This window comes from Andrographis paniculata, unplaced genomic scaffold (genome assembly GCF_009805555.1).
Source record: "Andrographis paniculata isolate CXL003 unplaced genomic scaffold, ASM980555v1 Contig12END, whole genome shotgun sequence".
Classification (NCBI taxonomy): Eukaryota; Viridiplantae; Streptophyta; class Magnoliopsida; order Lamiales; family Acanthaceae; genus Andrographis; species Andrographis paniculata.
This window is the reverse complement of record NW_026137402.1, coordinates 671960-744048: the sequence shown is the minus strand read 5'-3', so window position 1 is coordinate 744048 and position 72089 is coordinate 671960. Positions and strand designations below refer to the sequence as shown.

At 37.3% G+C, this 72089-nt stretch overlaps 4 protein-coding genes and 1 non-coding gene across 7 annotated transcripts; 2 read left to right on the top strand and 3 right to left on the bottom strand.

The window, feature by feature from the left end:
- Positions 1–32700: 32700 nt before the first annotated feature.
- On the bottom strand, positions 32701–33312 carry LOC127256859 (uncharacterized). The gene has a single exon (XM_051283080.1). It carries the CDS (start codon positions 33310–33312, stop codon positions 32701–32703), a length of 612 nt encoding a protein of 203 aa, XP_051139037.1.
- Positions 33313–36560: 3248 nt separating this feature from the next.
- On the bottom strand, positions 36561–37103 carry LOC127256830 (uncharacterized). Its single transcript, XM_051283049.1, has 2 exons — positions 36902–37103; positions 36561–36805 (listed from the first exon to the last, which is right to left on the bottom strand). The coding sequence occupies exons 1-2, from the start codon at positions 37101–37103 to the stop codon at positions 36561–36563; spliced, it is 447 nt and encodes a 148-aa protein (XP_051139006.1).
- A 15239-nt stretch (positions 37104–52342) lies between these two features.
- On the bottom strand, positions 52343–52449 carry LOC127257255 (small nucleolar RNA R71). Its single transcript, XR_007839955.1, has one exon. It is a non-coding gene; the product is annotated as a small nucleolar RNA R71 (small nucleolar RNA).
- Positions 52450–52495: 46 nt separating this feature from the next.
- On the top strand, positions 52496–54292 carry LOC127256816 (uncharacterized). The gene has a single exon (XM_051283024.1). It carries the CDS (start codon positions 52496–52498, stop codon positions 54290–54292), a length of 1797 nt encoding a protein of 598 aa, XP_051138981.1.
- A 5663-nt stretch (positions 54293–59955) lies between these two features.
- On the top strand, positions 59956–64381 carry LOC127255937 (protein IQ-DOMAIN 2-like). 3 transcript variants are annotated; one of them, XM_051281751.1, is made up of 6 exons: positions 59956–60225; positions 60813–60931; positions 61008–61313; positions 62046–62267; positions 62875–62994; positions 63443–64381. In XM_051281751.1, the coding sequence occupies exons 2-6, from the start codon at positions 60857–60859 to the stop codon at positions 64043–64045; spliced, it is 1326 nt and encodes a 441-aa protein (XP_051137708.1). In that variant the 5' UTR covers positions 59956–60225; positions 60813–60856; the 3' UTR covers positions 64046–64381. The 3 variants fall into 3 exon arrangements, with proteins under 3 accessions (XP_051137708.1, XP_051137702.1, XP_051137694.1); XM_051281745.1 differs by having other exon boundaries at positions 60808–60931; XM_051281737.1 differs by having other exon boundaries at positions 60801–60931.
- The last annotated feature ends 7708 nt before the right edge of the window (positions 64382–72089 follow it).

Sequence of the window (72089 nt, the reverse complement as noted above, 5' to 3'; positions counted from 1 at the left end):
GAGCGGTGGATACAGAGGTCGGACAAGATGAAGTCAGGCAAAGAAGGATAAGATGGCTGATATGGAGGTCGAACAAGATGAAGTCGGGCAAAGAAGGATAAGATGGTCGACACGGAGATTGGACAAGATAAGGTCGGGCGAAGAAAGATGAGATGGTCGGTACGGAGGTCAAACAAGTGGAAGGCGGGCAAGAGGAAACGTGGCAGCAAGTGTGCAGGTCGGACGAAAAACGGTTCTGAGATGGTTGAGAGAAGTTACAAACGACGAGTGGATATAAAGGCACGACCTGGTCATGGCGGTTGACGTAGGTTTTTAAATAGGTCTTTTCACGACCTAAAGAAACTATCTTCAATCGACATCAAATTCAGTGAATTGCTTTTGGGGATCACCATTTAATTTTTCAGTCTGTAGTATTTATTTTTCCTAGTTTTCCTACAGTGTCTAGAGATTCTTAATCTCAGGCATTTATTTTATCAAATTCGAAGAATATTTTCTATTTTCGGATTTTACTTTTTATTGTTGAAAATCGGCATCAACAATTTGGCGACCACAGTGGGAGAAAGGCAAGATTGCTGATCCTACATCAAGAGAGAATTTTATACGACCGCCTACCAATTCATAGAGCGGATACGACTGATGAAGGGACGTTGCCCGCCAGTGATTGAGGAGAGCGAGATGACCAATTTGGTGGTCAGGAATATGCATACACGACTGCGGGAGGCTTTAACAGCCCACGCTGTTCTAGATTTGGCCAATTTAGCATCAAAGGTAGGAAGGTTAGAATCTCTTTTTAGAGAAAAAGATCGTAACAACTTTCGGCGGAATAAGGTCCAACAGATGGCCAGCGTCGATACAGAAATGTATGCAACAGATGATGAACAAATGCATGCCTTCTTCTCTTCATCAGCAGATCATATTTTGGGAAGGAGATCAGGTATTCAAAATGGACGCCAGCACTAATCCGTTTGGCTCCATAGAAATTGTGGAAGATTCGGTACTTTATTCAGAATACGTGCCTCCTATCTCGCAAACAGCAGTCATAGATGATTATCCCTGAAAGAGCTGTAAGCTTACTGCGCAGGGGTATGTGTTTCATTAGAAACATTTTCTTTTCTTTATTATGGCTCTGACATCAGCCAAAAAACTTTAAATTATTTAAGGTTTAATTATGGAAGAAATAGTGAATGTGACGAGCTGATTAGACAGTTTTATTTAAACCAATTAATGGTTAGACTACATAATAGGGAAGGTTCCAAAAATAATGTTGACGAGGGAGAAGGTTTTCACTGGCCTGATCTCTTAGAAAAGACAGAAACTTCTTTGTCAACTCAAGATCCTCTTATTGAATACAATGTAGGAACCGAACAGATACCCAAGATGGTTAGGGTAAGTGGTTTGTCTTCTAAAAACCAACAGGAGCAAATGGTAGCGCTAATTCGGGATCACATGGAGTGTCTGGCATGGGATTACTCCGAGATGCCCGGGTTGGCACGCGATTTAATTGAGCATAGGTTGCCTATTAAGAAGGGGTTCAGGCCATATAAGCAACCACCAAGAAGAGTTAGTCCAGAATTGCTGCCCTAGATCAAAGAAGAAATTGAGAAATTGTTGAAAATAGGGTTCATCCGACCCTGTCGGTATGAAGAATGGTTAGCCAATATTGTTCCGGTAACCAAAAAGAATGGAACGATTCGGATCTGCATTGATTTCAGAGATCTCAATTTAGCCACTCCTAAAGATGAGTATGTAATGCCCGTAGCTGACATGTTGATCGATTCGGCAGCAGGACACCGGATTTTAAGCCTGATGGACGGTTATGCGGGGTATAATCAGATTTCACTAGTAGAGGAAGATATACCCAAAACCGCGTTCAGGTGCCCAGGAGCTTTGGGGATATACGAATGGACAGTTATGCCATTCGATTTAAAGAATGCTGGAGCAACCTATCAACGGGCAATGAATACCATCTTTCATGATCTGATCGGGTAATCCATGGAAGTATATATTGATGATGTGATCATTAAGTCTACTAACTTTGATACACACTTGGGCAGATTTGAAAAATGCTTTTCTATGGATGAAGCAGTAAAACCTAAAGATAAATCCAACCAAATGTGCCTTTAGAGTTTTGGCAGGAAACTTCTTGGGTTTTCTGGTGCACGAAAAGGGAATAGAGATTGATGCAAACAAAACTAAAGCTGTTTTGACAATGTGACCACCTCGGTCGGTCAAAGAAGTGCAAAGTTTGTTGGGTAAGGTAAATTACCTGAGGCATTTCGTATCAAATGCTGCAGGAAAGTTAAAACCCATCACAAAGCTGTTAAAGAATAAAGCAACCGATTTCTGTTGGGGTCCAGAACAGCAAGAGGCATTAGAAGAAATCAAGCAGGCATTAACCAAACCACCTGTGCTGGTTCCCCAAAGAGGAGATCGACCCCTTCGACTGTATGTTACAAACATTTTTGATGTGGTAAGTAGTCTGCTTGCGCAAGAATGGGAAGATGGTAAAGAGAGGGCTATTTATTATTTAAGCAAAACTCTGGTAGGACCAGAGTTGAATTATACTATGCCCGAGAAAATGTGCTATTCTTTAGTCTTTGCGTGTACTCGGTTGGATCATTATATTCTGCCAAGGGAAACCGAGGTGGTTTCCAAAGTGGATCTGATCAGATTAATTCTGCACAGACCAACTATGCAGGGAAGGTTAATGAAATGGGCCATCAAATTGGCTCCTTTCGCATTGCAACATCGACCTATCAAGGCGGTGAAAGGGTAGGTTGTGGCCGACTTGTTGGCTGAATTTACGAATAACGAACCAATGGAAAAAAAAATGGTGCCGTATATTGATACTAGTCCTTGGAAAATGTTTTTTGATGGTTCTCGTTCAAAAGGGAAGTCAGGAGCAGGAGTTATATTAGAAGGACCTGGAGCCCGCAAGATAAGTTTGCAACTTCAAATAGAGGAGATGACTCATAACTCTGCCCAATACGAAGCATTAATTTTGGGTCTGGAAGCACTTGTGGCCAAAGGAGCGCAGACGGTTATGATTTGTGGAGATTCTCAACTGGTCATCAATCAAGTGTTAAGACGGTACGCTTGTAATTATCCTCATCTGCGTCAATATTGAGACTTGGTATATCGCCTATTATATAGAATTGTAGATGTAGTTATTGAGCATGTACCGAGAATAGAGAATCGGTTAGTGGATAATCTGGCTCAGAATGCCTGCCAGCAAATGATCGGTAGTGTCGATACCGATACTAATTGAAGAACAGAAATTATGATTTATCTGAAATCACCAAATTCTATGACTCCTGTGGGCGTTCGACTGAAAGCATTACATTCATAAGAGAACCTTTGAAGGAGTATTATTGAGGTGTTTGGGGCCAGAAGAATCCATAAAGTAATGGAAGAAGTTCATGGTGGAATTTGTGGGGCACAGCGAGCAGGATTAAATATGCGATGGGCTATTCATCGTATGGGATTCTATTGGCCAAAGATATATGATGATTGTATCAGATTTGCTAAAGGGTGTCATGAGTATCAAAGGCATGGTCCATTAAACCATCTGCCAACAGTAGAACTTCAGGCGATGGTTAAGCCGTAGCCATTCAAGGCTTGGGCGTTGGATGTAATAGGGAAAATCCATCCGGCGTCATCAAAGCAACATTCATTCATTTTGGTAGCAACTGATTACTTCACCAAATGGGTAGAGGCAGTCCCTTTGAAGAATGCGACACAGAAAGAAGTGATTGAGTTCGTACTCAATCACATTATTTATCGGTTTGGGATTCTTCATACCCTTACGACTGATCAGGGTTAAATGTTTACCGGGGAGAAATTTGTTAAATTTTTGGCCGAGTTCAACATCAAATTGCATCACTCTTCACCTTATTACCCACAGGCTAATGGGTTGGCCGAAGCGGCAAATAAAATTGTCATCGGCATTATCCGAAAAATGGTAGAGGGAAATCCCAGGAAATGGCACACGTTGCTACCGCAGGCATTGTGGGCCCACCAAAATAGTATAAATACTTCTACTGGATTTTCCCCTTACCAATTAACGTTCGGGCAAGATGTTGTGCTTCCTGCCGAATTTGTTGTATCTTCACCTAGAGTGATTAATACAACAGTAAATAATGATGAGGCATATATACAAGGGATGTGGCAGCAATTGGAGGAGGTAGACACTGATTGGTTGAATGCTCTAGATCGAGTAGTCAGACAAAATGAGATTAGAGCAAAATATTATGGAAAAAGAGTGTCCCCAAAGAGTTTTGCAGAAGGGGATCTGGTGTGGAAAATAATTTTGCCCACGTATAAGAAGGTGGACCAGTTAGGGAAATGGTCCCCCAATTGGGAAGGTCCTTTCATTATTCACAAAGTAATTGGTAATGGAGCTTTTGTTATTGTGAACAAAGAAGAAAAACTGGTACATGAAAATATTAATGCTAAGTATCTGAAAAGGTATTTTTCTGCCTTTTCAGAACATTGTCATTAATTCTTATTACAAAATCTAGGAACCCCTTTCAAGGGTTCGAACCTATAGGAAATGGTTCTTTAATCATCATCCGAAAGGGTGACACAAGGGTGATTGTCTTTTGGTTCAGAGGTTTCATCCCAATTCGCAAAGACCAAATCAGGTTCTTCATCCATGAGGTCGTCTAGATCAAGGCGATAGCGATCCCATTGATCTTGCATTTCTTGAAGGTCTTGTTCGGTACGGACTTTCATGTCTTGTAAAGATTGGCTTTCTCGTTCAACAAGAACACGCAGTTTGGAGAGTATTGATCTTTGTTGATGGAAAATGTTATTCCAGCTAAGCTCTGGGAGAATAGCCGAGACATGATGGTCTATCATATCTAGATGATGGTAGAGATCGGAAATGCGGGTAAGTATATCAGTAAAAGGTTCATAACTGGTGGATACACGTTCCATTAAATAGACCATACGATGTATGGTTCTTCTTCCTCTGCCAAAAAATTTAAATTTAAGGTCCAGTTTGTTGAGCACCTGGATCATGTCTTCGGCATGATGACCTATGGGGTGTTTTCCCATAAGGAATGGTTGCAAAGAACCTTCCCAGTTGGAAGAAGGGATGCGAATGCGAGGAGAAACTATTTTTGAGTGTGATGTGGTGGATGCTGATGATGTTTGCCGTAGGAGGTATGGAGTATATATAGGCGTTGTGGTGTGTAATTCTTGACTTAGTAAATGTGCAAAGAACATGGATCTGTGTTCTGATATGATGTTTAATTCCTGACTTAGTAAAAGTGCAAAGAACATAGAATCTGTGTTAGAAAAGTAGGATTCATATATAGACTAAGTTTAAAAGTTATATACATATTACATCAGAATTACAAAGAAAGCAGGGCCCTAAGGGCGGTTCGGAGGACGGGCCACTTCAGCTCCGACCTTGTGGCCCGCCGACGCTGGTAGGCCTCCTGGTGTCCCCTAACAAGCCTCATTCGTATGCTCGTTTGAATTTGCTCGCAGAGACTCATCTGGGTTTGGCAATGTGCCTCCACCAGGCGGCCCCTTTCCTGAATGCTGTCATCCAGGGACTCCAACTGTTCTTAGAGGCGTCTGAGTTCTTCCGTCTTTTGGGAGATCTCAGCCGCCAACATTTGTCGCGCTTGTTGGAGTTCTTCCAGCGTAGCCTTGGCAAGACTAAGGTCTTGATCGACCTTCTTCAGGGATGCCTCAAGACTGGCTGGATCAGAGGTCGGTTGAGATGATGTGGCTTCAGACGATGGGGGTCAGATTAGAGGCAGCTCGGCTTGGAGTTCGGTGATCCTTGCCATCATCCAATCGAGGACGGGGGGAGCTCCCGACTCCAGCGTGGGCTGCACCAACAAGTCTATTGCGACTTGAATCAAAACCTCAAGATCGGCTGAACTCAGGTCAATGAAAGACAGGTCGACACAGCATGCTATGATAGATCTGGCTGAAGCTGGGAGGTTCACTCGGGCCAAAGTGTTCATCTCTTGGGCAGCCTGAAACATAAGAAAAATGTTAAGTATGGAGGGATGTGGTGAACTCATTACAATATAAAGATGGAGTTTACATGATCTAGAGCGGCCGTGGCTTCATAAGGGGCCATGAACCGGAATGCCGCGGGGGTACCGTGATGAGTCGTTGGGCCAGCAACCGACTCGTCTCCCGGTTGTAGACGGTGAGCGACGGTCAGTTCCATACCCTGAAAGGAGAATGTTAAGTGAGGAAGAAGTGAAAATCAGAAAATGGATGAGAGAGAATACTAACCGAACCCCTTGGGGCAAAATTGACTGAAGCCTCGCCCGACCTAGAGAAAGAGATCTCCTCTATGTCTTGGGACGGTGGGATCGGTTGGACTGGTGGGAGAGCGGCCAGAGGAACCTCACCCACGGGTTGGGCGGCTGGCTGCAAAGGTAATACAGCAGCGGGGTCGGGCAATACCACGACCTGGTCGGGCAGAGCAACAACTTGGTTGGGCACCGCCGCGACCACATCAGGTTCCTAGTTTTATAAAAAAGACGATGCACGAGTTAGAGATTTGTAAAGGAATTATATGAGAATATTTTGGCAGTTACCTGTGACCGTTGAGGAGCAAGTGCAGGTAAAATTGGAGGAGAAGTTTGCCTCCCCGTCGGTTCCTCTGGCTGATGGATCATTGGCGACTCCCCTTCTGCATAAAGAGAGATCGGTTGAGGGGCAGCTGACGGAGGACTGGGGTTGTCCTATAAAAAGGATAATCAAAGTTAGTGAAAAAATTGAATAGGTTCTTTCCTTAAGGAAACAACTTACCCCGACTAGCGGACCTTGAACGATTGGTTGTTCGGTCGGGGTCGGTGGTGCGGCTGTCGGTTGATTGGCAGTCGGGGTAGAAGTTGATGAGGACAACTGCCTCACTGTCGGGTCCTCTCCCCGACGGATCACGGGCAGCCCCGTGGATGTAGCAGCGGTCAGTTGGTATGAAGTTGGGACCGCGGCTGATTGAGAGGAAGTCAAAGTAATGGATGGTTGAGCCGCGGTCGGTTGCGGATCGGTTGGCGGGACGGCGGCTGACTAAGGAGAGTCTGGAATGATGGTCGGGGTGATGGTCGGCTGAGGCTCGGTCGGCCGAGAAACAGTCGGGGCCGTGGTCGGTGGCAATGAAGGATCCTCTGGAATAGGAACTATTAAAGTTAAAAGGGGCATGCATGGAAAAGGAAACATGAAAGGAAAAGGACTTACCAAATTTCTCCCTCAAGTATTTTGGCAGCCCGTTTGTATCCACTGGCAGAGATGCCAGGTACTCCTCGATGGCCTACCTATCGATGACAGGGGCAGCCTTCTGCTTCTTCTTTTTTGTTCCGGACCCGCCTGCTACGGGCGCCTGCCTTTTCCTTCTCGGGGAAACGGCTAATCGAGGAGAACCCAGCTCCAAGGCTGGGGCGGGACAAGCTTTCCGACCAATTGGTCGGTTGGGGGAGCAATCAGAGGCCAGGTGGCCAACCATTAGGCCGGGAAGGCCTCAGCCTCCGAAGGTTTTGGGCGGAAAGGTAGGTAAGATTTAGAGGTAATATAGGCTGTGAGTTGAGAAAGATAGGTCGGGATGTGCTCGGGGATCACTAGCCCTTCTGGGCTTTGAGGTATAAGGTGTGGTTGGGCTAGTGGTCCCGGCAGGTCCTGACAGCAGCCGAACTGTCGGGCCAAAAATTGAGGCTGATAATTGAAGGTGTAAAATGACCTATAATTTTTCTTGTCCGACCTCTTACTGGAAAATAGAGATCGGGGTTTCAAGGTAGAATCCCAAGAGTAGGGATAGGTCGGATGGGGAAGAGGATCGGGATAAGATCGGGGATATGGCGTGTCGGGGTAAAGCCAAAAAAGTTCGGTAGCGTACTGTATAAGGGTTTCATATACGTAAAAGCGAGAGTTGCTACGGTCTTCGGACAAAATTTGGTTGATGACAGGGTCGGACGGATGAAGGTTAGAGGAAATGGGTGTTAACTTAGCTAAGGCGAGACCTATCGACCGTTGGGGGTTCGGGGTATTGGCAATCGGCCAAAAAAAAGCGGTCGGGAAGTACATATGAAGCCATAGCTCCAGAAACCAAAATGGTCCCGAAGCGGCTGTGTCCGCCCTCGGGATAAAACCTCAAAAAGGTTATCCCAAAATAAAGTTCCTAAAGAGAAAAATTGGCCGCTGGCCAGATGAATGGCTAGATCGACCTGAGAAGAAAGAACAAGTTTGGAAAAGGAAAGAATGATATATCTGCAAAAAGAGAAAGAAAAATCCAACTAAAAATCTAACTCTGAATTTACATAGAAATGTAAAGGAAACATACCTACATAGCCAAAAAAGGAGGAACGTTGTGTGTTCCAACTCGGACATAGGGGTGCCTTCCTCGGCCAAAAATTTGGTGACGAAGCTGGTCCAGCTTCTCTCCTTCTCGGCAAGTTTGGCGAGGGCCAACCATTGTGGTCGGGTGAGGGCTCCCGACCCTCGAAAGAGACCAGGACAGGATCATCTCCCACTATGGGTAAGTGAGCGATGAGAGCCACGTCCATGAGAGTCGGGCCAATGGGGCCAGAAAAGAGAAAGAAAATTCCCATATGTGCATGCCAGAAAGCTGCCATCGCCAACAGGGGCCTTGTCATGGAGGTGAAGAGGTTGGGTTGACAGCAGGATGGCCTTGTCTATGCCCTGCCTCCTCCATTATTCCTGATAATGGGGGAGCAGTCTCGCATGCCATTTGCGATAGGCATCTTTGGGATCGGTAAAGCGAGTCCTAATGCTGTCCAGGAGACGTTCCGGCTTGAACGCAGCATCGTTGATAGCTAATGGAGAAACCTGAGATATTGCGGATCTCATATGGTCGGCATTTTCATTTGTAGTGCAATAAGGGCGAATGGTAGGGGTAATGACCCTCGAAGCCACAAAAGGCACCGATGGGTCGGTCCTGTCGAAAGGGAGAGCAGGGACATATTGGTTGGCCATTTGCGATGAGTATGCAGAGAACGAAGGAGCAGAGGGTTTTTGGAAGATGATCGCTGGGAGAGAAAGGAGGATTTCAGGATTTTGAATGCGTGAGTATGGAAGAGTGAGAGAAGGGTTTTACATAAACCCCGCGATGTGACATAAACAGTGTAATGATAGCACTGTGTTACAAACCCCTAAACTTCACGTCTCGCACAGTCCGAGAAGTGACGCTTAGGAGTCGAGCGGGAGGAGGCAAGTTGTTGAGTGAAAAAACCAATGTATATGGTTTCTTGAGAATGGGCTTACAAATTGGATTAATGTATAGTCCAAAGGGCCTGATTATGGTAGTAGGGTTTCAAATGGATCTGGATCAGGAGAAATTGTGAATTAATTGAGCGGTAGATATAGAGGTCGGACAAGATGAAGTCGGGCAAAGAAGGATAAGATGGCTGATATGGAGGTCGGACAAGATGAAGTCGGGCAAAGAAGGATAAGATGGTCGACACGGAGATCGGACAAGATAAGGTCGGGCGAAGAAAGACAAGATGGTCGGTACAGAGGTCAGACAAGTGGAAGGCGGGCAAGAGGAAACGTGGCAGCAGGTGTGCAGGTCGGACGAAAAGCGGTTCTGAGATGGTTAAGAGAAGTTACAAATGACGAGCGGATATAAAGGCATGACTTGGTCGTGGCGGTTGACGTAGGTTTTTAAATAGGTCTTTTCACGACCTAAAGAAAACATCTTCAATCGACATCAAATTCAGTGAATTGCTTTTGGGGATCACCATTTACTTTTTCAGTCTGTAATATTTATTTTTCCTAGTTTTCCTACGGTGTCTAGAGATTCTTAATCTCAGGAATTTATTTTATCAAATTCGAAGAATATTTTCTATTTTCAGATTCTACTTTTTATTGTTGAAAATCAGCATTAACACCGTCAATAAAGTTATTGTTTTGTATGACAATGACAACATAACACCTAGAGGCGTAAAGATTGGTAAGTTTACTATCTCTTGAATATGAACTTGGCATAGCTTATTTACTTATTACTCATGTGTGGCTATTATAGTTTTTTTTTATTTTAAATAATTGCACTCCAGGTACATCTCCAATGATTTCAAGAGGTCGTTTGAAAGCTTATTTTGAAATGAGAGTTGAATTTCTTATTCAAGCGGCTCGCTAGTTCTATATAGAAAGAAAATGGGCAACAACCAGAAGAGTTTATGAAAGGACTTGAGAACAACAAAGAAATCATTGAACTTCGGAACCGGGTAGATTTCTTCACAATTTGTTATGCCGGGATTTGATGGATGATTTATTGTTATATGTTTTTTTAGTTACAATTTTAGTTGTTTTTGTATGATATTTTGGTAACTAAAAGTAGATTCATACATTTATTTGCTACTTGAGGTACTTATACTAAATATATTTTGTTTGTATTTGGTCTATTAGACTCCGGTTTTGTTTGAAATTTAGATATGATTTTAGTTAGTTTTCGTATATTTTATGTGAGATATTAATTTAATCATTAAATTGGGTTGATTGTGTAGAATTAAATTAATATTTTTTATATAGATTTTCAAAAAAATTGGCAAAAACGAGCAAAAGAAATAAATAGATTAAATAGGCACTACAAAATTTGCGACGGAATTACCGATGGTTATATTCTCTCGCAATTTGTTAACTTTGCAACATATTGTAAAATATATATTCCATTGAAACTCTGCGACGGATTGTAAAATATACATATTCCATTGAAAATTGCAATTGCAAAAAATTGCAAGGGAATCAACAACATATCATTTTTCTTGCAATGCACTACGTAAAAATAGTACTTTTTGTGATAGTAAAAATCCGTGGCAAAAAATTGCAATGGAAATAAAAGGTCACTAATTATGTGGCAATTTTTTACAACGGAAAATCTTGATTGTCACATTGTATTACTACAATAGTATTTACTACTGCCTCCAATTAGATGCAAATTTCGTTGTAATTGTAAGTTGTGACGGAAATTTTGTTTGTTGTTACATAATTTTTCCGTAGTAATTTTCAATTTTTTTGTAGTGGGAGCTAACAACAACAGTAAGAACACATCGAACAGTAGTCATTTTGATCACTGGAGAGAAGGTTTCATGAAAATCTAACCCTTCCTTTTAACTGAAACCCTTAGCAACAAGCCTAGCTTTGTACCTCTCAACTGTGCCATCGGAATTGTACTTAATTTTAAACACCCATTTGCAACCAATCGACTTTCTATCCTTAGGCAGATCGCAAACAACCCAGGTTTTATTATCCACAAGAGCCTTCATTTCGAGATCCATAGCCTCTTTCCATTTGGGATCAAGCATGGCTTCTCGAACACTTTGAGGCTCAACTAACTTATCTAAGTTGGCTAATAAGCAAAGGCTTTCATTAGACAGACCTCTTGGAAGATGACACACAGCACTAAGAGGATACTTAACTGCAGCACTACCTATAGAGACTTGGTACTCAAAGGTAGGAGGGTAGGCAACGTCTTCTGCTCGACAGACTTCTATTGGGACATGCCTCAGTATTTAAATCAGTTGATTCTGTCACGATAACAGGATCAGAACACTAATTTGTGTTGCCAACATCGGTAACACCTGGTTGCTGATTCAGAGATGGAGTCTGAATCTCATCCAAGGGTGTTATCGGATGAATACCTTCACAAATCTCAAAAGGATCATCATAGACACCAAATGAAGGCACAAAATTACAAGCAGAAGAAACATCATCACCTGTTCTTATAGTGGACTGGAACGGAAACATAGACTCGTAAAAAACAACATCACATGAGACAGACACGGTAAAGGTTTCTAAATCTAAAACCTTGTAACCCTTCTTATTCTCAGCATATCCAAGGAAACAACAACGTCTAGCTCGAGGATAAAACTTATCGAAGAGGTTCAAGTTAGTAGCATAACAAAGGCAACCAAACACTTTCATCGTGTTTAGTTCTGGCTTTCGCCCATGGACTACCTGAAAGGGGCTCTTCTTATCAAGAAGAGGAGTTGGGAGCCTATTTATTATGTGGACTGCAAAGAGAACACAATCTCTACATAGATTAGCAAGACAAGAACTTTGGAACATAAGGGCTCTAGCTACATTCAAGATATGTCTATGTTTACGTTCAACAACTCCATTTTGTTGAGAAGTATAAGTACAAGATGTTTGATGCACTATGCCAGAGTTTGTAAAAAAATCAGTGAGGGAATAGTTTACAAATTCAGTTCCATTATGTGATCTAAACACCTTGATACTTTTATCAAATTGATTTTCAATTAAGACAATGAACTCTTTCAAACATGTAGACACTTCAGATTTGTTCCTCAACAAGAAAATCCAAGTAGCACGAGAGAAATCATCTACAAGTGTAAGGAAGTACTTGAAACCATCTCTGGTTTCGACATGATATGGACCCCAAACATCCCCATGAACCAGTTCAAACAGAGCTTTTGATTTATGATCACTAAGAGGAAAATGAGTTCTAGTTTGCTTTGCCAAATGAAAAATGTCACAAACTGAATTTTGTAAGCTAGACAGAAGGTTTGACACCTCGTAAGATGGATGTCCTAGACGAAAATGCCACAAGTCGAGGCTGTCTTCTGCTCTAGCATTAGAGCAGAGGCGCTGCCCGCCCTTGGACTGAAGACTATCATATCTGTATAGTCCTCCTATAAGTTTAGCTGACCCCAACACATTTCCATCTGAAACACTTTGAATTACACAAGCATTTTTCAAAAAGGTTACATAAACAGTACCTAGAGCAGTAAGCCTACTGACAGAGAGTAAGTTTAAATTGAACTCGGGGACAATCAACACATCTTCTAGACAATAGTATTACTTAAATGCAATTTTCCTAATTCAATCGCAGTGGCAAATTTTCCAGTAGGTAGGGTAACATGTAAAGGACCACCTTAAATAGATTTAACATCTTAGAGGAGAGTACTATCAGCTACCATATGATCTGTAGCTCCAGAATCGACTACCCAATCATTACACATAACCAAGTTACACAAATGACTGGAAGACATACCTGCCATGTTGAACCGGGGAGAGTCAGTGCCCTTCTTCTCATGCAGAAGCCTAATCAATTCATCACAGATACCAGGCATTAGAGAAACCTTAGTGGAAGATATTGAAGATTCATTATTTTCATGTTGAGTAAAGGTGTTGTTAGCAGAAACAGAAGGAGTTTTGTTTACTTTAAAAATCTATCTTTTATCTAGATATCCTATCAATTGATAACACCTCTCAACCAAGTGACCTGTTCTACCATAGTGTGAACATTTAAGATTTGGATTTTTAGCATTAGACCTTATTGGCCTTTTAACAGCAAATGCACCACTGGTTTTTGAAGTAACACTCTCATCACATATATTTTTGTGAGACTCCTCTTGACTCACTAGATTATAAGCCTCTTTGACTGATGGAGGTGGATTCATAGTAAGAATTGTACTTCTAACAACAGAGAACTTGTCATTTAGACCCATAAGGAATTGGACTAACTGTTGAGTTTGTTCATATCTATCCAAAGAGGCTTTAGCATTACATACACAACGATCTAAACGTTTAATGGATGTTGCATGGTCTCATAATTGTTTCAGATTAGTGTAGTATGTATTTACACTATCACTCCCTTGTCTACAACTCGCTATTTGTTTCAGAATTGCATATATACTAGCTCCACTATTCTCCATACGTACTCTTAATGTCTTTCCACATATCAGATGTTTCATAGAAGACTAATGTTCTGTAAATTGACTTATCAACAGAGTTCAATAACCAAGACATTATCACAACATTACACATGTTCCATTTTCAATAAGCTCAGGATCAGAGGGCATAGGAACATTACCTTCAACAAATTTTAGTTTATTCTTACCTATTTGAGCAATGGTCATAGCTCTGTTCCAAATAACAAAGTTCTCACAACCAGTTAAAACACATGAAATCAGAGAGGTATTGGCATAATCTGAAGGGTGAAGAAACAATGGATCATATAGACTTGCAGTAACTTGAGAAAAATTATTAGCTATACCATAGGCTTGAGTGATATGTTCCCCCATCGAGGATAGAGTAAAGAGAATGACTCAATCCACCTTATACTTACCACAAGAAACAGCTGGATCAACTATTGACACCTGCAAACACAAGAGAATGTCAAAATAGCTCTGATACCATATTAACAAACCAAAGGCAAGCAAGGAACATAACTTTTATAGTAAGGAGTGAGGAAAGCCTACACTCCAAGTGGTATTTATTATCCAATGTGTTGATGTACAGAGGAGACGAGTTTCAAACAATACACGCCTTGATCACAAAGGATCTAACAGAGCATGTCTCTACACATGAATCAACTATGGATAGGCACCGTGTTCACATCGAAACACTCAAACATATTTATGAACACACTAGATCACCTCATAAGCAGAAAAGAGGGAGAATGTAACCAAACCAGTGCAGCTGTAAGTCAGCCGGTCACAAAGGTGCCTTCCAGATCCTCGAACACCAGCAATTATGAGAACACTCACCAATATGCAGTAAATCGAACCAAGTAACTGTGGAAAGGAGCGAAGATGAAGAAGAACTAAAAAAGGATGTTAGTGATAGAAAACAGTAAAAATGGAATGAAGTGATTCTAATAATCACAGTGATGTAGTGCTTTGTGTGTGAATGAATGTGTATGGATAATGGTGATGGCGGTGGTGATGTGCACAGTGAGTGCTAGTGAATGAATGTAGTGAGTAGCGACGGCGGTGATGGATTTGTGATGGATGAAGAATGTGTTGTATTGAAGCTAGGTATATGCATATATATATATATATATATGTGTGTGTGTGGACTCAACCACAAGAGAGAGATTGGGTCAGGCCCATCACGTGAACTCAACACGGGCCAAGAGTAAGAAGCCCAATCTTAACATACACGGCCATGTTGTTACATGACAATGTATATTTTAGTGTATAATTATATATGACCATGTTATTATACGACCATGTACAATTATACACGGCCATATTGTTACATGACCATGTATATTTCAGTATACAATTATACATGACCATATTGTTACAAGACCATGTATAATTCTACACGGCCGTGTACCTTTCTGTTTTGGTCTAAAATTTTATTTTTTTGTTATTTTATTTAATTTTTTGTTTTTGAATTTAGAATAGTTGATATAGTTAAAATAAAGAAAATCAATAATAATCATAATATAATTAAAATGTATAAATTTTAGTTCAAATATAAATATTTATCGAGTATGTTCTTTTGAAGATTTTGTCTAAAATTCTACTATTTACCAAAATAATTTATCTAAACATCCAAAATTACTGTATTGAAATAATAAAGAGTAAAAATCATTTTTGGTCTCATTTAATATCATAATTATCAATTTTGGTCCCACTGAAATGAAAATTTATCAATTTTAGTCCCAAGACTGGGACTGAACACAGCCGTGTTGGCTTGAACACGGCCCTGTTGGATGACTCAGAAGGTGACTGGGCGTCCCAGGCAGCCAACACGGCCGTGTTGGTCTCAACACGGCCGTGTTGATTACCCTGCACTTATGAACACGACTGTGTTTCTGCCAGTGTTCCTGCCCGTGTTCTGAACACAGCCATGCTCCTGCCCATGTTCTCAACACAGCCATGTTCTAGGCCATGTTCCTGCCCATGTTCTCAACACAGTCATGTTCTAGGTCATGTTCACGACCGTGTTTTCAATATAATCATATTGTAAGTCATATATATTATTATTTTTACTTTTTGGTTAAAATTATTTGATATATATATTTAAAATTTAACAAAAATATTTTTTACAATTATTTGATAATATAAAAAGTAATCAATTTTAATATTTAAAAAATATATAAAAATAATAATATAGTAATATATATTTTTAATAATACTCTCTCGTCCCACTTACCATGTCCACATTGCCGTTTCTATCCGTCCCACATCCCATGTCACTTTTCTTTTTTGAAAAATAATTACAAACTATTTTTTAAAATATTATTTTGAATAATAAATTTAATTTATAATTTATAAAAATAATTAATTTAAAATAATATTTTAAAATTTTTACATAAATTTTTAAAAAATATATATAATGATGTTTATTAAAAATATATATATATTAATATATTATTATTTTTATATATTTTTAAAATATTAAAAATTGATTATTTTCTATATTATGAAATAATTATAAAAAATATTTTTGTTAAACTTTAAATATATATATATCAAATAATTTTAACCAAAAAGTGAAAATAATAATATATATGACCTACAATATGATTATACTGAAAACATGGTCGTGAATATGGTATAGAACATGGTTGTGTTGAGAACATGGGTAGGAATATAGCCTAGAACATGGCTGTGTTGAGAACATGGGCAGGAACATGACTATGTTCAGAACACGGGCAGGAACACGGCGGTGTTCATAAGTGCGGGTAATCAACACGGCCGTGTTGGCTGCCTGGAACGTCCAGTCACATTCCGAGTCATCCAACACGGCCATGTTCAAGCCAACACGGCCCTGTTCAGTCCCAGTCAACCATCTTGGGACTAAAATTGATAAATTTTCATTTGAGTGAGACCAAAATTGATAAATTTTTTTTAATGGGACCAAAATTGATAATTATGATATTGAATGGGAACAAAATGATTTTTACTCAATAATAAATTAATTTTTAATACTACTATAATATACAAAATTAAAAAATAGTTGTGTAATTGAATGTTTGTAAGAGAAATTTTTTTTATGAATAATAGAATTTTAGATAAAATATTTCAAAAGAATACATCTTATAAATTTTTATATTTGGATTAAAATTGATAAATTTTAATTATATTATGATTAGTATTGATCTTGTTCATTTTAACTATATTAATTACTTTAATTCAAAATAATTTTTTTTAAAAAAAATATAACAAAAAATAAAATTTTAGACTAAAACAGAAATGTACACGACCATGTAAAATTATACATGGACGTGTATCGACATGGTCATATAAAATTATACACTGAAATATACATGGCCGTGTAGTTTCCAGGTCAGCTGCCACGTCACCTCCGTTATGTCCACGTCATCAATTTCCGTTAATTTTTTAACGGTGAGACCAAAATTGATAGAAATTGTTTATAATGAGACCAAAATTGGTTGAAATTATTTATAATATGACTAAAATTATGAGTTTTTTTTTATATTATGACCAAAATTAATAAATTTTGATTATATTGGGACCAAAATTAATTTTTTTCCCTTTAGAATAATAACTTTAAATTGAAATAGTTTTTATATTATTTAAATATATATACTCATATAATATTTCAATTGTAAAATTATTGTTTTGTTTAATAAAAAGATAAAAAATTGAAAAGTTAATTTAGTATTTTTTTTCTTTAAAAAACAATGAATAATAAAATTTAGATTGAAAATATCTTTCTACTTTTACTTAGAAAAATTTTAACATATTTTTTCTAAAATTTAATATACTATTTATATTTATTATTTGTGACAAAAATCATTTTTGGTCCCAATATAACTAAAATTCATCAATTTTGGTCTCAATATAAAAATCTTATCAATTTTGGTCCTAATATAATCAAAATTCATCATTTTTGGTCTCAGTATAAATTTTTTTATCAATTTTAGTCTCAATATAACCAAAATTCATCATTTTTTGTCCAAATATAATCAAATTTTATCTTTTTTGGTCTCTCGCCAACAAATAAATATAAAATGTGATTGCAATAAATAAAAATTAAGATAGTAGTAAACATAAGACTATTCAATTTATTAATACATAACAAACCATCTAACAGTATTGAAATATATGTATGAATATATATATTCTGTGGCAAAATAATTCAAAACAAATAATCTGCCACATTTATAAATTGCAATTTGACTTTCAACAATGCTAACAAGTAAAGAGAAAATAATCATAAATATATTTCAATACTGTTAGATGGTTTGTTATGTATTAATAAATTGAATAGCCCTAATGTTTAATACTATTTTATTTTTTATTTATTGTAATCATATTTTATATTGGTTTGTTGGTGGTGGGAAAAAAAAATAGGGTTTGATTATATTAGGATAAAAAATGATGAGTTTTGTTTATATTGAGACTAAAATTGATAAAAAATTTATGTTGGGATCAAAAATAATGATTTTTGGTTATATTGGGATAAAAATGATAAGTTTTGATTATATTGAGAATAAAATTGATAAAAATTTTATATTTGGACTAAAATTGATAAATTTTGATTATATTAGGACCAAAAATGATTTTTTCCCTTATTATTTTTATATTATATACATCATTTTCTATATTTAAAAAAAAAAAAAAAAAAAAAAAAAATCTTTCAAAACCAAACCACAAAACAAACACGTTATTCTATTATGTTTCAATATTCATTTAAGCGTGGAAGAATAAATGGCGCCGTTTTAATTTAATACATTACTATCGTACAACCAATTCAATTAATAGTAATTAAATAACTTATCAGCTAATCATATATCATGCTCATTTCTTCCAATTCCAGAGTTACATTTATCTTTGACTATCCAATGACAAGCGTTATATATAATTTCCTTTTTAATAAATTTTTATGTGAGAATAAATTACAAATATCCTTTTAATTTTTTTAATATTATTTTACATATAAATTAAAACACAAAATCAAAAAATCAATTATTAAATCAAACTACCTTCTAATAAAAAATATAAGACACATTTAACTAAATAAATCCAAATTACATAACTTAAAATCAATTAACTAAAACTAAAATAACATTAAAAACTAAAATTAATATCCTAAATTAAAGTAGCACCTCAATCTCATTCCGCCCATCGCTCTCTCTTCTCACCTCCAATTCGCAAACCCTAATCTATCTATTGTAGCGGAAGGAAATTGGAGAAAAAGTTGGGAATGGCATCAGCTGATCGAGATGGAGTCTCCAGTCTCCAGTCTCCAGTCTCCATTCAAGGGGAAGGGAAGGGAAGGGAAGGGAAGGGAAGGTTGCTCTGGCAATTCGGCCCAAGTAGAAATTATATTGTTTTAGGAAACAGCAGCAAAAGCAACGCCAAAATTACAGTCATTGATGTTTGTTGTTGTTCAGAATGTTTATAAAAATATTTTTTTATTTTCACATTGCTTTCAATAATAGAACTAATTTTTAATTTTTTCTAATATTATTTTGTAATTGGTTCATATATAAAAGTGAATCAAACTAACAATTATGATATTTTATCTCAATTTAAACAATACAAAAATTATAATTATCATAATTATATATATGAATGTTGTATGACAATTTATATTATAAAATAATTACTTATTTTGATTAAAATCAAATTTTTAATTTTTAACCATTCTCGTAAAAATAAGTCATACTAATAATTATATTTCGTATTAAATACTTACGACAATAAGAATTCATAATTATTGTTACATATCATATTAATAATTTTAATAGGTCAATGATACAAATATTATTAATTAATTATTTTGATTATAATTAAATTCATAAAATTATATATATTTTAATGATTTTTATAAAAATGAGTTATATTAATGTAATTTACCAGAAGAAAAAATTTCAAAACCGGCCTAACTCCTATCTTGCACCCAAAGGCCCAAAGCGAGCAACCGGCTTACCTGTCCCACCGATCAGGCCGGCCCAATCTTGTAACAGTCCACGGGAGTAAATTGAGATATGGACTTGGTTAGGAGGTGACATGGAACTACTTTGTGGAATGGAAGTTGAGATTTTTGTGAAGAGAATTTAGGAAGATATAAAATTTGTTCCAACGAGGCATTCCACCAAGATTCCAGACACATTTGGGGGAAATTTATTCGACTTCGATGTATTTTTTCCTCTGCAAAATAGTTTTCTTTTAGCACTTTAGATTATTTTTTACATCTTTGTCTTATTTCCTCTACCAACTTAATAGATTCCGACTTTCTATATTTCAATTCTTAGCGCTTTTTTTTATATTACAAGTCCAAATTATTGTCTTCTTGCCATGTTAATTATACTATCATAGCGAGATAGTGTGGATATTAACTTAAGGAGGTCGGGGAACTCTACGAATGAATCGATTATGATAGGCTCTTCCGATTAGACCATCGGTAGTGATTTTTTACTATAACAGATTTGGCACGCCTAGTGGAACTCTAATATCTCGTGATCTTATATGCAACTATGGAAGAAAAAATTGCCGCCGCCGATGACTTTAGAGATGTCTAAGAACAAGAAAACCGTCGGCGATTAGTCAACTTATCCCATGCCCAACGTTGTTCCACACGACGAGGGATCCACAACTGTTGAAAGGCCATATCAGATCATCAGCATTCCTACCAGTGTCCTTCAAGAGCAAGATCGGAGAAGGGCAAAGCATCGATGGCCGGTTCCATCCAGGCAACCAAAAATTGGACCTCCGACGAGTCTTACAAAATGTTTTGTAGAAGATCCAATATCTCAGATGCTCATATACGGTGATATCACTCTTTTTGTTAAGAGCATTGGATTTGGAGAATATCCGTTTAACATCCAAAACGTAGGGGAGTTCAAAATGTCATCGGGGCAGGCCTCCTTCGGGTCGCCTTTGACTGATGGACTCGGAATGACTTTCAGAACAGTACCCCCATCCCTATAATGGCAAGAGAATCCTCTCGTCGCTGGAAAAACATTTAATGCTCCCGCTCCCACTCCAAGCCTTCATGGGAATTCGACAACTGGGCAAGGAACTTCATGTGCATGGGGGCAGGGACAACAATTGCTCCAACACATCCATTTATCCCACCACATCTTGAAATAGCAAGGGGACCAAAAGCATTAGTTCTGGCACCATCCCAACATGTTAGGGGTAAGGAACTGTCGGGAAGGCCAACTCTCTGCTGCACCCGAGTTACAACATGGCTACGGATCTCCTACATAGACAGTGATGCCGAAACCTAGAAATATGTCATTGCATCAGACACTAGCCTTCGGAGAAGCCGTGGAAGGCATATGAGCTTGTTTCCCACATCGGAGGCCTGCTCCTCAGGCCTTACCGCAACCAGCATTACATAATCCGCCGCCCATTCAGGAAGCTCCCGAACGGCTTAGGGGGCAGGCTTAACTAGCACCGCTGCCGTATCCTATCATAAATCTTTAGGCAATCGAATGTGCAGTTTGACTACCCACAAAGCCCCACTATCGAAGGTCTTTTCCGGATTACATTGCCCTAGATCACCCATTACCCTGAAATGCTCAGATGCATGAGTTTTTGCTATTTTTAGAGGAAGACTCGCTTTACAATCAGTTAGCCGATACACGGCTCAATGTGGAGTGGAGTTCGAGAATAATGGTTGGTATAAACTTAAGTTATTCTCATTGTCTTTGACTGGCCTGGCCTTCACCTGGTATGCTTCACTGCCCCCAAACTCCTTCCATAAGTGGGCAGACCTAGATAGGGCCTTCCATGAACGTTTCCACAACCCCCTCCTAGAGGTGATTGTATCAGACCTAAAAAATCTGCATCAGCATAGCGAGAAATCGGTTAAGCAGTTTCTAAAATAATTCAGAAGGTCAAAAAGTAGGTGCCAAGTTCGCATACAGGAAAACCAGGTGGTGAACATAGCGATAGACAACATGATGCTTCAACTTCGCAATAAGTTTTCTCTTCAGAAATAACAAAATTTCTGAAAGTTGACGTCCAAATCCGTGAAGGCTGAAAAACTCTTGATGGATGCTCAAACAGCCCAAAATCAAAATTTTTGAAACAAAAACATCATGTTTATGCCCAATAGAAAGTTTTCGAAGCCGATGATGAACTAAAGGAGATCTTCATGGCTGAGATCTCCAAGGGGGGACTTACACGTGCCCGGCTCTTAAGCCACCCCGGCGAAAGGAGAAAAATGAAAAGATGTCATAATCTTTTGATATCATGAGAACAAAGTAGATTTTCAAGTACCTCCTGAAGGATACCAACTCTATCTCAACAAAGGACAATAAATTCTGACGGATGAGGAGCCGAATGGAAAGTCGAAATGCAAGTGGCACGGGCTTTGTAGACACCAAGTCAAAAATTGCATTGCGTTCTGGAATACAATGTAGAAAGCCATCAAGAAAGGCCGCCTTCGGCTGACCAAGAAACCTAAAATGAAGGTCGACACTGAACCATTCTCAGCACCTATAAATGCCATTGGAGTTCGTCCGGAAAGGGCTAAAAGGTCAGTATCAGGGTCTGGAAAAGATAACAGGAAGGTGGAACTTTGAAGACCAGTGTTTGAGAGGCTTGGAAGATCGATTAAACCTCCGAGGAGTTCGGTGTAAGATAGACTTTCTTCTAGCAATACGATTGTAGAAGTAAACTTTGAGAATGATAGAGAGGTCTGAAGTGACCTTAATTGATCAAGTGGTAATCACGCTACATCTGACACACCATCCCGAGAAGGCGCCAAAGGATGAAAGTTGGGCTGTGAACCAGAATAAGTAGAGGTCGAGGCCTCCCACTATGTCTTTAAAAAATGAGAATGCAACGAAAATGTCGAGCTGTCCGACTCTATGAGGAAGGTCAGGCAGGAAACAACAACCGGAAATCAAGAAAGCAGCTTCTGAAAGGCCGAATTTGAATAAAAAAGATTTATGCCATTAGCTTCGGGCCTGACAGAAATGAAGGCCAAAGCATGCTCTACCAAAGGATAAATATCCTTCCGACCAACAGTCTTCTGCAACATCGAAACGGTCTAAGTTTCAAAGGATGAGCCGATGATTGACGTGCTCGATTACAATGAGGTATCAGAAGTAAGTTTAGATAGATTAGCGCTTAATTGAGACCTTGAAGAAGCCTTACATTACGAAGGTGACTTCAAGGTCATCGTGATAGGATTTTTGCCTCGGGAATTTAAGGCTCTTCACGTTCAACCAACCTACCTTCAAGTGGATGTGATGGTCGAAGGGGCTAGTCCATTATGCTGGAGGGAGCAGGACGTCAACATTCTAAACAACTGCTTGGAACTGGAAATATTTAAAAAGTTGGTGGATAAAAGCACGCACTATTTAAAGCCTTTGTTCCTCACAATATATTTTGATGGACGGGCAATGAACAAGGTCTTGGTCAAAGGGGGAGCTTCCGTCAATGTGATAAACTTATCAATTTTAAGAAAGATCGCAAGTTGGAATGACCTCATCTCGATGATAATGTTGACAACCAAATTTATAGAAAATGCCCATACAACAACAGAGGTGTTGATAGCCAATGTGACGGTTGGAACCAAGACCGACCAGATGACCTTCTTTGTCATTGAAGAGACGCCTAAGTACTCGACTATCCTTGAAAGAGACTGGATCCATACTACCTAGTGTGTCCCTTCGACTCTACATCAGAAGGTCATATTCTGGAAATGAGATCATGTTGAGACGGTCGAGGCAGAGGTTGACCCAGCCATGGAAGTTCACTCCGCAGAGGCCGCCTACTACTCACTTGATGTCTACCTTTTGTCCATGATGTTGAAAGATGTCAGAGTTTGGAAGGTATGCAATCTAACCATGAAAAAGTTTGAAATCAAAATCGAGACCAACACATGGCCCAACAGCCTGTCAGTTCATCATGAATGATGACCTGATCTTGCAGAATTTGGAAATAAGGGTAGACATGTTTGGCTGCCATTCACATATGCCGGAGTTCATACTGCTTATCTTCCCAATAGGTAGGCAGAGGCACCTCCTCAGCCACCTCAATCCAACAAGCTACACCACCATTTGAGGCATAAAATCCGCTGAATGAGGTTAATTTAGCGCTTTTCTAGACGTAGAACAAAGGGAGAAAATGATCACTTTGATTCGGGAGTTCATAGATTATTTCTCATGAGACTATCATGAGATTCCGAGGCTATCAAGGAGCCTGGTGGAGCACCACCTACCTACTAAGGCATTATATCGGCCCTTTAAACATCTCCCAAAGCACTTTAATCTGGAATTATTGCCAAAGGTGAAAGAGGAGGCCAAAAAGCTTCTCAAGGCCAACTTTATCCGGACATGTAGGTATCCATAGTAGATTTCCATCTTCATACCAATGGCGAAGAAGAACGGGAAGATTTGAATCTGTATTGACTTTCAGAATCTCAACTTGGCAACCTCGCATGACGAGTATGTGATGCTGATCATTGACATGCTCGTAGATTTCACAACTGGGTATGAGGTTCTTTTATTCATGGATGAGTATTCTGGGTATAACTAAATCTACTTGGCTGAGGAGGTTGTTCATAAGATGGTCTTCCGCTGCCCTGGGGCAATCGGCGTCTTTGAGTGGATACTCATGCCCTTTGGCTCAAGAATACCAAAGTGACCTACTAGAGGGCGATGAACGTGATATTTCATGAATTGATTGGTGCATGCATGAAGGTATACATAAATGATATGGCCATGAAGTCTTGAGTATTCGATTGCCATTTGATCAACCTGCGAAACCTTCGAAGATCCTGAAATCCATCGCTTTTTGTTGGAGACATTGCACAACCAGCCGGATGGCGAAGTCTATTTCGCAGGGGAGAGATGGGTGTTCGAGATCGGAAACTGAGAAATTGATAAGTATTCAAGATCAGAAAAATTGTGGGTGAGAAGACGACGGCTTCGATTTCGCAATTTCTGGTTTATTCTATGATTTCGCGTGAAAGAAAACGATTGATTTCAGACCGTTACAATAAATTGAGTGGTGAGGGACGATAGAGCAAATAAACTCATAAAGTAGGGAGCGCAATGCAAAAATTTTATAAGAGAGACTGGATTCAAAGGATTTTATGCAAATGGTCATTTAAACCCAATTATCCGTATATATAGCATAGCTTATGAAATTAGTCCACATAATTTATGCTACAACCGATTTGAACACACAATATATATATATATATATTAGAATAGTCTACATAAGTGTATTTCTTTATATTTGATTTGAAAAATTAAATTGAATCTAGTATTATACTCCCTCCATTCTAGATAATTTGGGTCTATTAATGTTAATACGAGAATTTAAGTAAAATATAAATAGTAATTAATTAAGAAGTATATTAGTAAAAATAATTATTGTATAGTAAAAGTAATTATAATTTAAGATTAAAATAACTAAATAATTTAATTAAGATAACAATTTAACATGAGATTACCGTGTATAATAATATTTCAAAAAAAAGAAATTATAAAAAGTAATAAATTATGTAAAATTAAGAGAATAATAATATTTGATGAGATTTTTCTGTAAAAAATTTATATATAGAGTGTGTTTGTTTGAGAGATTTTCAAATTTTTACTATTCATCGATTTTTTTTTAATATATATCTAACACATATATATGAGAAGTTCTACGAATTCCTACATAAATTGACAATTATATCCCTGAAATAGTGTGTGTGATGATGTTGTCTAAATTGTCTAACTTTGTAATTTAAATCAATTATTTGTACATATAGGTAATTTCCGTAGTCTTGTATAATTGAAGTTATTGATCGATTAAGAAAGGTCAAAAAAGTCTATTCACTTTTCTGTACAACAATCTTAAATATATATATATATATTTACTGTACATAAAAATTGAAATTGTATATTATTACATTTGTTTTAATTGAAAATGAAAATTTTGCCTATGAAAAAATTTAAAAAAATGTATCAATATATATATATATATGTTGAGTGCAAAAAATGGTGGCTAGGACTTCGCTTTATGGCCCATTGGATCAAGGTGGGCCAGTATAGTTGAGTTGAGGGATTTGGTTTCGGCCAAATAAAAGGGTCCAATGACCCGGAAAAATTGTTTATATCGGGTTGGGCCAAACGGATTAAATCCACCCCGGGCGAAGGATATACTACCTGAAAACTAAGTGGGCGCATCCTTTGCTGGTAACACGACTTCGGTTATTAGAAGTTTTTAGAGGGTAACCGATTTCGGTTATTAGATGTTTTAGAGGGTAACCGTCAGGCGGTTAGCTGGCCAAATTCATAACCGAATCCAGCTATCCAAAAAGGTGGCGAATGAAAGGATAAGAAGGGAAGCACACCAAAGGATAAAGGACACAAAAAAAAAAAAAAAAAACTTGATCTTGATCCAGACTTTAATTTTTTGCTCTTTGTTTACATTTCGATTTGTTGTTTAGGTAATGTCGGTGCTTAGGGATTCATGTGTAATCTCAAGCCATCCTATCAAATTCAAAGCATTTCTTGGTTTGAATTTTACTTTATTTTGTTATGATTTGATTGCAAAAAAATTGGCGACAACAATGGGAGGAATTCGCAAGATTGCCAATTACACACCTCAAGACAACTTTATTCGACTCCGTTCTGGTCAAATTGTCGAAAGAAGTCATAACCACATTGCTTGTTCTCAGTCTCAACCCCCCCGTGCATCTGCGGGAAGCACGACATCCATGCCACCAGCAATCCCGCTAGTAGGGAATACAACTCAAGTTCTCACCGAATGGGTGGCCTATGTTAAGCAATTGAACAACCAGCAGCAGACCGCTACTATGCAAGCAGTGCTCCGTCATTAGCAAAATATGATGCAAAATATGATAGATCAAGCTTTCTCAAGGGTTACACTTCAAACGGCCCCACACCCTTACTACTATCTCTATCCCGACTTCAGACGAGTTTTGTAGGACCATCTTATATTGAGAGCACAATCCCAGGTGTCAGAGTTCCGAGCAAGGCGGACAGGGGGAAGTCGCCTCTTACTTACCCCAATAATGTTCCACTAGGAACAAGAACAGAGCCTCCGCCAGGTTATTCGAGGGAAGAACGCCTGGGAGGACAAGGCCATGATCCCATCATTATACACGACAACCCACTGTATAGGGCTGACCCGGAAGACGTTGCTCATGTTCTTAGAATACATTTCGGGAGATGAATCCTCAGATGATGAACCGCCCAGCGAATTAGAGGCCATTTCCAGAAAGAATTATCAATGAACACCCCATCCTGAAGAATTACTGGCCTCCAGATTTTCAAGTCTTTTTGGATGAAGATGGTTTAGTTTACTATAGAGCATGTGGGGCATTTTACTGCCCAACTCGGCGAAATCGGTAACAATCCATACCACAAATTGCGGTTATTCGGGCTCTCGCTGACAAAGACGGAATTTTCTTGGTTTGCTAGTTTGCCACCCGGACAAATTCAAAACTAAGAAGGATTGGAAGCCGCTTTTCACGCCAAATCTTTTAGTCCCATACCCACGGTTTCATTAACCGATATATTGGAAACAAAGCAGATGAACAAAGAAAGTGTATCTCAGTTCATAGAGCGCATCCGGTTGATGAAAAGCAGATGCCCGACCGTTATTGACGAATGAGAGATGAAAATTTTGGTAGTCCGTAATATGCACACCAGGCTGAGGGAGGCTCTGGCGGCCCATGACATATGAGATTTGGCGCAGCTTGCATCAAAGGCAGGACGATTGAAGTATTTATTCAAAGAGAAAGACTAAAATCTAAAGAGAGGAAAATTCCAGCAAATGGCTAATATAGGGGCGGATGTTTATACCCCCGAAGTAGCAGATCGTGAGGGAATAGAAGAGATGGTTGCTGAAGTCATTAAAGAGAAACCTTACGTCTGCTCCAAACTAAAACCTACACCAGGGACAGAAACCAACAAGGATCAACCTACTTTTGATACGTCTAAGGCCGATGAAATTTTTGATATATTATTAGGTGATGGGCAAATCCGCATTCCTGTAGGGCAGAGGTTGGCCACTAAGGAAGACATTAAAGGGCGAGCATACTGTAAGTGGCATAATTCGTTTACGCACAATACGAGTCAATGCACCAATTTTCAAAAAGAAATACAAAAAGCCATCCGTGAAGGAAGATTCAAGTATGTCACTCTCGGCGTTGAACAACAACCGTTTCCGAAAGTCACTATAGATCGACATGGGCAAAGAACATGAGCCTAGGGAAATGTCAGAAGTTTCGTCTAGAATGGCAGAAAATTGGGACAATTCGGACGGTACTTCCATAGTCGAGGTAAAAGACATAGTGTTCGTGCGCCCCGGATCCATGCGTAAGCTCCAACCACCAAAAAAGGATGGCTGGAATCAAAATCGGAAGCCATTACCCATCGACATCGATCCAAGATTCCCTGGGATGAATTGTACACTGATTAAGAATGCCAAACGGAGGTATGCAGCCATGCAAGGGAAATGGCCGAAAAATGGTTGGAATAAGCAGAATGATGAGAAATTTAACCAAGAGGCAAATAATAGATGTCGGAGACAAAATTTGAAGGGAATCTCAAACAGAATGTCAGGATTCTAAGTCAGACATACAATGGGGACCCTCGTCCGGAGAGAAGGGAATGTTTTAGGTGCCATTTGTGTCACCAGATCAATAGACATCCCAAAAAGGAAATGGATTTCGGAGCTAAACCAATGGTGTTCGGAAATTTCTCACCAAACGAAGTGCGGGACCTGCTGCGATTAAAGCAAATTCCTCCCAACAAAGAAGACCTGACGGAATCTAAGAAAAATTGTGATCAGGTTGCCTATGCTTTCACAGTGAAAATGTTGGGCGTCCACCAAATAGATGAAGAACCAGTATGGGCTTAGTTTTTGGACGACCCGATTCCCAAAGAAGAGTGGGCTTCGCTGAGCCATATGAACCGATCGAATCAACTCGGGCTATTTTCCCACCTATGCTGGAAGAAACGATCTCACATCTAAAACCACTTTATGTGGATGCACATATCTATGGGAAACCGGTAAGTAGAGCTTTCATTGATAATGGTGCAGTTTTTAACGCTATGCCTTTGAAAATCTTGCACAGACTAGGGAAGAACGAATCCGATCTTACACCAGTCGATATTGAGATGACCAGATTCACTGGCCAGCCGACCAAGCCGAAAGGCATGATGGTTGCTCCTATAGAGGTGGGCCCGAAGACTATTTCTATTGTGTTCTTTGTGGTGGAAGCGGACACCACCTATTCGGTTCTGCTGGGAAGAGATTGCATCCATGCGTCTAGGTGTGTGCCCTCTTCGCTTCATCAACAGCTGATTTTTTAGGACGGTAATCAGGTTCGCACCATAGAAGCTAGCAAAAGCCCATTCCGACCTTTGGATGCTTTTGAAGAGGCCGCTTTTTACACATAAAATTTTCCACCTATTTCTCAAGAAACGTTAGCAAGTGACTACCCATGGAAGAGCTTTAAGCTTACCAATCACGGGTATATGTTTTCTTAGAGAGAACAGCTCTTAATGGCTAGCGAAAGCCAAAACACAATTTTTTCTTTTTAAAGGTTTAATGAGTTGTTCAGATACTACAGAATGGGACGGGACTTGCTGATTTCTCTTTGAACAATTAATGTTCAAACTAATGAATTCAACGGCTTGGTTTGATATCCAAAACCAAAATGGCCACTTTGAATGGCCGGATCTTCTAAAGAAAAAGAAGTCAACTTTAACGGCTCAGGATCCAATAGAGAAGTTTAATCCGAGATCGGAAGAGGCCCCACGAATCATTCGTATTAGCAGGTTGTTGTCACAGACTCAATAGGGATTTCTTGCGGCTTTGGTCCGAAAGTACATCGATTGCGTAGCTTGGGACTATACGGAAATGCCAGGACTGGATCAAGGCTTGATTGAGCATCAGCTTCCCGTTCGGGCAGGATTCAAGCCTTGTAACCAAGCTCCGCGACGAATCTCACCAGAATTGATGCCTCCAATTAAGGAAGAAATTGAGAAGCTCTTGAAAGCCAGATTCATTCGATCTTGCAGATATGCCGAATGTTTGGCAAACATAGTCCCAGTAACAAAAAAGAATGTCAAGGTCAGGATCTGCATTGATTTTAGTGATCTAAATTTAGCCACCCCTAAAGCCGAATATGTTATGCCAGTGGCCGATATGCTGATTGATTTGGCCGCGGGTCACCATATTCTTAGCCTAATGGATGGATACGCGGGCTATAATCAAATCTTCCTGGCTGAAGAAGATATCCATAAAATAGCTTTTAGATGTCCCGGAGCTCTTGGAATTTACGAATGGACCATAATGCCATTCAGTTTAAAGAATGCAGGGGCTACCTATCAGAGGGCTATGAATCACGATTTGATAGGTAACTCCATGGAAGTCTACATTGATGACGTTATCGTTAAATCAACCGAATTTGAGTCAAACTTGACCGATCTCGAACAGGCGTTCATTCAAATGCAGAAATAAAACCTCAAGATGAACCCAATGAAGTGTGCTTTTGGGGTCTCGGATGGAAGTTTTTTGGGTTTTCTGGTCCACAAAAGGGGATTGAGGTCGATGCCAATAAAGCTAAAGCCGTATTGGCTATTCCCCCCGCTAAAACCATCAAGGAAGTTCAGAGCATGCTCGGTAAAGTAAATTATTTAAGGAGATTCATAGCCCACACGGCGGGCAAACTAAAGCATATCACCAAGCTCTTGAAAGCCAGAATGAACTTCGATTGGGGGAAAGAGCAACAAGAAGATTTAGACGCAATTAAATAAGCTCTTGCGAATCCACCAGTTTTGGTGCCACCCAGGCTTGGTCGGCCGCTCAAGCTTTACCTTGCATCTACTTACGATATGGTGAGCTATTTTTTGGCGCAGGATTGGGACGAAGGCAAAGAAAGAGCAGTGTTTTTGACCCAAACTCAATTATACTATACTTGAGAAAATGTGTTACTCGTTGGTCTATGTGTATACCAAATTAGAGCATTATCTTCTGCCAAGAGAGACTGAGGTAATTGCAAAATTTGATTTTGTTAAGTTAATGCTTCAGAGGCCTAACATGCAGGGAAGATTAATGAATTTGGCGATTAAGTTAGCCCCTTTTACGCTATCATAGAAACCCCTGAAAGCGGTCAAAGGTCAGGCTGTAGCCGATTTTTTGGCGGAGTTTTCTCAAACGGATGGCATGGATTCTTGTCTTGAATCCCTAGTTAGTGTCAAACCTTGGGTTATGTATTTTGATGGGTCTAGTTCGAGGGAGTGTTTGGGAGCCGGGGGTGTTCTTGGAAGGCCCTGGAGCCAAGCGGATCAAACTCTATTTACAGCTGGAGGCCATGACTCATAATTTTGCAGAGTATAAGGCGTTAATTTTAGGTTCGGAGGCACTCGTAAATAGAGGAGTTCAGTCAGTAGTTATAAGAGGGGACTCTCAACTTCTTATAAATCAGGTGTTGGGTTTGTACGCCTGCAATCTTCCTCATTTAAGGAAATATAAGGACCTGGTTAGTGGCTTATTGACCAAGATTGTTGAGGTCGCAATCAAGCATATCCCCAGGTTGGAGAACTGTTAGGCTGATAAAGTGGCACAAAACGGTCATACAGAGAGTTGGGGAATTAATTGTGCGACGGGGGAGGATTCCGATTAAGAGAAGAATATTCCAGATTGGAGAACAGAGATCATGAATTATTTAAGGAACCCAGGCACCCCAGTACCAGTCAGTATTCGTCTGAAAGCCCTATATTTTTGTCTAATCGGTGAATCCTTATATAAAAGGACATTGGAGGATGTTCTTCTCCGATGCCTGAGACCCGAAGAGTCAGTAGCTGTCATGCATGAAGTCCACGGCGGGATCTGCGGCGCCCATCGGGCAGGTTTGAATATGAGATGGGCTATTAATCATTTGGGATACTTTTGGCCTAAAATATTCGAGGATTGCATCAGATTTTCTAAAGGATGCAGAGAATGCCAAAGACATAAGCCATTGAATCATTTGCCCACAGTGGAATTACAGGCTATGATTGAGCTATGGTCATTTAAAGCTTGGGCTATGGATATCATCGGGAAGATTCATCCGTCATCATCTAAACATCATGACTTTATTTTGGTGGCAACAGATTACTTCTCCAAGTGGGTAGAAGCAATTCCTTTAAAGAACACAACCCAGCAGGAAGTGATTGATTTTGTTCGAGAACATATTATTTTCCGGTATGGGATTCCGCACACTATTGTGACAGATCAGGGGCTCATGTTCATTGGGGAAAGGTTCGTAGAATTCTTGGCAGAATTCAATATTAAGTTACATCATTCCTCGCCGTAATATTTGCAAGCGAATGGGCAAGCCGAGGCCGCAAACAAGATTATCATCAATATTATCAAGAAAATTGTTAGCGATAATCTGATGAGGTGGCACGCATTGCTACCACTGGCTTTGTGAGCGCATCAAAACAATCGAAATTTTTGAAGAATTTCTAATTTAATATCTTTAATATCTAAATTCATATTAAAATCCATAATTAAATTCTACGTATAACAAGAAATACAATACCGAAGTCGGAATCGAAATCGAACGGCTAAATTTTTTTCTTTCTTTTTTTTCTTTTTCTCCTTTCTCCTTCGCGTTCTTCTGCTTCGGCCTTCCTTCACAGGTTGGTTTGGTTTGGTTTCATATATATATATATATAATTATATTATATATTATTATTATTATTATTATTATCTTCATCTTCGTTACCTTTATTATTATTATTATTATTATATTATTATATATTATATTTTATATTTATCTTTATCGATATTTATCTGTTTAACAGTTTTTTCAATCATAATCAATATATAAAATAGGAATAAAATTTATTCCAAAATATTAATTTCTTGATCCCAAAATATTATAAAAATATTTATTTGCTACAATAATATTATTTTATACACTCCAAAATCGGGGTATTACAATTCACTCCCCCTTAAAAGATTTCGTCCTCGAAATCTAAACTCAAACGCATAACAACACTACTTAATTAAATAAATGTGGGTATGCTTTGAACATCTCTTGTTCTACTTCCCGCGTGGCCTCTTCTGCTCCATGCCGGGACCACATTACCTTCACCATACGAATATCTCGGTTCCTCGTCTTTGTGTCCATGATCCAAAGAGGCATTTCCTCATATGAAAGATCCTCATTTAGCTCTAACTCATCCGGAGATAAAATATGAGAATGATCTGCAACATACCTACGAAGCTGCGATATACGAAAAACATTATGAATTCGTTCCATGGAATTAGAAAGTGCTAACCGATAAGCCCAATCCCCAACTCGATCGAGGATTTCATAGGGTCCAACATAACGCGGACTCAATTTTCCTTTAATTCCAAACCATCTAATACCTTTCATTGGAGATACTTTTATCAGGACGAAATCTCCACTTTGAAATTGACCTTCACGTCGGGCTTTATCGGCATAACTTTTTTGGCGATCTTGAGCTATATTCATCTTCTCCCTGATAACTCGAATCTTATTTTTTGATTCTTCGATCATTTCTGGACCTAATATCAGTCGATCACTCATGTCATCCCAACTTAAAGGAGTTCTGCATCTTCGTCCATAAAGAGCTTCAAAAGGAGTCATTCCAATACTTGTTTGATAACTATTATTATATGAGAATTCCACTAAATCCAAGTGGTCCTCCCAACTTCCTTGAAATTATATTGTACAAGCTCTTAGCATATCTTCCAGAATATGGATAGTTCGCTCTGATTGACCATCAGTCATTGGATGAAATGCAGTACTCATATGCAACTGAGTACCAAAGGCTTCTTGCAATTTTTGCCAAAATCGAGATTGAAAACGTGGATCACGATCCGATATGATTACCTCAGGAATACCGTGTCGTTTAACCACATGATGAACATATAATTGGGCCAACTTCTGCATGCTCCAAGTCATACGTACTGGGATGAACACTGCTGACTTAGTCAATCTATCTATAATCACCCAAATTGCATCTGTTCCCGACTTTGCCCTTGGAAGTCCTGTCACAAAATCCATTGCAATAGAATCCCATTTCCAGAGCGGAACTTCTAAAGGTTGTAGCAACCCCATCGGTCTCTGATGTTCTGCTTTTACCTTTTGGCAGTTTAAACATTGCGCAACGAATTTGGCTACATCCTTCTTCATGCCCTTCCACCAAAAATGTTGACGTAAGTCTTGATACATTTTAATCCCTCCCGGATGCACTGAATGTAGTGTATTATGAGCCTCACTCATAATTTTCTCTTTCAAATCACTTCGGTCCTTTGGGATACACCACCTCCCATGGAATCGAAGACTCTCATCTGAAGCAATATTAAAGTTTTGAGTCTGACCGCACTGAACTTTTATAGCCAGTTCAACCATCTTATTATTTTCCATTTTAGCCGCTCTAATATGATCATAAATTTCAGGCTCAACTTGCATCATTTTCAAATATCCCCGCGTCATGCCCCGTCCAAGTACTTCAATTTCCATCCGTGCTAAATCTTGACACAGTTCATCAGCAACTGACATATTACCCAACTTATGCCTTGGTTTTCGACTCAAGGCATCAGCTACAACATTTGCTTTACCTTCATGATATACAATTTCGAGATCATAATCCTTCACCAATTCTAACCATCTTCTTTGTCTTAAATTTAATTCCCTTTGGGTGAAGATATATTTCAGACTCTGATGGTCAATAAACATTCTACAATGGGCACCATAAAGATAGTGCCTCCAAATCTTCAAAGCAAAAACAACTGCTGCCATCTCCAGGTCATGTGTAGGATAATTCTCTTCGTGAGGTTTTAGTTGTCGTGACGCATAAGCAATAACTCTTTGATTCTGCATTAAGACGCATCCCAATCCCCTTTTCGAAGCATCACTATAAACTTCAAAATCCTCACCCTCTACTGGTAAAGCCAAGATTGGTGCTGAAGTTAATCGATGTTTCAATTCTAAGAAAGAGGACTCACACTCACGATCCCAATTAATCATTGTGTCCTTCTTCAGAAAATTAGTTAATGGCTTCGCAACCCTCGAAAAATCAAGAACAAATCTTCGGTAATACCCTGCCAAACCCAAAAAGCTTCTTACTTCTGATTGATTAGTAGGTCTTGGCCAATCCGAGATTGCCGAAAATTTAGAAGGATCTACTGAGATACCCTTACCAGAAATCACATGTCCCAAGAAAGCAACCTTTTTCAACCAAAACTCACATTTGGATAACTTGGCGTATAACTTCCTCGCACGCAGTGTGTTTAGTGTCACACGCAAATGTTTTGCATGTGTCTTTTTATCTGGAGAATATATCAAGATATTATCGATAAATATCATCACAAACTGATCAAGGTATGGTTGAAAAATTCGATTCATCAATTCCATAAACGCAGCCGGGGCGTTGGTCAAGCCAAATGACATAACCATAAATTCATAATGACCGTGTCTAGTGCGAAAGGCTGTCTTAGGAATATCATGCTCTGCAACCCTTAATTGATAATATCCAGACCTCAAGTCAATCTTGGAGAATACACTTGCACCTCTCAGTTGATCAAATAGATCATCAATTCTCGGAAGAGGATATTTATTCTTTACCATTACTTTATTCAGCCCACGGTAGTCAATACACAACCTTAAGCTTCCATCTTTCTTTTTCACAAATAAAACTGGAGCACCCCAAGGCGACGTACTAGGACGAATGTAACCTTTATCCAATAATTCCTATAGTTGCAATTTAAGTTCAGCGAGTTCTAACGGTGCCATACGATATGGGGCTCTTGATACTGGCTCGGCGCCTGACACAATATCAATAGTAAAATCCACCTCACGAGCTGGTGGCATACAAGGAATATCATCAGAAAAATCTCGAACCACAGGAATATTTTGCAATCGCTGCTCCCCTTACTTCAAATCTCTTACCTCACACAGATACACCGGATACCCCTTACGAATAAGTGCTTGAAATGATAGAGACGAAATTACCTTCATAGAAGGTTGTCTTGCAGATCCTGCATAGCTCACTTGTTCACCCATCACTCCAACCAACGAAATTGATCTTTTTCGACAATCAAATTGAGCTTGATATGCCATTAACCAATCCATCCCCAGTATCACATCGAACTCGGATAACTTCATACTCAACAAGTTAGTAGCAAAATCAACTCCCCCAATACTAATCGGAATTTGCATATAGAGTTCTCGGCACTCCAGTACTTCTCCTGATGGAAGTAAAACTTCCACAACCACTTCTACCGATGAATTCAGACCCAATCTTTTAACCAAATGTTTAGATATGAACGAGAATGTTGCACCCGCATCAAATAACACAAGAGTTGACAAACCGCAAACAAGAAATCTACCCGTTAAAACCTCACCTGGGTGATGATCAGCCTCTGTTTGGGTAACCACATTTATTCTGCCACGCTGGTCAGGTCCTCTGCCTAGCTGCCTAGATGATGGACGTGACTGGCTTCGACCACCTCGCCATGATGGTCCTAATCCTCTTCCCGTGACTGTGAAGATGGCGGCTGCCATGGCCTAAATCTCGGTTCTGGAAACTCCCTTGCAGTTACTACACTTGGGCATAGCCTGGCAATATGGCCACTACCACCACACTTAAAACATGTTAATGGAACTTTATCACAACGGGTACCTGAATGACTTGTTCCACAACGTCGACAAACAACCCCCAATTGTTGAAACCTCTCTTGACTCGGTTCTTTAATCGAAATCCCTTTATACGATGGCCCAGACCTGAATATTTGCCACCATTTATTTTTACCCTTTGGTTCGTCCTCCACCTTAGCTTTTCCTTTATCTCGAAACTGATATTGATACCCCATTTCCTTCTCACTGTTCTTCTACCTGACTTCCTGCTTCTGATAGAATCTAGCAGCACGCTCGTAAGCCTTATACAACGAACTGATATCCAACACAACTAAAGCTTCTTGAATCCTCTGCTGCAACCCATCTACAAAATGATCAACTCTATCTCGCTCACAGGAAAAGTAGTCAGGAACATATATCTCCAGCTCATTGAACTTTACAAAATAGTCCTCGACTGACATCGAACCCTGGTTCAAGTCCAGCAGCTCTTGCTTCTTTGCTTTTCAAACATGAGACGGTATAAACCTAGCTTTTAATTTTGCTTTAAACTCATCCCAAGTCATATACACTTGGTCCACTCCTGCAGCTTCCTCACCTAACCACCACCGATTTGCTCGACCTTCCAAGAAATAAGCCCCGATATTGACTCGTTGATCCGGTGGAACCTGAACAACACGAAATATCTTTTCTATCTTTTCAACCCAGAACTCAAGAACTCCAGGCTCTACGGAACCAGAATATGTTGGCGGGTTATGCCGCATCACAACATCAATAAAACTCCTCTGTTGAGGCATCATCGCAGTTTATGGCTACCAGAAGAAATCTTGACTAGGTGGCTCTATTGGTACATGCTCTGGCACGGGATATTGTGACTCATCAGACGAAGGATCTAACTCTGGGCCTCAAATAGCCCTATGTAAACCATCACCTCGAGAATTCGACATACTGCCCCCGACTTCCCTGATTCAATATCAACTCAGCAACACAACTAAACCAGATATAACATTAAAGCATAAACCACGTTATATTATTATTATTATTATTATTATTATTATTTATCTTCATCATCATTACCTTTATTATTATTATTATATATTATATTTTATATTTATCTTTATCGATAGTTATCCGTTTAACAGTCTTTTCAATCATAATCAATATATAAAATAGGAATAAAATTTATTCCAGAATATTAATTTCTTGATCCCAAAATATTATAAAAATATTTATTTGCTATAATAATATTATTTTATACACTCCAAAATCGGGGTATTACACCAGGGCTCAGAAGGAGCTGTCGTTGGAAGGCCAAAGCTTGGTCGGAAGGACCTTCGTTATCAGCTTCGGGCCCGGAATGAGTGGAGGCTGAAGCCTATTTCAATTAACGATTATTTTCTTGTTAATTCGCAAGGTCAGACTGGGGGGCAGCATGTCGAGACTCAGGAAAGAGTTGCCGCTATAATATCGAAGTTAAAAAGGATGGACTTGCGCCACCAGCTTGGGCCCGGGAAGAGTGGAGGCCGAAGCATGTTTTAACTAACAATGATTGTATTTTTAATTTTCAAGGCCACACAGTACTTGGAACGACCGAGACCCTAGGGGATGAGCCGATGATCGGAGCACTCGATTGCGATGAGCTATCGGAAGCCACTTTGGACGTAATTGCCACCGATCAAGACCTAAAACGAGCTTTACATTTCAAAGGCGACTTCAAGGTCAAGGTGATTAGATTTTGTCTCAAAACCGAGGCCGACATACGGCCCATAAACTCATGCATTCGTCGTGAATGACGACCTGATCTTGCATGATCTGAAGGCAAGAGCAGGCAGATCCGGATTCCCATTCTTACAAGCCGGAAATCATGCCGCTTACTTCCTGGAAGGCAAGCAGGGCTCCTTCCCAGCAGCCTTTTTTGGATCAAGGCGAATGTGAAATTTACTATTCGATCCGAGGAGCTGCTCCATCTTTCGAAATGCAAGATCCATTGGAGGAGGTCAACTTGCCTTGCCCGAAGAGAGGTTGCAAGCCCTCGAACTCATTCGATATCAAAAGAGGAAGACCAAATCAACCTTTCGGAGGCAGGTACGGCCTCAGACCTTCCAGGAAGGTGACATGGTGTGGAAGGTCGTTCTTTCGGAAGGCCCAAACGATGCGAAGATCGGGAAGTTGTCCCTCACATGGGAAGAGCCGTTTATCATATCGGCCAAGTTATCTAACGGCGCATATGGATTGATGAAGGCTGAAGGGGAGGAGCTGAAGACGTTTATCAATAGAGGATATCTTAAAAGGTTCTATCCCTTCTCTTTGGGAGCTGGAAAGAAGACACGATCAGACTATAGTTAACGATAACCTTCCATAAGCAAAAAAAAATGGTCGGACAGGCTGAGGAAGCATGGAAATACTCAGGTATTTGACAAAATCATCAGGACCACGAGTTTATTCTTGTCCAAATGATTTTGTGGGGGATATTTGTACACACTCAAAATTAATTGGACCGGTCCAAGCAACACAAATCCTCGAGGTTCGCAGCCCAACGGAAGGTCCAGATCAGCGAGTGAGCCTACGGACCTGACTAGCCCAAGGACCCAGCCGGCCTGGTGCATTTGAAGCAGTCAACGGATAAAAAAAGGTGGAAATGAAAGTGGTTTGAGTTGTTGAGAATAATTAGGGATAACATCTTATCCAAACATGATTCAAAATAAACAAATAAATAGAGCATAACAGAAAAGGGACGCCATTCATCATGAATCTTCTTCTTTTTTTTCATAATTTTTCTCTGCATTATTTTCTTGTAATTTTTTCTAGATTTTTACAATTTTTTTCGATTAATTCCAATTTAATTTTCTGCTTCGTTCTTGTTTATTTTACCTTCTTCTTTCATCAATTTTTCGGTTATCACGAGATAGCCCGGATCCTTTCTTGAGGATGCCGGGGAACCTTACAATTAAATCAATTCCGACAGGCTTTTCCGATTAAGCCGTCGGTGGCGATTTTTTGACGACAATTAACATAAAGAGGAAAATCTAATAATATGCTCTAACATACTACATTCATGTATTTAAATAGAGTAGTCTTTAGCGATTAAGTTCATCCATGTAATGGTATTTGGAATCACCGATGGACGGATGAGTATTTGAGATGACCAATTCAAAAATACATTTGAATCACTGATGGTTAAGTATTTCAAATCAATAATTCATTAGAATCACCGATGGAGTGAGTATTCGAAATCACCGATACGAAAAAAAAGATTATAGAGCTTTTTTCTTTTGTTCTTTTATTTTTCCGAAATCACCGATGCAAGAGGGATTGGGCTTTTCCTTTTAAAAGTAACAGAAATGTCCCAGCATTCTTCCCATCCGGACTCTAAACCGGCAGAATTTCTCACAGTGCCAATTTCTAGCCGGACGGGGGAAGGAGCACGACGACTGCTACAAGCTGCGGTGCCAAGTGCCAGGGCTGGAAAGGAGGATGTGAAGGTAACTGTGGAGAAATTGATATTGTCTGGTGTTGAAACGTGACTTGGATTTAGCGGTCTACCCGACTCTAAACCAAAACGAAAGGGCTGTTTCAATTGGCAGGGTTCCTTTTGGGCTTATCCTAATTAATAACAAATGGGCTTAGAGTTTAGGGTGTTTTGGGGTGCTTATAAATAGACAACTATGGTTCTTAGTCGGATGACACATTGTAAATCTCTGAATCAGTATAATAAAATCTCTCCGGTTCCTGCCCGTGGACGTAGGTTGACATACCGTCACCGAACCACGTAAAACCTCTGTGTTCTTTATTTGCTTTCTTTTTCGTTTTCTCATAACAAGTGGTATCAGAGCCATATCCCATTGATTGAAGATGTCCTCGTATAAATTTGATCTGGAGAAGTTTAATGGGTCGAATGACTTCACGCTCTGGAAGGTCAAGATGAGGGCACTTCTGGTTCAACAAGGATGTGCGGCTGCGTTGGAGGGAGAAGACAAGTTTCCTAAAGACACGAAGGAGGAGGTAAATAAGGAGATTTTGGCAAGGGCTCATTCCGCGATCTTACTGTCAGTTACTGATGAGGTGTTACGGGAGGTTGTAGATCAGACAACGGCTTTTGGGTTATGGAATAAACTGTGTGAGAAGTACCAAAACAACTCTCTCACTAACAGGCTATATCAGAAGCAACGTCTTTACACCCTCCGGATGTCCGAAAGTACTCAGGTAAAGGATCATCTTGATACCTTTAACCGTATCATTCTTGATCTTCAAGGAGTTGAGGTTAAAGTAGATGATGAAAATCAAGCCCTAATTTTATTGTGTTCACTACCTGGTTCATATGAGAATTTTGTAGATACTATGCTATATGGTAGAACTACAATTTCTGTTAATGATGTGAAAGATGCCCTTATGTCCAAAGAATTGAAAAGAAAGGTTTCTCTGGAAGAGGGTTCTGGTTCAGGTCTGTTTGCAGGTAGGGGAAGACCACATGAGAGGGGTAACGGGAATGGGAGGTCGCGTTCAAAATCAAAATCCTCTAGCAAAGTTAAGTGTTATCTTTGCAAGGAGAAAGGGCACGTTAAAAGGGATTGTCCACAAAAGAAGGGAAATACAAAAGTTGATTCTAGTAACAGTGGCAGCAGTGCTGCTGTGGTACAAGACAGTTCTGATGATGGGGACTTTGGTGAAGTTCTGACAGCGTGTAGTGCTAGTACTGCTGATTCCTAGATTATGGATACCGGTGCTTCTCACCATATGACGTTCTTTCGTGATTTACTCACTTCTTTTAAGGAGTGGAATGGAACGGTGAAGTTAGGTGATGATGGGGTTCTAGCCATAAAAGGGAGCGGGGTAGTGCAGATAAAATTGCATGACGGTACTGTCAGGAAATTTGACTGTTGGTATGTTCCTGAACTCAGAAAGAATTTGATTTCTCTTGGCACCTTAGCCAAGAATGGTTTAAAATATCATGGTGAAAGTGAGTGGGTGAAAGTCCTGAAAGGTGCGCTGGTAATGATGAAGGGAAAACTGCAGCATGGAATTTATTTTCTACAGGGCAGTTCAGTGATGGGAACGGCGGCGGTATCCCAATCCTTGGATAAACATGATGACAGGACAAATTTGTGGCACCGGCGATTAGGTCACATGAGTGAGCTAGGGTTGTCTGTGTTGAGCAAGCAGGGTTTATTTGGTGGGGATGTGATAGGTAAAATTCAATTCTGTGAGGCTTGTGTAAAAGGGAAGCAACGCAGGGTGAGGTTTAGTACCGGTCATCACACTTCAAAAGAAATTCTGGAGTATGTTCATTCAGATCTATGGGGTCCCTCTCCGGTGAAATCGCAGCGCGGGTGTTCTTACTTTGTCACTTTCATAGATGATTATTCGAGAAAAGTCTGGTTGTACTTTATGAAAACTAAAGATGAGGTGTTTGGGAAGTTCAGGGAGTGGAAGACCATGGTTGAAAAACGGACGGGTAAACAGGTCAAGACTCAAGATAATGGGTTGGAGTTTTGCAACGCTCCATTTGATGATTTCTGCAAGAAAGAAGGTATAGTGAGGCACCGCACTGTACGACACACACCACAGCAAAATGGAGTTGCAGAGCGAATGAATCAAACCCTCATGGCGCGTGCTAGGTGTATGCGCATATTTGCTGGCTTGTCTAAGCAATTCTGGGCTGAAGCAGTAAACACTACTAGCTATCTGGTTAATAGATCTCCATCAACTGCAATTGACTTAAAGACTCCTCAAGAGGTATGGTCCGGTAAACCCTCTGATTACTCTAATCTAAGAATATTTGGATGCCCTGCATACGCTCATGTGAATGATGGTAAGCTGGAGCCGAGGGCGGTAAAATGCATATTTCTAGGGTATGCAACAGGAGTAAAAGGTTATCGACTGTGGTGTACAGAAGGTAAAAATCCTGGTAAATTTCTTATTAGCAGAGATGTAACCTTTGATGAATCTGCTATGCTTGATCAGAGTAGAGGTTGTGAAAGTATTGCATGTACAAAAGATTGTGGTGCTAACCAAAGGGTGGAGTTTGAGACTCCTGACAGAGTTGTTTTAGAAGAAAAGCAGCAGGATAATACTATTGATCAATCCGATCAACCAGATCAGTCAAAACCTCAAGGGAAACCGGTTGAGGGGGAAGCTGATGACGCTGGTACTGGGGTTGAAGATTCCATAGCAGCAAGAAAGGGAAAGAGAAATATTCAGAAACCAGCTAGGTTTGCAGGATGTGTCAATACGTGTGACATGGATTCTGTTGCTTATGCACTAGCGGTTGGTGATGATCTTGGCTCTGATGAGCCAAAGACATATAAAGAAGCTGTGGCGAGTAAAGATGCAAAAACCTGGATTATGGCAATGAATGAAGAGATGCAGTCTCTTGAAAAGAACAAGACTTGGGATCTTGTTGCACTACCAAAAGGGGTGAAGCCAGTGGGATGCAAGTGGGTCTTTAAAAGAAAGGAGGGAATTCCTGGTGTTGAACCTGCTAGGTTCAAGGCGAGACTGGTAGCAAAAGGGTTTTCACAGAATGAAGGAATCGATTACCATGAAGTCTTTTCTCCTGTGGGGAAACACAAAACCATTCGGGTTCTTTTGGCAATGGTGGGTGCTTTTGATCTGGAGCTGGAGCAGCTTGATGTAAAAACAGCATTCCTTCATGGTAATCTAGAAGAACAAATTTACATGTCTCAACCGGAGGGGTTCTACAGTTCTAAAGGGGACCAGGTATGCTTGTTAAAGAAATCTCTGTATGGCTTGAAGCAATCTCCGAGGCAATGGTACAAGAGATTTGACTCATTCATGGTGTCTAATGGTTATACTCGTAATCAGTTTGATAACTGTGTTTACTCGAAGAAAGTTTCTACTGATTCCTTTGTGTATCTGCTGTTGTATGTGGATGATATGTTAATTGCAGCTAAGAACATGGCTGTAATTAATGACTTGAAGGCTCTACTAAAAGGTGAGTTTGAGATGAAGGATTTGGGTGCGGCAAAGAAAATACTTGGTATGGAGATCTGGCGTGATAGAGAAGCAAGACGGTTGTGGGTTTCTCAAGAAAAGTATATTGAGAAAGTTTTGCAGGCATTCTCTGTTGATCAGTCCAAACCGGTAAGTACCCCTTTGGCGGCACACTTTAAACTTGATCGAAGCACTATACCGGCTACAGATGAAGAGGTTAATTACATGAAGACGGTTCTATATTCAAGTGCAGTTGGAAGTCTTATGTATGTGATGGTATGTACGAGACCGGATCTCGCTTATGCGGTTAGTGTGGTGAGCAGGTTTATGGCTAATCCGGGTAAAGCTCACTGGGGAGCTGTAAAGTGGATCTTGCGATATTTGAAAGGAGCGTCTGATATTTGTCTAGTATATGATGATAAAGGCCATGGTGATGGTCTTGTTGGCTATGCAGACTCTGATTACGGGGGTGACTTGGTGAAACGAAGATCACTAACTTGTTTTATTTTCACTCTGTTTGGATGTGCAGTCAGTTGGAAGTCTACTTTACAACCTACGGTTGCATTGTCGACGACTGAGGCGGAATACATGTCAATGACTGAAGGTATTAAGGAGGGTATCTGGTTACATGGTCTGGTACAGAGTTTGGGTCTGAAGGTGGAGAAACCGGTGTTATTCTGTGATAGTCAAAGTGCTTTGAGTTTGGCTAAAAATCCAGTGTATCATGAGAGAACCAAACATATTGATGTAAGGTTGAATTTTATCCGGAGGAAGACAAGTTTTCTATTCAGAAAATAGCTACATAACACAATCCAGCTAATATGTTGACAAAGGCGCTACCGACGGAGAAGTTTGAGCATTGCTTGAACTTGGTGAATATTCGTAGGAGGTAAAGCCTTCTCGGGGCATCTGGCAGGAAAGAGACGACTGAGAGATACTGACGAACCTTTGGCGGTTGGAGAAACTTCAAGTCAAGGTGGAGATTGTTGAAACGTGACTTGGATTTAGCGGTCTACCCGACCCTAAACCAAAACGAAAGGGTTGTTTCAATTGGCAGGGTTCCTTTTGGACTTATCCTAATTAATAACAAATGGGCTTAGAGTTTAGGGTGTTTTGGGTGCTTATAAATAGACAACTATGGTTCTTAGTCGGATGACACATTGTAAATCTCTGAATCAGTATAATAAAATCTCTCCGATTCCTGTCCGTGGACGTAGGTTGACATACTGTCACCGAACCACGTAAAACCTCTGTGTTCTTTATTTGCTTTCTTTCTCGTTTTCTCATAACACCTGGTGATCATTCTGCTTGACATCGAAGAATCACCGATGGATGAAGCAAAAATTACCAGCAGAGAAGTTGATAGTGCCGAAGGATCATCCATAAAGACGAGGGATCACCGATGGAGAAATTGAGGAAACGGGAGTATATTATGGAGTTGGAAACTTGGAATGTCGAATGCAAGCTTTGAGATTTCCTTGTGTCCACAGAGCAGAGGATTCATCAATGGTTGTGTCGATTCGAAGGTAATTTCGATAAATTTGTGGTTTATTTATTTTTTATTTTTGGTTTGTAGAACTCGAAATCGGAAGGGCGATCGGGAAGAATGAAGGCTTTTGCTTAGGGAATTCGTCAGTACCCCAGACGGTCTTGGTCTTGTAACTCTCGAACAATCTAGAGAACGCCTTGCAGGTTACACCATAGGATTCGCTGTTTGGAGGTTTGGATTTTTGTTTCGAAGATAACGAGGACCGGACCATTCTGACAGACAGCACAGGCCTAGGTCGCCGCCGCGCCATAGCTGCTGGAATTCCTTGGCTGTTAATTTTTATAAATATATTAAAAGGTAATCTTATATTCAAAATATATTGTATCTATACTATTCATGCATAACTAATTATGAAATAAATATTTGAAATATTAAAATCTAACTTTTTCTATTTGTTTAAAATTTCAATTAGATTTACCATGAGCCGGATTTTTTTAATCATGCTTTAAGTTAGGTTTTCGAATTTTTTGAGTTTGCTTTTTTTTTTTTTTTTTGGTTCTAAATTTGAATTAATTAAAATTAATTGTTACTATAATTTATATATGGTTGGATATGAAAATTAAAATATAATTATATTTTTAATATAAAATTGTATAAAAAAAATTAAAGTGAAATTATTATGAGAAATTTATTACTAATAGAAAAGTAATGGGTTTGTTCTATATAATTTATTTTTTTAGATAAAAAAAAAAAATGAATACACAATTACATTTTAAATTTTCATAACATATTATTTTTTTTATTATTTTAATTAGATTTAGTTATTTTAAATATATTATACTATAATTATTTTTACTAATATATTTTTTATTGCTTAAATTATATTTTCCTATATTTCTATATTTACAGTAATATTGATACTTTGATACTTTATTGGAGACAAGTAAATATTTTTTTAAAATAAGAGTAATGGCTGTGTAAGTGAATGAAACATTTCACTATAAATAAAATGTATATAAATTTCACCGGTAATTAAAAAATAAACATGACATAATTATGATACACGGAGGGAGTTATCTTTGAAAATTAGGTATTATTGTGTTATATGCACATATATATCGTACCATTACATCTCTATATGCATTATTATAAATTTTTTATTATGAAAATATGATGGATAAAATTAAATTGAATTGAATACTTATGGAATTTTGATAACTAGACGTGTATGCATAAACTATGCATAATTATTGGAATAAATAGAATCTTTCGAATAACAGTTTCAGTTCCGGTTTGAAAATCTCCTATTACAGTTGAACTGTTGTCAATTTACACATTTATTTTTCATATTTTTCTTTTTTATTTTCTAATTCTTTTTAAGTTTAAATTTTATTAAAAACAATTAATTTTAATTTTTGATTTTATTTAGATATATATTATTTATTTTATTGTATAAAAATCATATATAAATAATAAATTATTTTATTGTTACAATATAAAAATAATTAAACTAATAAAATTAGTAAGTAATTAAATTGAATTTTTAATTAAAATAACTAAAAATAAATTATAAAAATATTGATGTATTAAATAATAAAATAATTTAAATTAAATACAATTGAATAATAAAAAAATACAAAAATTAAAATATTAATATACAAAATAATATTAATATTATTTTTTTATACAATTTAATAGTAATATATAATAATTTTATTATAATTATAAAGACAATTAATTCTAAGATTAAACCTTTACCATTCCACAGCAGTTCCTTTCCTACATCTTCTTCCTCTTTCTTTGTTTTCCTTCCTCATCCTACTTCACAGCCGGCCTGCAACCCGTTGACTCAAAATAAAAAATACAAATAATAGTTGACCGGTTTAACAAATACACAAACCGGATGGACGACGATCTCCGGTCTAAACCGCAACAACCAATTCGAACCGGATACGCGAACCACTGGTTCAGAACCGGATGGGCAATTCACCTCAATTCGACAGATTGGAGAAGAAAACATTTACTTGGAGAATGAGGTGTTTTGGTTGGGTATTGCGGTGCTGGAAGGTGGATTTTTGAATCGTCGGTGTTGAGAAGAAATTGGAGAAGAAATTTCGCTGCTCGCCGCTGGTCTGTGCCGCCGTTCTGCTCGCCGCTAGTCTGTGCCCACCGTTCTGCGTCGCTGAAGAAGAATCGTCGGGAAGAAGTGGTGAAGGGGAAGAAGTGGGGAAGAAGTGGGAGGAAATTGGGTAAATTTAATTATTATATTATTTTAATTAATTTTAATATTTATAAATATAAGTATAAAATTAATTATTTTATTGAAATTAATTTTGAATTATTTTTGATTAATTTGTTTATTTAAGTGATAGGTTTAATTATTTTAGATTTAATTATTTAGAATAATTTGTTTAATTAATTGATAAATTCAGTTCAATTATTTTGGATTGTATTTAATTTTTATTTATAAATTGAGTTCATTAAAATTAATATTTTAGAATAACTTATAATTTTATTATTTAAAATTAATATTATTTTAGACAAAATTTGTATTAATTGTAAATTTATTGTAAAAAATTAATATTTTAACTAGATTTTTTATATAAACAAATTAGTTATCTAGTTATATTTTTGTATAAGTTTGATTTATTAATAAACTAATATATATAATTTATCTATTTAATTAATGAATTACTATTTATAAATATTTTAACAATTGTATTATTCAATTACATAGTTGGTGTAAAATGGCACCGCACAGAGATATTGGTTGGGATCATGCTACTCCTATCAGCAACGATAGAAAACAAGCAAAATGCAATTATTGTGGTAAAATTGTTCACGGCGGAATTACTAAAATAAAACAACATATAGCACATGTTACAGGTCAAGTTGAAGCATGCACGAGAGCTCCAAAAGAAATAAGAGACTTGTTAAAAAAACATTTGATCCAAGGAAAAAGTATGCGAGCAGCACATAAAAAAAAGTTAGAAGCATTGTACAATTCCATTCGTTTGGAAGATGATTCTGATGAGGAAGAAGATGAAGTTTTTGAAATAAATGAAGATAAGATAGATGCTGTTGAAAGAAAACACTTAAAAAGAGCAATGGCTGAAAGCAGAAATATGGAATTTATGGAGCAGCAGCGTAGACATTCTGTATCCGGAGATCTACCAAGCTTGAATTTTAAAGCTGATATATTTATTGAGATAACAACCGTATATGATCATATGTTTTTTTTTATCTTTGTAGGAGGAAACAGCTCGAATACAAAAGGAAGTAAAAGAAATTTTTTCAAAACCTCTATGAAAAAGACAGAAGGTTTGCATAAAAAAAACTTGATTCATACATGTTTCAATCGAAGAATAAGTCTTTGAAAATTATATTTTCAAAAGATAATGCAAAAAAAGTGGGTAGAGCAATTTCGAATTTTTTTTCATTTTAATGCAATACCATTTCACGCTGCCGATAGTGGTCCTTACTACCAAACAATGATTGACACGATTGCATCGGTTGGACCTGGAGTTAAAGGACCTACTGGTAAACAAATTGGTGGTGAATATTTAAGCGACGAGATGCAAGAAGTTGTACAGTATGTTGATTCTTTAAAGCAGAAATGGAAAACATACGGATGTACAATTATGTGTGATGGTTGGAGTACTCGTACAAAACATCAAATCATAAATTTTATGGTGTACTGTGATAGAGATTTGATATATCACAGTTCGGTTGATTGTACAAGTAAAGCGAAGACTGCGGACTTTGTCTACACCCTAACGGATAAGGTGGTGGAATCAGTAGGGGTTAACAATATTGTACAAATTGTAACTGATAGTGAAGCTAGTATGAAGGCGGCTGGGAAAAAACTGATGAGGAAAATGAAGCACATTTTTTGGTCTCCTTGCGCTGCACATTGCATTGATTTGATGTTAGAAGGCATCGGAGATATATTGTAGTGAAAGATACGATAAAAGAAGGCAGAAGAATTACAGGATTTATATAAAACAGTGATAAAGTGGTCAATTTGATGAAAACATATACGAATGGCCGAGATCTGTTGCGACCAGGCATAAGAAGATTTGCAATCGAGTTCGTTGCAATGGAAAGTCTTCTGAGATATGCAACCGATTTGAAAAGAATGTGTACTTCTAGAGAATGGGTTGAGTACAATAATACCTCGAGGAGAAGACATGAAGCCGGAGATATATCAGACTTGATTTTGAATGAAAGATTTTGGAAACGGATACGCCGAGTTTGTGGGGTCATGGAACCCTTAGTGAAGGTTTTAAAAGTAGTTGATCAAGATAAAAAACCTACACTACCTATCATTTATGAGGCAATGGATAGGGCAAAAATGGCAATAAAAACCACGGTGAAAGATTTTCAACAATATTGGGATATCATCGATGAAAGATGGTATAATCAATTGCATCAAGATTTGCATGCAGCAGGTAACTATTGCTGTTACTTTTTTGTTTTTATACTGTGCTAATCGTTTGTTTTATTTTTTAATTTTATATACATTTTATGCAGCTTATTTTTTAAATCCTGGTCTTCAATACTCCGGCACTTGTTAATTTGATTCACCGGAGGTTCAAAAAGGAGTAAAAGAAGTTATCAAAAGACTCGAGCCATATTTGAATATACAAGTAAAGGCTATGAATGAGGTAAATTGTGTGAAATTTATAAATAATATAGATATATATTAATTTCTAATAATTTTACCATTATATTTTCTATAGATAAACACATTTGTTAACAAAATTGGAGAGTTTGGAAGTGCACTTGCTATTAGAGCTGTATCTATATCTTTACCAGGTATGTATTATGAAATTTATCATTTAATTATATTTTTAAACATACTTGTTATAAAATGTTGCATTATTAATAATTTTTTATTTATTTTTAATAGCTGACTGGTAGAATATGTACGGTGATGAAGCCCCTAATTTAAGAAAAATTGTATTAAAAGTTTTGAGTCAAACTTGCACATCATCGGGTTGTGAGAAGAATTGGAGTACATGGACTTTGATCCATACTAAACTTCGGAATAGATTAGCTATTGAGAAATTGCATAAGCTAGTCTATGTCCACTACAACATGCGTCTTCGGGTAAAAAATTTTATGCAAAAGACAGACACAGACGATTTTTATGACCCAATTGATTTGAATCATATTTTTGATGAAAATGATATTTTAGATGAATGAGTCAGAGAAAATGAATCTCCACTTATTCGTGATAGTGATTTGAATTGGTTGGATGAGGCTATTGAAGAAAGTGGAGATGGAGGTCAAAGTGAGCATAATGATCATGACAGTGATATGCTTTTATCTCAATTTATAGCTGATGGAAAAAAGAAGGCGAAAGAGAAAAAATCAGAAAACAAAAATACGGCCAAGAAAAAAAAAAGCAATCATATTGGAATCTTCATCTTCATCAATTAATGGTGAAGATAAGAATAATAACAATGATGATCATGATGATGATGACGATGATGATGGTGGTGGTGGTGGTGGTGGTGGTGGTGGTGGGAGCTACAGGGATAGCCGATACTCAAGTGATATGTGATGGGCTCAAGGAAATGAAAATTATTATGCTACCCAAGACACTGATCATGGATATCGTCCTGGTATAGAAGCTCAAAGAGATTTTCTAAATAGTTTAACAGAATTTTCAAGTGAAGCTGATACTTCAAATTTTTCAGATACTAAGAGATATTCTGGAGTTCACGAACATATGCAAGATTTGAATATAGGTTATTCCTATGGAGATTCTTCTCACAGCTCGAGTAATAGATTGGGGAGACAGGAGTGGGACCACCCAAATGCATATCATAATCCCTATTACTCAGAATACGGTTTATCTAATCTAACATCTTCAGGATTCAACCAATCTTCCTATATTTGGATCCAACCAACCAGTTGGAACATATTACTGAGGGATTACATCTGGTTCGGGTAGTATTGATGATCGTAGACAAAATTATGGTTCATCAAGCAGAAGCAATGATAATAGAGAATATCGAGGTTTTGATGTATATGGAAGGGGTTCATTTAGAGAAAATCAATATGGTTCGAACATCTCCCCTTATCCACGCAATATGAATCAAGAACAAGGATATTCATACTATAATCGATCGGAAGATGAAAATGATTTTGAGCCTCCACGACATTCCACATGGTATTGAATGGTAAGTATAAATATTTAGTATAAACATAGTTTGAATATTTTATAAAATTTTATTGGTATTTTTTTCTAATTATTTTTATTTATATGTAATACAGATGATAAAGATGAAATATTGACATTGACGGACACAAGGTACATCATTTTGTTATTAAAATAAATTTATTAGTATAATGACAATATGCAAAATATAAAATTTAGCATTTACATTTATATATATATGCGCTAATTGAGTTGAAATATTATTTATTTTAAATTTTAATCTATTATTAATTATAATATATTTTTTCAATAATATATATATTTAAATTAATTATATTTATAATTTGATGTATTTTAATTATTTATTATTATTTTTTAAAAAAATAACAATATTCTTATGGGCACACCTAGGTTTATTTGCTTAATTAGGGGTAGTTAATGGTCGTACCTTAATTACCTACACTGTAAGGAAAAATTGGTTGTCAGAGCTTGTTGATAACTATAACCAATTTATTGATACTTTGACAAGAATTAATTTTATTGAATCAATGATAAAACACAAGTGCCATAACTGCATCATCCCTTGAGCCAGACATCCCCTTGATAGTCAGTTCCCTCATTAATTTAATTGCTTTGTTATTTTATTTTATTAGGTAATAAAAGAAAAATCCCCCTTTATTTACTGCATTAGAATACGAAAGAGTGAATAACACAATCCCTGTAGAGACGATCCCTTCCCCTGTATTACATTAAATTGTGATCACGGATTAGGTGAAATATTTGATTGACCGCGTGACAGGTCAATTTTTGGCGCCGTTGCCAGGGATTGGCGCTTTTTTTACTCTTTTGTGTTATTTTAATTTATCCTCTTGTTTATGCCCCGTTCTTCTCGTACAAGTGAACTGATATTTAATCTTGAAATCGAGAAGGTTGAGTGAAAGCTACGAAAGGAAGCGAAGCAACGAAAAGCTGCTCAGGTTGCAAAGCTGGCAGAATCTTTGAACCACCTCAAAATCTCTAGCTCTAGCGACTCTGAAAGTGATCAGGAGACTGTCATGGCTGAAGATACCCGCACTTTAAGGGAGTTGGCTGCTCCCGACTTGGCGCAGCAGCCCTTATGCATTAACTTTCCAACTCTGAATAACACTATTGCTTTTGAACTGAAATCTGGATTAATTCATTTATTGTCTTCTTTTCATGGACTTGCAGGTGAAGAACCTCACAAACACTTGCAAGAGTTCGACGTGGTGTGCTCCAGCATGAAACCACCAGGTGTTACTGATGAACAGATCAAACTCAGAGCCTTCCCATTCTCACTCAAAGATGCTACAAAGGATTGGCTCTACTATCTCCCACCTGGAAGCATCGACACGTAGAACGACATGAAAAAGAAATTTTTGGAGAAGTACTTTCCAGCTTCCAGAGCTGCGATCCTGAGGAAGGAGATATGCGGTATCAAACAACAATCAGGTGAAACGCTCCATGAATATTGGGAGCGATTTAATAAGTTTATCATTAAATGTCCACAACATCAAATTCCCCCTCAACTATTGATTCAATATTTTTATGATGGTTTATCATTGATGGACAGGAACATCATCGACGCTGCAAGTGGTGGAGCTCTAGTAAATAAGACGCCGGCACAAGCTTGGGATCTTATTGCGAGGATGGCTGAAAACACGCAGCAATTTGGTTCAAGGGATGTTGGACAGATGAGCGGAAACAACAGTGAGCATGCCATCCAATCGATGCAACAACAACTTTCTGAGTTGACGAGCTTTGTTCGGAAGATGGTCGTGGAAAAATCCAACACGAGTGTCCAGGTCAAGGTGTGTGGAATATGCACGAGTGCAGGACACCCTACAGATGCATGTCCGACCCTCCAAGAAGAACGTGCAGTGGATGTGAACACTGCAAACTACGGTATGAATAGACCTCCAGCGTACAATCCATACTCCAACACCTACAATCCAAGCTGGAGAGATCATCCGAACCTGCATTATGGAAATGCACAACAGGGTAATGCTCATCAACCATTTGGAGCTATGCAGCAGATGCAACAACCTCGTTTCTATGAAAAACAGCCGCCTCAAGCACCCACAAGCAACTCCAATCCATCTTTGGAAGACTTGGTGAAGTCTATGGCTACCAGTACCCTGCAATTCCAGCAAGAGATAAAGTCAACTGTTAACAAATTACAAGGTCAGATCAATCAAGTGTCAGAGGAGGTGAAACACCTACGTGAAAGAGGAAAGTGGCCTGCTCAGCCTGAGCCAAATCCAGCAAATGTCAGCGCCATCACTATCTGCAGTGATACGATGATTGAATGTTCCTCCCGGCCTAATCCAAGGAATACGAGTGCTATAACCCTTCGTAGCGGAAAGGAATTGGAAGGTCCACCTCCTATCTCGAAGGAACAGAATGAGGATAAGATTGAGATGAAGATTGAAAAAGAGGCCGAACTTCACGAAAATGTACTTCCTGACTCTGTTCCTCCTACTGAAACTAAATCAGCTCCGTTTCCTGACAGGTTGAAGAAACCACAAAAGGCAAACAAACGAAAAGAGATGATGGAAATATTCAAGAAGGTGGAACTTAATATCCCACTCCTGGAAGCTATCAACCAAATCCCCAAGTACGCAAAGTTTTTGAAAGAACTGTGCACCACCAAAAGAAAATTGCGAGGGGACGAGCATATTATAGCGGGTGAGAACGTTTCTGCTGTTATCAAAAGAAAGGTACCACCTAAAACAGGTGATCCAGGTATGTTTTCTATCCCTTGTAAGATTGGAAAAACTGAGATAACTAAGGCTATGTTAGATCTAGGAGCTGCTATTAATGTCATGCCTCGATCAATATACGACTCTTTAAATCTAGGGCCTTTAAAAGAAACAGGAATTATTATTCAACTTGCTGATCGAACCCATGCTTATCCCGATGGTATGATAGAAGATGTATTAGTTCAAGTGAATGAATTGATTTTTCCTGTTGATTTTTATATTCTGGATATGCATGATGCGCACTGCTCTAATCCACCGCCTCTTTTGTTAGGAAGACCTTTTATGTGCACTGCAGGAACAAAGATAGATGTTAAAAAGGGCACACTCAGCTTGGAGTTTGATGGAGAAGAATTTCATTTCACTATTTTTAATCCCATCAAATGTCCTGTTGAATCTAAATCGTTATATGCAATTAATGTTATTAATTCTGTGGTGCAGGAAACTTGTGAAGTTGGTAATGAGAATAAACGAAGAACTGTGTTGACAAAACAGTTAGAGAAAAGACCAACTGGAGAGAGTAAGAAAAAAAAAAAAGATTGTCGAAAAGTGGAGATGGATTCCCAAGGGATCACCATTGCTGGCAGCAAAAAAATATCATAAGGAGAATCAAAATTCTAAGCCGAAGAAAAAGTGTCTGGCCAATAGACATCGCTTCAAATTATACCATGAGGGACCCTCACTTGATCCTATAAAGTTGGCACCCGTTGCCAATTTCGATGTTCAGAATTGATGCGAGGCGAAGTCTAGCTCAAAGACTATAAAGAAAAGCGCTTTTTGGGAGACAACCCAAAATTATTTAATTGCTTTCTTTAATTTTATTTATTTTTATTATTTAATTGCTAATAACACTTTTGATAGTTTTGTTTGGTTTAGTCGCCGCCTCCAACCTCCGGCGCCGTCGACTTCTTCCTTCCCTGCTCAGTCATCGCCAATCACCACATCCGCTCCTCTAAATGGCTTGCGTTGGTTAGTTGTTTTCGCAGGACTCAGGAGAACTTCAAGCCTCCCTAAAAATCACGATCAAATGAAGAGGTGTTAACAAAGCTCCCAACTACTACACCCCCTATGGACTCCAGGGAAGTTCCTCTCTTCTTTTATTGCTTTCTTTACATTGAGGACAATGCATACTTTAGGTGTGGGGAGAGATTTTTGTGCTATTTTTATGCCTGATTTGTTGTCTTTTTGCATGTTTTTTAGATTAGTTTGAAGTGATTCAAAGGTGATTTGTGTGATAGGTTAGTTTGGCATGACTAATGAGATTTGATTGGTGATATGTTGAGTCAAGTCGACGTTTGAACCCTGTGAAAATTTGAGCCTATGTTCCAAAGTCACATTAGAAAATAAATTGCATATATTCAAGGTTTTGGAAATTTCTTTCATGTGTGATTTGTAGTGCTCAATTAGATGACCTAGAACTTGAGTGATTATGCATGTTGAACTTGCAACTATCGGGTCTTGCATTATGAAAATGATAAGGGCATTAGGTAACCCATTAAGCCTTTCTTTATTACCCAGCACAATATATTCCCCTAGTTAGCCCATTTAAGCCTTCTTAGCCTATTTTTTCTTTTATAATAAACTGTTTTTTAGCCTCATACCCTTCTTTTGATTGAGCCTTCTCCGATTTGAACCCTATGTTAGAAAGAATTACTTTAAGTCCATGTTGTGATGCACTTTATTTCTTCGGCACTAGTTAGAAACGAACTTTGGGTACGAATAATTCATAGTATGAAGGAATAACTGTGGGTAGTGTAGGTATATATATATAGGCAAAAGCCAAAAAAAAATAAATAAAAAATTAAAAAATTAAAAAAAAAAAGAAACAAAAAAAAAATAAATAAATAATACAAAAAAAATAAATAAATAATTATCTTAATAAAGTATTTTCATTTAATTTCATTATTAAAGTTTGGGTAGTGAATAGAGTAAGGATTTGATTGTTTATGCCGATTTGTTCTTCATGTGCTAGCATCGTGTTCTTATTGTGTTCTTTTATGACATATTTTAGCCCTTATATATCCTTTTTCCTACCCTGACCATAAGCCCCGTTACAATCCTTATTTAAAGCCCCTTTGATTCTCTATGCTAGATTCGAATATTTTAAGTAAGGGAGATTTGATTTTTACTCAAGCCTATAGGATAATCTTTTGTTGCACTACCTGAGTGTTGAGCCAATTATACATTTACTTCCTTCAGAGAGCATATAAGAAAACACTTAATCTTGTGAGGTTGACTTGGCTTGATGTGTTAAAAGTCGGATTGAATTGGTTGTGTTGGATCCTCTTGTCATATCGAGTTGCCTGCGATTTCTTTGGCTTTTTTCGAATTTATGCTTGAGGGCAAGCATGATCTAGGTGTGGGGAGAATTGATAGTTAGAAATCGCATGTGTTTTATATTTATATCATATGCGATAATTGGGTGATTTTGATTGGATTCTACCTAATTTATATGCGAATTGTTTATTTGTTGTGTGCAGAGGGCAAATATTAAATTTGACATAATTGGCAGAAAAAAGAAATAAAATTAATTAAAGACCCAAAAGCCCATCTATAAAATAATTAGGGCAAACATTAAATAAAAGGAGAGATCACACGTTTCAAGAGGGGGAGAACGGCTAGGGCAGAAACGCACAGGAGCAGGAGACTGACAGATTCATAGATCGCGCAGGAGCAAATCGACAAAAAAGATTTCCCCCTCCTACTATGACTTCATCTTTCTCTTTTGTCCTTTGTTATTTGACTATGGAGTAGATACTTTTCTGGTTTGAGGGGTGATAATGTTTTGGTTCTTTTGTTTTGGAGATTCTTGATTTTCTTTATAAAAGTTCTTTTGATTATCAATATTTGTCTAATTCTGAGAACAACATTTGTGATTGTTAGATTGATTGAATATTTTGGTACCGATATTTAAATTACTCTGATAATCTAAAGTCAATTCAGGTAGGATATCCGTAATTGTATTCGCACTTGAATAGGTGACAACCGGGTTGAATAGTTTCTTCTCGGGGATTAGACAATCAAATCTAATTGCTCCTCTTAGGTAGTAATTGTTTTGAATTGGGTTTTTCTAGATTGCAATGCGATTAGGCAATATTCTTATGGGCACACCTAGGTTTATTTGCTTAATTAGGGGTAGTTAATGGTCGTACCTTAATTACCTACACTGTAAGGAAAAATTGGTTGTCAGAGCTTGTTGATAACTATAACCAATTTATTGATACTTTGACAAGAATTAATTTTATTGAATCAATGATAAAACACAAGTACCATAACTGCATCATCCCTTGAGCCAGACATCCCCTTGATAGTCAGTTCCCTCATTAATTTAATACTTTGTTATTTTATTTTATTAGGTAATAAAAGAAAAATCCCCCTTTATTTACTGCATTAGAATACGAAAGAGTGAATAACACAATCCCTGTGGAGACGATCCCTTCCCCTGTATTACATTAAATTGTGATCACGGATTAGGTGAAATATTTGATTGACCGCGTGACATGTCAGTTATTCTAAAATATTAATTTTAATGAACTCAATTTATATAGATTAAATAAAAATTAGATACAATCCAAAATAATTAAACTGAACCTATAAATTAAATAAACAAATTATTCTAAATAATTAAACCTATCAATTAAATAAAAAAATTAATCAAAATAATTCAAAATGAATTTCAATCCAAAAAATAAGTAAAATAATTATTTTCATACTATATTTATAAACATTTAAATTAATTAAAATAACAGGATAATTAATACATAGATTTTCTTCATTCTCGAGCTCACGCTTCCTTCCTCCCCAAACGGCGGTTCTTCTTCAACACACCGACGGCAGCGGCAGGTGACAACCTTTCTTCAATAGAGCGAAATTTCTTCACCAACTATTTCTCGACACCGACGATTCCAAAACCCACATTCTCAAACACCGCGATACCCAAAACCACATTGTTCTCCAACTAACTACTTTCTTCACCAACCTGGGTCGAATCTGAGACGAATCTGGTATGAATTGTATGAATAGAAAGTAGAAAAGGTAAAGAGAAAGATGTAGAATGGCTTGTTTAGATAAGATATGAATGGAGTTGAGAGTTTTTCTAAAATATCCGATATTTTCGTCGAACTAGAACCGGTTCCGGATTGGCTAAATCGGACCGGACTCCGCCGATCCGGCTAACCATGGTGCCCCCTATTCGGTTCTTATACTCATGAAATTTCTTTATAGTTTAGGACTATTTGCATTTTTTTTTTATAATAATTTTTTTTTTATCAAAAATATTTATTTAGAAATTCAAATTATTTAAAATGCGTTTATATTTCATTTATTTTCAAGGGATTTTAGTAATTATTCATATGTGTTGCTCCTTGAACAAAATGACTTGAGTTGCCAACATAGAAATAAATTAGAATGCAGATTTTTGAAGCGTTTATTCTTTAGTTATGTCACATCTATGATCGTGATTCTTATATGTGCATGTTATTACTTTATAAAGTTAATTTAATTTGATTTTTGTTATCAACTTGTTCACTATTGTCTAATAGTATGCAATAATTGTCTTCACTATCATTTAATTTTCTTGGTTTGATTAGTTAGTCAGAAAATGAATGCATTTCAAAAAAATTGTGAGGATGACGGATTATTTCATACTTGTACAACATACCTAAAATTTAAAACATATCCAACTTTAAGAGGATACATATTGTATTCTCATTCCATCCTTGTACAATAAATTCAAAATTGCGAAATGACCGATGTCAGGTATTTTATCTTTTTATAACAAACAAAAATTTGAAATGATGATCGTTGTCTTCCTTATTTCATCTATGCACAATTATACAAAATTCAAAGGATGAACGATGCCATTCTTATCCATCTCTTGATCAAATGAAATGTAAAAGATCATTATCATGAGATTATGTATATACATTCTTATGAAAAATATTTATGTACTTTAAATAAATTCTATTATATCTCTGACAATACATATCAAAATTCATTACCTTATAAATTACTCGCGCAGCGTAGCGCGCCGACGAACACTAGTGTATATATGTATATATATATATAAACTAGAATAGTCTACATAAGTGTATTTTTTTATATTTGATTTGAAAAATTAATTTGAATTTAATATTATACTCTCTCTCTCCTAGATAATTTGGGTCTATTAATGATATATCACAGTTTCGGTAAAATATAAATAGTAATTAATTAAAAAGTATATTAGTAAAAATAATTATTACTCCCTCCGTCATGCAAACGTATGCTCATTTGACCGGATACAGATTTTAATAAAGTGGGTAATAATTGTTAATTTTTTCTTTTGTAGTAAAAAAAGTACAAAAATAGAATGATTTTTTATTTAAAAAGGAAATAATAATATTTTTCGATCATAATCCAAAAAGGAAAGTGAGCATAAATTTGAACGATGAAGGGAATATATAGTTAAAGTAATTATAATTTAAGGTTAAAATAACTAAATAATTTAATTAACATAACAATTTAACATGATATTATAGTCTATAATTATATTTTTAAAAAAATAATTATAAAAAGTAATAAATTATGTGAAATTGAGAGAATAATAATATTTGATGAGATTTTTCTTTATAAAGTTTTTATGTAGACTGTGTTTGTTCGAGAGATTTTTCTAAATTGTTACTATTCATCGAATTTTATTTTTATTTTTCAAAAATATTGAATCAAATTTGACTGTAACATCAACACTTATTTATATAATATTATACGACTAATCCAATTCAAATTTTTAGTACTTCCTCCGTCCCATAACAAGGATACTATTTTCGATTTTTGTCCGTTCTAAAACAAGGATATCATTTCCTTATTTAGTAAATGTATTATCTACTTAACATAATTAATACCCTTACAACTTTCAATATATTACACAAATGTCATTATTTTTATTTTGTCATTTTCATTATAAACCAATATAATACTAATATTAAAACTTTTGCCTACAAAAAACAAAAAACAAATCTTACTCTTGTTCTGGGGAAGGGACCTCAACAAATGTTACTCTTCTTCGAAGAGGGAACGGAGGCAGTATTAAAATTCAACTGAAAATTCATACCCGACACCCATATATTAACACAATGACATTTTAACGTGGTATTTGATATGTTTTTATAATGTTGATCAGCTGATTCAACACCATTATTGATTAAATAAAATTAAAAAGATGGGTCCACGCGACGGTAATGGTCCCCACGTAAGCCAACCTTCAAGTCTAGCTGTGTTTAATGTGGGTGTGGATTGTGATTCCCTTCACGTTCTTCTTTTTCTCTCTCTCTCATTTACCATTTGCCGAGATCTGGATTCGTTCCATCCAATTCAATCCCATTGAGGCCTTCAACTCACACTTCCAATTTCTTCTTTTTAAATTGGATTTCGAATCATGCTCCATCATAAATTGTGCCACTTCAATTGTTGATTGACTAGTCGCATTTGCGATTACGTAGAGAAAGCAGAAGCCCGCCGAATCAGTTGTTGTGTGAGATCTAGTTTCTAAATTTCAGGTGAGTCTCTTCATAGATTGATTTGTGCTTTTGCTTTTGTTGGACTTGAAATTGGAGTGTCTTTCTGTGTATGTGTGCGTGCTTGGACGAGAGAAGCGCTTTGTATTTTTGATTCGTTTTGCAATTGTTAGTTCTAATTAGCGTTTTTGCATAAGAACTGATTGATGATTTACTTTTTTAAGTATTGAAAATCTATCTCAGGTGAAAACTAGGGACGGTAAATACAGAATCAAATCCGTGCTTTTACTTTCTATATATCTAGACAAGATTTGGAATAAGGTGTTGGAAAAGGAATTGATGTGAATGTTTTGATTTGACTGATTCATTACTTCTGAAAATATATACAAATTTGAATTGATTTACCTTTGTTTCCGCAGTCATTTGTTGAAATTCTGCATTTCTATTTAATGATAGCTCTGTCGGATGATTATACATATATGCGTTATAATTTAGGTTTTGGTTCAGGAGGAGTTCACAGATTAAGAGCAGATTTGAGAAAAAATAATTTGTTGAAATTGTGCATTTCGATTTGATCATTGCATGATTCTTATATATATATATGGATTATAATTTAGGTTTTAGTTCAGGAGTTCAGATTAAGAAAGAACAGATTCAAGGTAAAATAAAAAGAATGGTGAGGAAAGGGAATTGGTTTTCTTCAGTGAAGAAGGCTCTAAGCCCAAATTCGAAGGCAAAGAAATCCAAGGTATATAATTAAGGGATGAATCTCTTTTGTAATTTGATTAATTTTTTCAGCAATTTGGTGATTGGTTTGTTTTCAGAAAGAGAAAAGCTCCGGAAAAGAAAATCCCTCAGTTTCAGAATCTCCGATTCCGGAGACGATCCAAGTATCCGATCCTCATCCTCTTCCGCCTCTGGAAGATGTGAAATCGGTTGAGGTGGACGATGAGCAGACGAAACATGCTTACTCTGTTGCGGTTGCTAGTGCTGCAGCCGCTGAGGCGGCTGTTGCGGCTGCTCAGGCAGCGGCAGAGGTGGTTCGACTGACTACGGTGAATCAGTTTGCAGGGAAATCCAAGGAAGAAATTGCTGCAATTAAACTACAGACTGCATTCCGGGGTTACTTGGTATGTTTTTTCTTGGAAATTTTTGATTTTGTTTTGTGGAATTTGATAGGTTTAGACCGCTGAATGTATGCGGATTGAATAAGATGTGGTGACTGAATGGCGTGAACTCAACCACTAATAATCCCATTTTGCCTGTTGTATTGTAAATTTTATATTTCTTGAGAATATTTTAGAATGTTTTGTAGAATGAGACTCGTTATCGTTTCATTGTAATGACATGTACAACACATAGCTATGTGATGTGTATCATTAGCATGACGTGCAATGTGTACCATTAGCTTGTGCGGTTTGTGTGTTATCTGGGTTGGGTGTGCTAATATTCCTTGAGATTAATGACAATATGTGCTGGGTGGATTATTGTTATGTGTTAGGTAATATGCTGCATTTATATTGTATTTAACATAAGTTGTGTGTTGTCGGTTTATTTATTATGTGTTTGGTTATATTTGAATATGTTATTGTGGTTTTGAAAGGATATATATATATATTTTTAGTAGAATATCTATTTGTTCCGATAGGAGGATAAGAAATCACTGTGAGGTCTTTTTATATTTTATATATATTATCGGCTAAGAATGAGAGCAGACTTAACCTCACACATTCGTTCTTCCCATTGTTCATTTTCTTAGAATTCTAATCCTTTCGATAAAAAGAGGTGCCTGATGATCTCCAATATAGTCACAAGGTCTGTCGAATGTATTGCAGAGTTTAATATTGATATCCTAATCGCAGGCAAGAAGGGCGTTGCGAGCTCTGAGGGGGCTAGTTCGGCTGAAATCACTCGTCGATGGGCCAACTGTCAAACGCCAAACTGCAAACACCCTGAAATGTATGCAGCATTTATCTCGTATGCAGTCTCAGGTTCAGTCGAGAAGGACAAGGATGCTGGAGGAGAATCGAGCCCTCCAGAGGCAGCTTCTTCAAAAACGTGCAAAAGAGCTCGAAAGCTTACGAGTATGTCCACACCATTTGTTGATCTTATCATACGGAAATGTTTTTGCGCTGTTGTTGCATCATTAGCTAAATTATGGTTCCATGTTAGCATTTATTGCTGCCCTTTTTGAGAATATGCATCAAAATTGCTTTCTTGATCCCACATTTTAAAGTTACTGAAATAATAGATCAATCCGTAATGACTTTGGAGTTTTGAAGAACTTTTAAAATAGTAGAGTTAGCATGGGGAAAAAAATATTTGATGTGACTTTTTTTAATATAAAAAATTAATGATGATTAATAGTGTCAAAAATTTCAAATGTGTCTTATAAACAGAGCCTAGTCTAATATTTTTCTAGAGTGTTGAGATTAGCGACAAAATGTGGCTCCCAATAGCCCATTGTGGCGCCTTTGCACCGGCCAAAGACATTTTTCCATTGATTTTGACAAATATGAAAATTGTTGGATTGAATTGATTTTGAAAAATTGATACTTCTTGTGTTGATTACTATGAGCTAAGGATTTTATCGTGAAATATGTGTTTTGTTCTTCGATTCAGTTGCATGCGATATTTTTCGTATTTACCTTTTTTCTTTTTTTTTTTTTTTCTTCTGGCTGTTCGATTCAGATGGGAGATGAATGGGATGATAGTCTACAATCAAAAGAGCAAATTGAGGCGAGCTTACTACACAAATATGAAGCTGCAATGAGGCGTGAACGAGCACTCGCTTATTCGTACACTCATCAGGTACTTTGTATGTTAATATCTATGATCTGTGCTCACATGTTTTCTTTAGTAAGGTTGAAATGATAGAAATTTAAATTATGTCGAAACAGATCTATAAACTGAATTAGGGAACTGATTTCATTTTGTTCTTGAGTTTGGTTATCAGATAACCCTATTACTCCAAATCCATATCGGGAATATGCTGATTTATTTTCGTTGAGCAAGTTGCAAAATACATAAATTGAAGCAATTCGCCTGTTATTTATAGCTCAAATTGTTGAAAACTACCGGATGAGTTCAAATTCGATGCATACTGTTACGAGTAGGAATTGTTTCCATTTCCGTATTTGCTTGAGTTCTTGCATTTTGATTTGCTTACGTGTCTGTTATCTGCTAACATTGTTCGAAAATCATTAATTCAATCGAAGCATCTGACTTTCTGTTTCGTAACATCTTCGGATAAAAACAGCAAACATGGAAGAAATCTGCAAGACCGACGAACCTACTCTTCATGGACCCGACGAATCCTCAATGGGGCTGGAGCTGGTTGGAACGATGGATGGCGACAAAGCCGTTGGAATCCCAGGCGATTATTGTCGATAAAGATCTCAATGGAAACATCGGCGGCGAAATTACCAAGTCCTTTGCCCGGCATCAGCTAAACTCCGATAATGCGGCGACCGCAGGCATTCCAAAGCCACTGGCTCAGCAATCAACAGCAGGCAAGAAGCTGAAGCCCCCGAGCCCGCGTGGGAGCATCGTAAGCCAAGAAGAGGACGCGAGAAGCACGTTCAGCGTGCACTCGGAACGTAACAGACGGCACAGCATCGGTGGCTCGTCCGTCAGGGATCCTGACGACGAGAGCATGGCGAGCTCGCCGTCCGTCCCCAGCTACATGATCCCGACTCAGTCGGCAAAGAACAAGACGAAGTTGCCGAGCCCTCTTGGGATGGAGCCCAACGGCAATAGCAATGGCAATGGCAATGCCATCCCATCTGCTGCCTCCGCCAAGAAACGGCTTTCTTTTCCCGGCTCGCCTGCCAGGCCGAGGAGACATCAAGTGCTCGGCTGACTGACTGACTCTATGTATATAAACACACGCTCTCTCGCCGGTATGCTATGCTATGCTTCTCTCTCAATTCAATTCTTCATAAGATAAAGCTGGATGGGAAGACAGGTAAAGGATTTGTTTGGCTTGTTATGTTAATTATATATGGTTGGTTATTTCTATTTTATATCTATTTTTTTTTTGGGTGATTTATTTCATTTATTTATTTTTGGTGTAGAATTAGAATTGCATATTGTATTGTTTGCTCATTGTAATGTTGGTGAGATTTGTTTCTGCTCCTCAGACTCTTTTGGAATGGACCAAATTTATTTTATTCAATGCGGTTTTGTTTTCTTTCAATTCACTTTCCTATTTTGTATATGATGTAAATGTAGTTAATTTATTGTGATATTTTAAATAAAAATTAGTTTAGTATTGTAATTGTTATATTTTTTTATAAAAAAGAATAATTTATTGTAAAGTAACGGTAAGAATAAATAAATAGTGAAAATATAATGGCTTAAATGTTTGAATTTGGGCTACAACAGTATATGATTTGAAATAATGCATTATATTACTTAATTAGTGTATACTGAAAGTAAATGATCTTTTCCAGCATCATCTAGCTATGCCACATGTTATTTGATTTGATCGCATGTGCTACGGAATATTTGAAATTCCTTCAGTAATATTATTGCTCATTGATACAAACAGACATGTTACAGTGAACACGTTTAACGTGTATTTACAATTAAATAATAGAGTATAACTCAATAATGGTTCCAATCAGATTTATTTTTATCATTTTTAATTTCATTCAATAATAATTATTAAAATTCATATAAATGTAAATTATCAATTTTGATCATAATATTAAAATTTTATCAGAATACGCTGACGTCTGACACCTAATTCGGACCAAACACGACTGCATTACTCAAAATACGGTCGTGTTTGAATATACAACATCTCATATTTTTATTGTGTTAAAATACAGTCGTGTTCAAAGTGAAGGCGCTTGTGTTTAATATAGACTCGCCTCTTACGCCTGTGGAATACTTCCTGACGTTTCTTTCTTCTTCTTTTTCTTTTATTTTCTCTCTCTATTCTCTCTTTGAATTTTACTTTCTTCTTTTCGTTATTTTAAGAGGGTTGAGGCTATATATGGTGGGGGGTGGGGGGGGGGGGGGGGGGAAGGAAGGCGGAATAGACAAAATTTTGATTATGTTTATAGTAAATTCCAACAATTATGTTTCTAGTAAATTCAAACAGGAAAGAAGATCAAACTTTCGCCTCGCCGCCGCAGCTGATTGTGGATGAATAGCTGATGGTTTTTACAGAGGTGGTGAACTTTTTCGCGAAGAACAAACCTATTAATACTGTCCGTACCCTAATGCCAAAGATTTGGATGTAAAAAAAATGTGAGTTGCAAATCAAGCCCATAAATTAAATTAATTTTAGGATTATTGACTCTATTCTTAAGACCGTTTCTTGTTTACAATTTGTAATTTGGAAGGCCAAAAATGAGGGCAATGGCGGCGCCACCAACTAGACGGCGCAGCAGCCTTCCAATTTCTTATTAGAAGAAAGATCAATTTTTGAATTAGAAGGGATAGAGGTGCCTAGGTGTTGTATGGGCGTATTCAAACACGAATACAAATATGGGGTGTCATATGACATGGTTGTATTTTGCATAACATGTCCGTGTTTGATTCAAATCAGGTGTCACCTCAGCTTTAAATATAGCCACATCAATACATTTCCTTAAAATTTTAAATGTAGGACCAAAATTAATAATCTATGTTTTGTATGAGACTAGTTTTGATAATTATTTTTGAATGAGGCTAAAAATGATAAAAATTGATTTGATTGAGACCATTATTGATTTTTGCTCTAGATTAGAAGAATTATTCTCAAATCATTTGAGTAATTTTTAATTTAAAAACTACTCTTTCCGTCCCATATTCGTGTTCAAATTATTATAGACATGAGAATTTAAAAGGAATATGATTAGTAAATAGTTAAAAATATTAGTAAAAGTAATTATAATATAATACAAATAATTATAATTAATATTAAAATAATTAATGAGTCTAATTAAAATTAAAAAACCTTTTTGTTCCGACAATTGTCGTTACAAGAACCTTTTATGTCACAAACTTATTTTTACGGACAGTATGTCCACTTGTGTAATTCTTTTACAAAAATAAAATAATATGAAATATTAAACATACAAAAACAACAGCGTAAAATCACAAAATGTGAGACGAAATAAGTAATATTTAATCAAGGGTATAAATTGGAAACAACAAGGCATCATTAATGTAACATAAACAAACACATTGTGTTTTATTAGACAACACTAAATATTACTACAAACAACACACTGTATATGTTAATATAATACAAATACAACACATGAACAAAACACACATGCTATAGTCTCAACATCATACAAAATAACTACAGACAATACATTGTATATGTTAATATAATACAAATACATCACATGAACTAACAACACATGCTATAATCTCATACAACACACACAACAATTGATTTTAGCACATGATATACTTGTATACAACACACTTATTATTAAAAAATAACACATACCTTTATTATACATAACATGTGATGTGTGTAATATTAATGTGTGTTGTTTGCATATATGAGGTGTGCTGATGTGAATGCTAATTTTTTTCAAATCAGCACCGTAACCATCCTCTCTCTCTATATATATATATCGGTTCCCATGGCCCTGAATTATAAATTCACAATCATAATGAATCAATCATAGTCATAGGATTTGAAAATGAATAAACGATCAAAATTATGTGTAGGGATAGATAAGTAATTTACTTATATGATAAATAAGACAACCATAAATCTATGCATAAAGGAGATGTAAATATAGATGTAACATTCCTTTATTATCGGGGTTATCATAATTCAAATTTTGATCATTTACACACCAAAAAAGAAAAAGAAAATTATACGTTCTCCACCGATGTCAATCAACCCGATAACATATACTAGTGAACTTGGATGAAGATGGATGAAAATGATGGGCATACCTGTGAGTATCAACACTCTGTGGTCGAAGATGAAATTCAAGAAAATCATTACGCAATAAGTTTTTTTTTTTTTTTTTTTTTTTTTTTTTTTTTTACCGCGAAAGTAACTTAGAGCCGATTTATTTTACATCCTAGATGCATATAAGTACAACACAAAAATGTTGTGTACTTCATTGGCGCTTGAAAGAAAACGCTGCATTTATGTATTGTTATAGGTATTGTAGTTTTTTCTACAATGGGAAACTTCACTCTTTCAGCTGCTGCAACATGCCAAGCTTTGACAGCTTAAGTTTTTTCTACGATGGGAAACTTCACTCTTTTGGCTGCTGCAACATGCCAAGCTTTGACAGCTTAAATTGTTATATTACATTAACTTTCCTTGTCTGACGCTCGATTTTGTCTGTTGATTATGTCATGTATGATCTTCTTGTTAGAATACATGCCCATTGGGAGACTATATGAAAACCTGCACAAGAAACGTCTCGTATTGAATCTCCCACAGTCGTTGAAGTTTGCGAGTAGTTTCTGCCAAGGAATGGATTACCTGCATCAAAATAACATCATCCATCGGGATTTGAAGACTCCAAATTTGTTCATGGATACTTCGAATGTGAGTTTGTTTAAGTATTAGGTTCCTCATCGTATTTTTTTGAAATACTATTCATCTCTGTTTTGACCATCATACTTAGGCGCAATGAATTGTTTCAATGTTGATAAAGTGACAGATTTGGGGGTGCGCTCAGTTCTAGAACACAGGAGCGGTCATGATGGCCGAGCCAGTAATGTATCGATGGATAGCACCTGAGGTATCGACTGGTATATATGTTGACGGTGCAATGAATTACTTTAAGAATGAATCGTGCATGTTTTGGGTTATTATAGTGGGAGAGTGAAAGGGAGGGAAAGAGAAGGAGGGAATGAGCTGTAAGTAAAATTTATTGTCATGCTGCAACCAATTGGTCTTTTTAGTTGGTCTTTTGGATGCATTGCACAATCGGTCTTCTCAATTGGTCTTTTAAGAAAATCTTTATAGGTCATTTAGCGTTACGAGAACTTTCAAATATAAGATTCATGCACTCAATAGTTTAAATATAATGTAAGTGCATAAATACAAATTATATTAGACTTTTTTTTTTTTTTTCTCAGTATAGTTAATGTGACATATACTGAGGTATAAAAAATTACATTGTTTCCAGCAAAAGAGATTCAAATAATCCGCACTACATAGAAAAAACTAAAGTGTGTTCACTTATGCCAACTTTTTCAATCAATAAAGTGTGAGTAGATAAGCATTCTCGTAGATGGACAGTCAATTAATACATATGAAAACATGAAATATATCAATATTTTCACTAATGCAATAATGTAACAGGGAAATAAAAAAGAACATAAAAGTCTATTGGTACGTTAGGCAACTATAATGTATTCACTTAAGTACCATCAAGCATGCAAGAATAATAATAAAATACAAAAACAGTTACCATAGGAATCCAAAAGATCATATCAACAGCAGCATGAAGCACAGACTGACGGTTGTGCAGGTGCCGAATTGTATCAGGAGGATCAGAAACAATGATATACGGATGGGTTTCCCTATGTTACTTCTAAAGTGATTGAAATATAAATGATAAAATTCCATCAAAGATCATTAGAGCATGTTAATGCAAGAGCATGATAAAATTTCATTGTCAGAAAGTATAATGATCATATTAGACTTTGAGGGGGGCGCGCATAATCGGTGATTCTTGTGGAGAGAGTGGCTAAGGGATGCGCGCATAATCGGTGATTCTTGTGGAGAGAGTGGCTGAGGGATGCGCGCATAATCGGCCAACCTTTGTGGAGAGTGGGTGAGGGATATACGCGTATTCGGCCAACCATTGAATGTGCGCATAATTGGCCAACCTAAACTTGCCCATCCGGTTACGAACCGTCGGTTTACAAATTGGAATCATCTCGAAACCGAACCGTACGGATTCAGATTTTTACACACCGTAAGCCACCGATTCGACCAGCCGGTTTTTGGTTTGAATTGGCGGTTTGGTAATTTTATTTTTCAAACATGAATTACATAATTAGATTGCATTGAACTACGTCTCCATGGCTAACGGTGGTCGGTGTTGGTGACGAACAAACAAAAAACATAAAAAGAGTGAATGGAAGAGAAATAAAATTGAAAGAAAAAGCAAGAAAAATGAAAGTGGGAGGGAGAAGAAGATAGGGGGAGAAAGAAGAAAAAATATGGAATGGTGGGTCAGTGGTGCAATTGTGGCATGTGGGGTATAAATTAGGGTACTTGGTCTTTTTTTTTTTTTTTAACTTTTTTAATTTTAAATAATTTTTTATTTTTACAAAAAGTGAAAATATTAAAAAAAAAATCATAAGAAAATATAAATAATAATAATAATAATATAAATTGTAATTTTTAAATAAAATTATAAACATTATTATAAATAATTAAATTACGGTGAGACATTTTTAATATAAAGAACTTTGATGTGTATACATAATTTTTTGCCAAATCTTTTTATCTATCATTTTTTACGGTCCCACAAGATGTATTACTACACCTTAAATTCCAATTCTGGTCACTCTTAGCGGAATGGAATGCAAAGTCAAAAGGTTTTTTGTATTCAGAGTGATGTTGTCTACTTGAGATTCGAACAACAAACAAGTAACAAAAAGTGCAATGCAGAGTGAATCGAAACAAACAGCACACCAGCGTTTGTTGACCCAGTTCGGCCCTCAACCGGCCTACGTCTGGGGGTACCAATCCAGAGCAATTCCACTATGAGTAAGGCAGGAACAAGATACAAAAGCTCCTCGCACACACTCTACAAATCAACAGCCACAAACTCAACTTAAATGTATTGATTTCTCTACCACATACAGGTGCATCTTCCTTCGCAAAGGCAAGTATGCAGGGCCTTGACCTCCATTGGTTGTGCTCTGAAATGGGATGTTGTTGTAGGTAGCTTGTCATCTCCTCCTTCTTCAAATCTCCTTGGAATCCCCTTTAAACCAAACAAACACTCGGCAGTTTGTCGACACACCAGACTGCTGTGATTGCTTCAGGATGTGATTTTTGGCTTCAAATCTCCAAGAACTTCAACACGGTTCCGAATGTAATAGATAAAAATCCTCCCAGATTTTTCTACTCGAAACACGGTCTAACCTCCCACAAACCCCCTCTCAAAATAAAAGAGAATACTCCCCCTCAACTATAAGTGAAACTCAACTATTACACCATGGGATTTGGGTTTTTCTTTCGGTGAAGATGAGTAAGACTCTTCAAGTTCTCACTCTCTACTTAGAACATGAAAGATATCAGTTTTCTCTCTTAGAAAATTATGAAAAACCTCATTTCCACGATTCCATTGGTAGTGTATATATATACATACACAAATCCACTTCTTCCAATCAACATTCGACAACAAATGGACTCAAAATGGTCAAATATTCCAAGACACATCTCATGACACATATCTATGCACATGGGACGAAATTTATATGTCAAACTCCACATAAATGCTTAGAAGAAAGAGATTACCTCTTTTGGTAATGGGTGTTGGAAATCTTTTTCTTCATTTATTTTTGACCTTGCTTTTGCATGCAATTTCGTGGAACAAAGTCATTTTGTCTTTGTATATAGTAGGACAATGAGATATATATTTTTGTCTCACCTTGAAGCATTTTTAATGAATAGAACATCACCTTGAACCATGAACTCGAGTAGGTTGCAGTCTTGCAGACAGTTGATTGGTTGTCTGATCTTTCTATAGATCCAAAAAGGACTGAGTGACCCTTCCTTTTTCTTCATCGCTTTTTGAGTTTCCATATCAATACTTACACAAGTTCTCATGTACTTTTTGCCTCTGAAATATATAGGATTTGAGTTGTCTTTTTACTTCCCATAACTATTTTTTCCAACTCAGAAAATATGTGGCAAAACATTCCACATCAGCAGACAGCAACGACAGTCTAGCACCAGTTGGTTGTCTGATCATTTTGCGGATCCACGATTCATCAAACAAAATTTTATACCAAAAATCTCCCCCTTCTTGGTTGATGTATCCCACATCGAGAGGAAGGAGATGTTAGTCGATCCGCAGAGACTAACAATGAACATACCCGAATAGTTTTGCCACATCATGGCTCATTTCTCATTGTCTCCCCCTTGACATCAACTTCTCTCCCTGGAAAACACGTCATAGCTCCCTTAGCTCCTTTTTCATTCTTCCCTTTGGGAGACATTATTCAAAAGGTTGAGTTCATACACAATCAGTTTTGGAGGTTTCAACAGCCTCAATATCATCTTCAAAATCCTCTATCTCATCCACACCAAGGTCAAACATTACAATTCCAGGTAACTCATCAATGTGCTTTCGGGATTTCATAATGCATTATGAGGATCTTATCTTGCAAAAATTGGATCAATACCTCTTTTTTGATTTCATAATGAGACATTGTCGTCCGGTTCATCAGTGGACTGCACTGTAGGACAGGATTCTCACCCGCATTCTCTTTGCCATATATTGTATTTTCTTCCACTGACTCTTCTTGGTTCTCCATTTTGGTTATGGGGACAACAATATCAATATCATCAATACCACCATTAGTAATGGTGTTTCCTCCATCATCATCCATATCTTTTCCATGAGGATTGCTTTTCTCTTGAACTATTCGACTGTTGGGCATTTTCAGGTATAGTAGCACAATATCAACAACACTAGGGGATGGTTTTAAATTAATAGCAGAGGCAACAGTTTTTCATTGTCCATCAAGGGCAGTGGAATTGGAATCCTCAAACTCCATGGAAGCATATTCATCAACAATTTGGACATCCACTAGTATATCTCAGTTGCACATAAAAATTCAAAACAATCTTTTGCAGCACATCAATTCTTTTCAGCACATCTGAATTTCTCATATTTTTCTTTCCATACTTTTCAAAAACATCCCCAAATCTCAAAAACATCAATGAACAAGTAAAG

Excerpts from the sequence above, each read along its gene's own strand:
- LOC127255937 (XM_051281751.1), top strand. The coding sequence starts at position 60,857 with ATGGTGAGGAAAGGGAATTGGTTTTCTTCAGTGAAGAAGGCTCTAAGC. Across the intron at positions 61,314-62,045 it reads CTGCATTCCGGGGTTACTTG|GCAAGAAGGGCGTTGCGAGC; the intron begins GTATGTTTTTTC and ends TCCTAATCGCAG. Across the intron at positions 62,268-62,874 it reads AAGAGCTCGAAAGCTTACGA|ATGGGAGATGAATGGGATGA; the intron begins GTATGTCCACAC and ends TGTTCGATTCAG.
- LOC127256816 (XM_051283024.1), top strand. The coding sequence starts at position 52,496 with ATGGACAGGAACATCATCGACGCTGCAAGTGGTGGAGCTCTAGTAAAT.
- LOC127256859 (XM_051283080.1), bottom strand. The coding sequence starts at position 33,312 with ATGACTCCTTTTGAAGCTCTTTATGGACGAAGATGCAGAACTCCTTTA.
- LOC127256830 (XM_051283049.1), bottom strand. The coding sequence starts at position 37,103 with ATGATGCCTCAACAGAGGAGTTTTATTGATGTTGTGATGCGGCATAAC. Across the intron at positions 36,806-36,901 it reads AGCAAATCGGTGGTGGTTAG|CAAAGAAGCAAGAGCTGCTG; the intron begins GTGAGGAAGCTG and ends ATGTTTGAAAAG.